The sequence below is a fragment of the Leuciscus leuciscus genome (genome assembly GCF_965113295.1).
Source record: "Leuciscus leuciscus genome assembly, chromosome: 19".
Lineage (NCBI taxonomy): Eukaryota > Metazoa > Chordata > Actinopteri > Cypriniformes > Leuciscidae > Leuciscus > Leuciscus leuciscus.
The window spans coordinates 4,957,068-5,029,156 of NC_138743.1; the positions used below are offsets into that span (position 1 = coordinate 4,957,068).

Below are 72,089 nucleotides of genomic sequence, written 5' to 3' on the forward strand. Positions count from 1 at the left end.
CTTCAGCTGAAAAAAAAAAAAATCATTCTGAAAGTATTTCCTACAATATTGTTCTTCTGTGTCGCCATAGTTATGGCTGTAGTGTGGACTTTCCTGGTCTTGTATAATTAGGACAATTATTATTGTTCTAACATTATCATCTTAACATTGAAAAAGAGACTAAATCTACATCTCGAGACCTGGACTTAACAACCACCCAGAGCAACAATCTGGCAACAACCTGTGCATGTTGGAAGTGAATTTTGCACAAACAAACTCTAGAAATCGAGTTTTCCATCTTATTTTTGAGACAATCTCTTAAATCACTCTTTGTCTCTCAGCCTTGTTCTCTGATCTGATATATACATTCAATTTTTGTTTGGATCTCATTGAAGCTTTTTACCAAAGCTTTGGGCACTCTTTTGACATGTCGTTTTCCTTGTATTTTCCCCACGCAGGGTCGTCCAGGTCCAAAGGGGGATCCAGGCGATGCTGGTTTACCTGGACAGAAAGTAAGTGTTGCTCTGCCGGAGTCTTAGGGGGGAAATGGGAGGATTATTCGCTCTCTACAGCCTGCGCTACCTCTCTGGACGGACTCCATGTGGCAAACGTTAGATCTTAACTCAGGAGGGGGGATGGCTGGGAGGCAGCGCTCAACAATAGTGGTAGATCACACCACAAGATAAAATGTGGGTTCGGGCTGTAATTTATCCAAATCTGTAATATACATATACATATACATACATTGAGACAGACAGACAGACAGATAGATAGATAGATAGATAGATAGATAGATAGATAGATAGATAGAGATAGATAGATAGATAGATAGATAGATAGATAGATAGATAGATAGATAGATAGATAGATAGATAGATAGATAGATAGATAGATAGATAGTCCAATATAAAGAAAGGGAGAGTTAAATGGAGATCTCATATGTATATATATATATATATATATATATATATATATATATATATATATATACACCATAAAGGTATCAAAATGTCTATACGACTTCGCTATTCAAATGATACTTGATAGCAGCAAAATTAAGGGTGGATTTTTGATTAATGACTTACATTTCAGTCTGTTCCTCACTGGACTTCTGAAGACATATTTGACTAATTTTAAAATGATATGTGTAATTTTTCAAGCTTGAAAGCATCAGTCCCCATTGTGAAAAAGAGCACTATGGACATTAATCTAAGGAAAGTCTAGAAGTTTTGCAATAGCACAAGGGTGATTATGAGACAAATCAGATCTTTCACAACACAAAAAACTCAGGAACAAGCACAACTGGTTCCTGAGAACACGAGGGAAATGAGGGATTGGTAGTGTTATGCTGATCCTGTTTAAAAGCAGACAATGTTTATTTGAGTTAATTAACAAATTGGAGGGCCCTAAAAAAAATTAAAAAAAAAAAAGGCTGAAGGGTTTCACACTGTTGTGATTATACTGCATGGTCATTTTGTAAATTCTTCCGGACGGACTGTGATATCCGACCCCTGTTAACGAAGAGTGGGCCGAGCCGTGCAGGTGACCATGTTAGAGGAGTTGCTATAACAACATGCATTTAATGACTTGCAGAGAATGCAGCCAGGGTTTATAACGGCCAGTAAAACGGATCTGGAATATATTAAGTACCCTGTAAATCTAATGCCAAGACATCAAAGGAGAAGCAGGATTGACAAAGAGAAAGAAAGACAGAAAGAAAGCTAGCATGAACGAAATGGAAGGATATCATCTTGTGTGTTGGAGGAAACTGTTTGTGTAAAGTAGTTTCATTTGTTTGGTCGGAGGTAAGCGACCTGTGCTAATGTGAAACTGGTGTGAGACTCTGGCACTGAGTCTGTTAGTTTTAGCTTTTGTTTTTCTTCCATTCTTTCTCTCAGGGTCCACCGGGACCGGCTGGTGCCATCGGGCCTATTGGACCGGCTGGAATACGGGTGAGTGAAGACTGTTCAATGTGCAACATGTACATTTCATTTACATTTTGTACATTTGTAAAGTACATTAAACATGTATGACTGTACTGCCTTTAATTTATGCTGTTTATACTTCATTGAATTGTTATACTGTGAAGCACTTTGGTCAACTATGTGCTATCTATGTAATTATTTTCTATATTTTTTACTGCAAAAAATGGTGTATGGTCATTTTTATTACTGTATTACAGTAATGTGTGAGGAAAATGTGCTTAATTGTTATGCAAAAACTATGTCACAATGCAAAAGATCTCAATAGTCCTAGCTTCATATTCTTTTTTCATTTTGGGGTGAAATACAACAGAGATGTTTCATGTGGTACATGTGGATTTGAACGTGCATTCGTGTTATCAGTCTAATGCTGTGCGTGTATGTTATCAATGCAGGGACCCCCAGGGAAGGAGGGGCAGACGGGATCCACGGGCCCTCAAGGACCTATGGTATGTTCTTGATTCTTTTGAGGGGAGGGAGTGTTGTTAAATTTGTTTTCTTTTGCTGAGATGCGAGACCGTATGGCAGACATCTGTTTTGCTGAAGACCAGAGCTGTTATTCTTTTGTTCAGGGACCCCCAGGAGCCCCTGGAATGCCAGGACCTACTGGAAAGCCTGGAAAGAATGGAGATACAGGTGTTCCGGTATGAAACCTTCTGGTTTTCATAGACATACAACAGCACGACACTGTCACTGCCAGTAATTTGCTAAATTAGTCAAAATGCATATGGCAGAAGGAAAGAAAAACTACACCTCTTAAATGCATCTATTGTTTGAGAGCGAAAAGAGATTTCTTCCAAAGTCTCTGCTGATTTTTCTTCGGAGAAAAAGACCCCAGTAACCTCACGTGTTTCTTCTAGACTTTTTTTTAGAAGAATCTCTCAAACTGTGCTCAGATTTGCAATCTAAAATCAGAGATCTCAGTGTGAACTCAAACATTTCTCATCAAATGATCTAAGCTGCTTCACGTTCATTTTATAGCTCTAAACTCCTACTGTATGATAACATTTAGGTCTATTTTTAGTCTATTATTGCTTCTCTTAAGGAATTTTTGGAGAAACATCTGAGACAAAGTTGATAATTAAATGAAACATAACTCAGAACTCCGAGTGTGTGTCCGGATGTATAAAAGAGCAAACCCTGGCCAGCACGTTTCTTTTAATAGTTTAATACAAAACGCGAGTAGCACCTTTCTATGAGTTTAGACACCTTTCTAACACATTGAGACTGTTATTCAAAAAGTACAAGTTAAAAAAGGAAATTGTCTAACACGATCCACATTGTTTGCAGTTCAATAAATATTTACTCACTGACATGCACAGTGCGGTTTTGGCATATATGAGGAGCGATTGAGTGATTTTAGCTCATCTTTGGATGTGTCACAGTCTATTTAAAGAGAAATATGATTTTCATTCATACAGGGCCCTTCTGGGGTTAAAGGAGACAAAGGAGAGAGAGTGAGTGATGATTTTAATATCTGCTTTTATCATTTCATAAGAGTTTGAGTGGAGGAGATGTTAACATCTCGTATTCGTCCTCCTAGGGAGACTTTGCGTCTCAGAGCATGATGCGCTCTATTGCCAGACAAGTCTGCGAACAGCTCGTGAACGGTAATGCATTTCCAAGTGTCTCATGCTCACCAAGGATGCATTTATTTGATCAAAAATACAGTAATATAGTGAAATATTATTACAATTTAAAATAACTGTTGTCTATTTGAATATATTGTAAAATGTAATTTATTTCTGTGATGTAAAGCTGAATTATCAGCATCATTACTCCAGTCTTCAGTGTCGCACGATCCATCAGAAATTGTACTGACCCTAAAAAATGTTAACAGTAGTGCATTCAAGGCTAAAAGATGTTGTAAGCCATAATATGCATATGCAAATAATAACACGAGTTGCATTATAATCCACTCTTTCACATTTTACAGGACAAATGGGTCGATTCAACGAAATGCTGAACCAGATCCCCAACAACTATCACAGCAACAGTCCAGGCCCCTCTGGACCCCCTGGACCTCCCGGACCCGAGGGATCACGCGGAGAGCCCGGTCGGATGGGCAGGAACGGCCTTCCCGGTAGTCCAGGGTTGCCTGGTCGGCAGGGAGAACGAGGTACCTAAAACAACAGCCAAAATCGAAACAAAAAACATGAAACCGTGCCAAATACAGCCATGTGATTTTAATCAGCCTCAAGAACTGTGGTTAGTTTGGACTTCTGCCATTCACTGTACAGTATATGTAGAAATGCTAAGACAAATAATTGAAGCCTAGTGAGCTTCCGTGCGGTTTACGGTCTAAATTAAAAAGGAAACCTTATACACTCTTAAAAATAAAGGTTCTTTACTGGCGTTGATGGTTCCATGAAAAATCCAAGGAACTTTTTCATTACATCTTAATGGTGGAAGAAGGTTCTTTGGATTATTAAAATGTTCACAGTAAAGGGAGGTAGTTTTCATAGTTCGTATAACTATTGGCGGAAGTACCCACTTTTTGGCATGTTTGCAGAGCAGGAACTGGGAATGATTTTAGTTATAGGAACACATTTTGGGGGACTAAATTAGCTTCAACTTCAGAGTAGGGTCTAACCCAGCACAACAGGAACTACAAGTGACACAACTGTATGTTGATTAGCCGAACATATGCCACACAAAACACTGGCACGCGCCATTTTTGAAAAGCTGTGTAAACACACAGTTTACATATACTTATTCCACAAATATGGAAAACAGCGATAAGACAGTAACATACATAAAGCTGATGTTAACGCCATTTACCTGTCGCCTCTGTCTGCGACGTTGTTCTTTTCTCAGCCTTGATGATGTGTAGCACAAGTTTTTATAGGAGATTTAGTCTCTTAGCCCTCCTTTTTTTGCTCTAGTACAAATTCAATCTCCATTATCACGAAACCCTAGTCTGGCTATCACCAGACCAAGCTCAATCTTTTAAGACTGAACATTAGTCTGGGGAGTCTGCTCTGTATGTTCTACTGCACAAGAGGCGTGATCAGTGGGCATAGTTCAAAGGAGTCTGTACGCAATTGGATAGTCCTTCAACCAATCAGACCAACGATCCGGGTGACGTACTTTGCAGAGCGGCGCGAAAACTCCAGGCAGGAAATGTGTGTTGATCAGCGGTTTGCAGAAGAAGCAATGGCATTGAGCGATTTTTGCAGGTTATGCAAAAAAAAAACATGAAAGTGAGTGGTATTTACATCCACTCGAGCGAGTTGTTTGCTAAAAATAAGCCATTGTGCATCGTCGAGAGGTTAAAAGGAATTGGACAGAGCCGTAACGGCTTTGGAATTGGATTGGATTAAACCCGCCAATAGCGCGCCAGGTGGATAAGCCAGTTTGTGATTGGTTCCCGCAAATTTGTAAAGGAAGCAGCAGGGATAAATGTACAGGTTTCCAGCCTGAGCTGCAGGGCAAAATCAAATCGCCGTCAGTCTAACGAAACCCACAAAACACTGCAAAAACACAGCTCCGATCACGGCGTCCTCCATCCTCCAGTTGTTGATGTTGTTGAATGGCGCACATAAATGACGTTTATATCACTTCAGAGTTACTTTTAGCGGTGTGAATGCAACCAGGACAATGGCCCTAGGGGGAAGTTTAGTGGCTACCTTGTGCGAAAGCCCCTTTAAAAAAGGGTTATTTTAAGAACTGTTCCCTGAAAAGTTCTTTGGGGATCCAAAAATGGTTTTTCTATGGCATAGCTGCTAAAAAATATTTATATATAAAAAAACTTTTGGAGCCTTTCTTTTTACGAGTGCAGGTTCCTGATTTGAAACTGATTTTCTGCACCCACCACTTAGGTGTTATGTCAGGCCTGTGTGTTTACAGCATGTTTAGCAGTGTGTTGCGATGCAGATATGCATGTATGTCTGTGTTTGGGCTTATATTTCTGTGTTTGTGTGCATTAACATTAGGACCATCTGGAGAGAAAGGAGACAGAGGAAATCCAGGCATCGGAGAGAGAGGACAGAGAGGAGCCACTGGACCACCTGGTATGTTTCATGCGCACATTTATTCGTTTACCTAGCGTAGCTCACGGTCATGAAAAACCTTGAAATATCTCTGATTTACTGGCCTGTTTTTCTTAGAGATTGTGCTATATTTTATCTCATGTCCGCCACTTTTATTTTTAGACACAGTGCTGTTGAATGTGTTATGTGTTGTATGATGAAACGCTAAGCAGGCATAATTCTTACGGACTTTTTAATCACAGAAACTGTATTTCACATTTAAAGGTCGTTTGGTAACACTTTACTTGACACCTTTATATCTAATGCATTATAAAACTATTTGAATGCACTAATTATGCATTGTTATAATGCATTCTATAATGTAATAAATAATTGTAACCACAGTTATAGAGCATTATAGCACTATTAAAAAGTATAATGCATTAAAACACATTTTAACTTTGGTTACAATTATTTATGAAAAATGCAATGCATTGCTATGTACATTATGAATACCTTTATAATGCATCACACTGTACATAAAGGCTTCACGTAAAGTGTTACATGTTGTTTCTGAGGCAATTTTTTTCCTGATTTCTTTAGGCTCACCAGGTGAGTCCAGAACCGGCCCTCCGGGTTCAAGCGGTTCTCCAGGCATTCGCGGTCCGCCCGGTCGCAACGGTGTCGCCGGTGTACGTGGACCGCCCGGCCCGCCCGGCTACTGTGACTCCTCTCAGTGTGTCGGTATGCAATATAACGGACAGGGTTACAGAGGTACGTCCCTCATGATCTAGCTCTGCCTGTTGCATGACAGTAGAAATACTGTAACATTAATGGCATGTGTAGTGTAACGCAGTGCATGAACTGAGCAGTAGATGATGCTCAGCAGAATAATGCAGATTATCATGGGTGAAACTTGCCAAACCTGTCCTATTTCACCCCAAAATTAAAAGAAGAAAAAAATCAAGAACATTTTGAATACATTTTGGATAAAGAAAATGAAGCTTTTTTTTTACCTTTAGGATTTTTTTTGCATTGTGACTTTATTTTGACTTAAATGCTACCAAGCATTAAGTTTGAGCTTGGTAGATTTTTTTATTTTTATGTTGTTAAGTCTTTTCTGCTTTCTCTTCGTCTATTAGAATATATATTAAAATATAATTTATTCCTGTGATCAAAGCTGAATTTTCAGCATCATAACTCCAGTCTTCAGTGTCACATGATCCTTCAGAAATCATTCTAATATGATGATTTGATGCTCAAGAAATAGATTGTATAAGTCTTTACTGTCACTTTTAATGCATTCTTGCTGAATAAAAGTATTAACTTAACTGACCCCAAACTTTTGAACGGTAGTGTAATGCAAAAAAAATCATTCTCGTTTCGGTAAAGCAAAAAAAAAAAAGAAGAATAATAATTCCAGGTCTTCAAAAGACTTATGCTACCTTTATGTGAGAAACAGACCATAATTTTAGTTGTTATGCACTGAGAATTCATCAAGAAAGTTGTTACAAACCGATCAAATCTGTGAGTTGAACTTCTCACAAAGCTCTCATATGACTTTAGAAGATTTGGAATAAAGTGCCCAGGTAATTTTATATTTTTGGCCCTTTTTGAAGCTTGAAAGCTTCAGTCAGCATTAATATTGTGGTTTTCTTAACATAGTCTTTCAACACAAAAGAACAACGTGAGAATAAATGATGGCAGGATTTTCCTTTAATTGTCCTAAAAAACTGGCTTCATTTTCTTTATGTAAAATATCATATCTTTTTCTCCTGTCTTTCGATTTTGGGATGAAATGTGCTCCGGATCTTCACCCTCACTTAGTATCACAGTATCAGAGGCTGATTTTCAGTTTGTGATTTGTCTGGCGAAGAATTCTAACACCCTCTTTGACCTGTTCCAGGTTCATAAACTTTCTAAACCACCTGTGCTGCTTACACTTTGAAATCCTGAGAAAATCACATTTTATTGGGCTTTGTGCGGATAACCACCACGGAGATGATTAAGCGAACACTATTGAATGAAAGCAAACAAACAAACAATAAAAGCAACAAACAGAGATTACGATCTGCGGATGGGTACTAACAACAACTCACAGCCACGGGCGTCAGTGACGGCAGCCAAAACAACCGAAAACAAGCTGCAGTCGGCTGGAGACGCATGACCAAAACACGCAAAAACACACCAGCAACCACAACAAATACTAACCAGGTGGATCTGTAGCCAAAACAACTGTCATTTAGCATGTTAACTCCAAGAGTTTTTCGTTTATCTGTAAATAAACTAATCGTGCCTAGTAAATGAATCCCAGTCCACTAAAACGCAATAGTTTTTAACCCTTGTAGTGAGCTTGACTCAACTGCTTGCTGAATGCCCACACCAGTGCCTCTTATTTTACCAGTTGCCTTAAGTGATCTCACAGACTTTTGCTCAGGGCCAGTTTGAAGCACGTCTCTTTTTGTTAATCGGACCCTGGATGTTTCTTTTTTTTTTCTTTTTTAGTATGTACACAGTTATCTTGCCAGTTTTAATTTCCTCATGGTTAGTTTCTGTTTTGGCAAGATCATGTCTCTTTCAATTGGCTGTAAGTTAAGGGTTTAGATGAATATCTGAACAGGCGTGTGGTTGAATTCCTGATATCAGTTCTCATGTTGATATTTTTGCTTGGCAGGCCAACTTGCCCATATCAGCAACCATTAGTATTCATACTCATAATTTACAGTGTCTATGTATGAGTGTGTGTGTGTGTGTGTGTGTATATACTGACACACACACAGACAAGCAGTGGTGTCCAAAAGTCTGAGGGTATGTATACATGACAACGATGTACTAAAAACGTCTTTTGGTTTTTGGCGTACAGGTGACAACATTGTCAAATCGTTCACACGGATCAGAGAAAGCGACTAAAAAGTTTGTATTATGCATGCCAGACCAGTAGTTGGCAATGTTACCTTGTAAAGGAACACTACCCGCCTGAACACGTAATATGCATGCACATGACATCACTGTTTTCACGTTTTTGTAGTGTACACGACGTGTTCAAAAACGTGCACTTTGAAACATATTCTCAGAAGTTTGCATTTTCAGGCCCCCAAACCGCAGCTGTCATGCAAATGAACCGCCAAAACCGTTTTTAGTTGAAAACAGTGTCGTGTAAACAGCTCCTGAGACCTCATTGAAAACGTTTTTTTTTTTATCTTTCATTTGATACCTCCTCAAGTTTTATGGATTTGGCAGACACCTTTATCCAAGGCTGCTTAGATTATATTCAAGCTATTTATGTTGGCATCATTCGTATTGCCTGGGAATCGAACCCGTGACCTTTGCGTGAGCTACAGGGAAAAAAAAAAGTGATGCAAAATGAAGAAGATTTTAAACTAGTTAACGAGATTGATCATTTTCAACCTTATCAATCGTGCTGGAGAACAAGATCAAGTGATTATGAAATTGTTCTGCTGATGTAATTTGGACCCCGCTGACTTCTGGACCCCACTGTGTGTCAAGTACATATATAAAGCACTGACCTATTTAAAACTCCCCAACAAGCAGTTTCTAACCCTTTGCACATTGAGGAAGGTAACAATGGTATTTTGCTTGAGTGACTCAATTGGCCACTGCCGTATCTCCAAGCAGAACAGTTTCCACCTGATGCCGAGCGCATAGACCCAATCCTAGAAGAAGACTTTGAGATTTCACCAAACCAACGGCGCAAGAGGTCATTGCCTGAGACGGGATCTGAAAGGAAAGCGTGGTAAAAGGAGCGGAAGTTCACTGGCTCATGTTATTTGTTTGTTGACGTTCCCGACGGCCTGTACAGACAATTTAACCCTTCGAACCGTGTGTGAATTCAGCAGATCAGACGCATGAATCTCCTAATGTAACCTCATAGCTTCTTTCTCTTCCACTTGTACTCCATCGCTTGTAAAATCGCATTGAATGTGTCACACATCGCAGCGTGCAGTTGAAAGGTGTTTGATAATTTATTAACATTGAAGGGTTTCCAAAGATCATCGCCTCTTCCAGCCATCTGCATATTCACCAATCATCATTTATGTATCATATGAATACACATTAGTTATCCATTTCTGTCTGCGTTCACTTGAGAGATTGTCTTTTTTGTTAACATCTGCAGTAAAACATGCCCTTCATCACAATATTATAAATCAGATATTGATCATAATGGATGAATGTTTGATTGAACCTCACAGCTGATTTTACCAAAGGTGGAATTGCATGTCTGTGCTGTATATTATGTTTGTTTTTTGTTTTTTTTAATTTTCATTTGTAGTTGTTTGTTTTCCTTTTTTTAATCCAGAATATAGTTGTTGTAATTGTTGTTTTATCAATATCAAATGCAGTTTTGGCATTTGCGTGCAAGACTATAGATATAGTATTGCTGCTTCATGTTTGCAACTGCACATTGTGAATTCCACAGCCTTATTTTCTTATTTATTTCTGAAACAGAGGAGGCATTTTTCAATAAAACTACTGAAAATATGGCATGTGCCCCTTTTTTATTTATTGCTGGTGTCATTTGATAAAGGTTTTTCAGGAGCAAAAGGGCTGATGAAATGAAAACGCCGACTTCTAGTCCGTGCATGAAATCTAAATTCTTGTATAAGTTGGAAACATTTCTGTGAAGGTGATGGCAAGAAATCCTCCACAAATTAATCTAAAGTGTCTTTATTGCTTTCATGCATTTTATAAAAGCGACATAAACTAATTTGTTCCTGTTTAAACAGGAAATGCTTCAAACCGTGAAGGAAAATTGTTTGTCAAGTGCTTGTAAGGCAGCAGAAGGATAGTGTTTTGATAGTCAGACATTTCTCATAATTGTGTGATTTGACTATTTTAGCCCAATCAACTCATGAGATTAATTTGGAGGCCAATCAGGAAGGCAAAGTTCCTCAGAAATTAGCGGTTTGTGATTTATGAGTAAATCAAGTTATGGTTAACTTGAGACTTTCACAGAATATAAATGACCGTGATGCAAACGGGAAGTCTGAAGCTGCTGTGTTTGATTGTTCAATTCATCAAGCTTGTAAATACATGTAGTACATTTACATTAACTTATGATATTTAAATTAGCATGTATGCATTTAGCAGATGCTTTCAAGTATCTTACAAAAGAGGAACAGAAGCAATAACAAAGACTGAATTAAAAAAACTCCCTCCATCTGCCACTGATAAGACTGAATCAGCTGAATCCACTGGTATGTTGTAGCCAATGCATATTGGACTGAATTAATTGCAGAAATTTGTGGAGAAAATGAAAAAAATAAAAAGGTCAACACAGTGGCTGCCTTGCAAGCACTCATTATTATTGCATTTATTTCTTATGACCAATACAGCTTGTTTCCTCTCATGCCATTGTTCAGTGCGCATTGATTCGTTTTTGTTGCATTCAAGTATTTTGATCAAATTCAGCACAAATTCATCTGCTTCATATTGTAGAGCGCAGATTTGATCTTTGCAGCCATTGTAATCTGGGAACAAAATTTCACATGACAGATATTAAAAGCATGTGTACAAAGACTCGTTCCCTCATAAGGAACCACTTCAAGACGGACTGGAAGCTTCTATTAGGGGCTTCATTGATTTATGGCCAAAACTGTTGCACAATAGCCCACATTTAATGTTGTTCAGACACATAGATGTGTCCACGATCCAGATAACTTCACTGATTTAGAGGAGAGTCATACCTTTCATAACTGTGGCAAGTCTGAAATTTAATATGAAAGGTATGACGGTACGACAGTGTAACGCTCACAAGCACTGAAGCGTTTGAAGTCCGTCCAGACATGCCATTGAGAAGAAAGCATCGTGACCTCTGATGGTGTCAAAATATAAAACACATTATCAGTAGATTCAGGGGTTGGTGAAGATTTGCGGTGTAAAATGACTTCAAACATAAGACGATTACATAAATCCAGCCTACACACACATATGTGACCCTGGACCAGAAAACCAGTCACATGGGTACAATTTTTTAAATTGAGATTTATACATCATCTGATAGCTGAATAAATAAGCTTTCCATTGATGTATGTATGCAATATTTGGCCGAGATACAACTATTCGAAAATCTGGAAACTGAGGGTGCAAAAAAATCTAAACATTGAGAAAATCTCCTTTAAAGTTGTGCATTTATGTTCATGATTGTGCAGCATTCACTCACAAAAATAAATGTTTTATATATTTATGGTAGGAAATTTACAAAATATCTTCATGGAACATGATCTTTACCTAATATCCTAATGATTTTTGGCATAAAAGAAAAATCGATAATTTTGAACCATGCAATGTATTGTTGGCTATTGCCACAAATATACCCGTGCGACATGTGACTGGTTTTGTGATGCAGGGTCACATATACCATGATGCAGCAGATCTGAAAGGTCTTCGTATTAAAGAGCGCTTACCATACCTTTAGATAACTCAATATCCACAGAGGGGAAATCATTCAGAAAGCACTACTTTTGTGGTGTGATTTGTCATTTTTGCAGCTTGACAACCCCTGGTCACTGTATGACTGCGTAATATGGCAGAGTGGAATGAGAATTCAGAATTCACATATAATGCAATGCAGAACAATGATAATTGAGAGATGAACAAATAAACGTTCCTCAAAGCCTGATGGATCATATTTGATACTCACATTTTATCATGATTTTTCTAAAAAACAAAACAATGATGTATGGATAATCATGTGCATAAACCTAATTGCTTCAGTCCAGTAAGTGTTCATCTTTAAATATTATTAAAAGTTATTCTTATGTTTACTTTATAAAACACGGTAAAGATTTCACAGCAAAAAGAAACATTTTGAACATGTTGATTATTTAAAGGCCTTAGAAATGTGTCTATTAAACACCCAAAGAAAAAGTTACTGTATTTAAACAGGCAAATGTTTAAGAGTCTATGATTGGATCATTATTGCAGTGATTATTATGTTTCTATCATGTTATATGTTTGGCAACAGTTCTTCTAACCTTAATAAACCCTCTTTTCTTAAACAATCATGTAGGAAGACACATCAAGATATTGACCCCAAAAAAACACAAAAAAACATCACATTTATTTCCATCAAGAGGTGCATACATTTTTGGTCCAGGTCTTTTATTGTCAATGCAAGAGTCCAGCTCTCTGTAAAGTCTCCTCCAGCACATCACAAACACTTTCAATGAGTTTAAGCTCTGGACTCAGAGGAGACGATTCATGTGTGAAAATGATTCTTCATTCTCTCTCACAACCATTCTTTCACAATCTGAGTCTGATGAATCTTGACATTGTCCTCCTGGAATATGGTCATGATGTGTCTTCATACATGGTTGTTTAAGAAATGAAAAGCTACACACTCCATCAATTAGGGTTAGAAGAACTGTTGCCAAACATATAACATGATAGAGACATAATAATCACTGCAAAAATGATCCAATCATAGACTCTTAAGCATTTGCTTATTTAAATCCAAACAGAGACTTTTTGTTGGCTGGGCAGTGTATGATACAGTAGGCTTTATGAAATGAATGTCCTTTATGAAGCTTAACTGGTCACCACGTTTGGAATGACACGAGTAAATGATCACAGAAAGTCTTTTTTGGCGGAACGATTCTTTTACCACAGCGGCAACCAACAGTGAACAAACCACCAGTGGCACGACTAGATTATTAACATTTCCCTCCGGAAAACTATAGGCCCATCATGTCCTGTAGACTAATGACTCATTTGAGGGTTTAATGTGAGCACATTGTTCACTTACTCCCTGGAACATCACAGAACTGAAGAAAGAGCTCGGAGAAAGCTCAAGTCTCCTGCAAGGAGCTTTCAACACTCGCTGGCGGCGGCTTCCAAAACCCAGAGGGGTACATGGAGAGAGAAAAATCCGACGCTCTTCTAATTCACGGCCGCCTTCTTTGCTGAGCTGAAACTTATATTGATTCAATGGCCAAACATGACTTCATGGAAAGAAAGCAGGAGGAATCTGGCAGCTCGGACCGCTCGCACAGCAGAAGGGGGTCCAATTAGTTTCAGTACGTGCTTGTCTGCAGAAATTAACATCCTGATATCCTTACCGACATATGCGAGAACAAGACCAAAGATGAATGAAATGCTTGGCCTCAATGAGAGCTGCTTGGTGGTGAAGAATATTTTAATACGGCCTTTTTGGTTATATCTCAACCATGACATCATATGAGATCATTCTCAGAGCCAATAGTTACTCAATGCAAGCGGTAGGAAAAAGTGTTTGAGCACCACATGCTTTTTTGGGGGTATTCTATACTATTCTATACCTATTCTATATATCTATTCTATTATAAAGATCTATTGTAGAACAGTAGTGTAATTAATGTTATATTCAAGTGAACTGCTATCCATAAAATAACTCTGATTGAAAGTTTCACTAAGTTTGGATCTCAGTCCATTTTTGTAATGTGAATAATAATAGATTCAGTTTTGTTTCTGTGTGAACTTATAATTTCAGAAAGAAAGTCTGTTCTGTTGAACATCATGGACTCATCTATGAAAATTCAAGCAATGATCCTGTTGATTGAAAATTGATTATTTCCATCTCTGCTATTCTCAAAGGGGGCACACAATACATATTTCATAACACTAAAAATTCCATTTCAGGTCGCAATTATTGGTAGAACTTTATTTTACAGTCATGTTTCCCATGCATATACTATGTACTTATTATAGTAATTGCAATAACTGGGTAATAACTAGGTACTAACCTTGAGCCTACCCCTAAACCATGTAGTTACCTTATATTACCAGTACTTTCTAATGGTAAGTACATTGTAAGTACACACACTGTAAAATAAAGGGCAACCCAATTATCTCTTAATAATAGTTCAGGAAAGACTCTAATACCATTTGACAGTATCTACGGTTTGGGACATTGTGATTTTGACATTGCTAAGCATTTAAACCTGGCATTTTTAGAATGAGTATAACATGTTAAAGCTCCCGCAGATTTTCTTTCAAGTTTATTTCCAAGGTTATGTCCCTTGAGTTAGTAAAAAGGGCTGAAGGTAATAACTATAATTATATAATACAGGGTTTGGACAATGAAACTAAAACACTGGCCAATATAGTGTTGAGGTTTCACGGCCTGGTGTCCAATCTTCACTGATTTTACACTCCATCAGTGAGAGCCGAGTGTGAAAGTTGAATTATCAGAGCAATAGCACAGCTGTGTAGCCTGATGTCGTCATACTCAGATTCTAGTCAGAATATGAGTCTGATCTGCTCCATTGGGCTGTGGTTAAGGGGCGTGTTTCAACCGAACCAGGAAAGAAAATGCCTCTGCACTCAATTGGATAGACCTACAACCAATCAGAGCAACGGAATAAGTGACGAATGTTCTTCATTCATCTTTCTGATCGACAAATGCCTTGATCGCGGTTCTCTGTTCCTCTTTTAAAATGAAAGCGCTGTCGATATCTTCCATAACAGACGCGATGGCGGAATCTACACATTGGGCCCTATTTTAACGATCTGAAACGCAAGTATCAAGTGCGAAACGCAAGTAACTTTGTGGGTGGATCTCGGGCGCTGTTGCTATTATACCGGCGGGATAAATGACTCTTGCGCCCGACGCAAATCTAAAATGGGTTGGTCTGAAGTAGCTTCATTATTCATGGGTGTGGTTTGGGCGTAACGTGAAATAAACCAATCAGAGCGACATCTCACATTCCCTTTAAGAGCAGGCGCTCTTGTTCTATAGCGGATTCCTATTATAACGGTGGATTTGCCAGGCGCACGCCAGGAGCGGTTCACAGCCGAGGAGACCGACGTTCTCGTCAGGGCCGTAAAACACAGAGAAGTGACATTGGGGATGGAGAAACACACCCAAATTAACTTCGGTTAAACAGGCGTATGATAATTTGGGTAAATGTGTAAGTGTATGCTTTTATAATAAACTATCTATCTATCTATCTATCTATCTATCTATCTATCTATCTATCTATCTATCTATCTATCTATCTATCTATCTATCTATCTATCTATCTATCTATCTATCTATCTATCGTAATAATGTATGATTTGCAAAAATGAGAACTGCTGCTTCTGTGTAGATGAGAGAATCAAAGTGTATGTGCGTTGTGCACACGCTACATTGATTATGGCCAAGCATGCACCCTTAAAATAGCATATGAATAACATGCGCAACGCGCCACTGACTTTAAACTAGATTTTTTCGGTTAGTGGCGAAATTGTATTCTAAACCTGCAAAATAGCATGAGGGAACGTTTGCGCCGGAACACGCCTCCTCTTTGCGCTGAACCGCCTCCGGGAGCACAAGTGTATTTCTTAGTTAACCGACGTGCGTCTGTAGAGGGAAAAGTCCGCTGTGCGCGGGTGCAAAATAGGAATGATACATGCGTCGGTGTACAGAGTCAATTGCGCTGGGTGCAAGATAGGGCCCATGATGTTTCATGAACAAAGTTCGGGAGGAGCACGTTCAAATAATCAATCCAATCAACTTGTCATCAAACAATTACCATGTCTACTCTATCAGCATGAGAGGAAGCATATATTTATTCACTCTGTCAACTCACCTAACATTCCTTGACAGTTTTCAGCATCCCTCCACTCACTCTTGGCCTGTTCTTCCACAGCCTGGAATACGCGGGGAGTACTGTGGGTTCGGGCCGAATACCGAGCCCGGAGCCTCTCCTCGGACAGCACGCCAAATATGCATTTATTCTATCTGACTTGTTTGTAAGTGTGAACTCGTGAAATCTCAATTCTCCAGCGGCAGTCATCTGTGTTGTAAATGAATTCAACCCAAGCGCTCTTTGATGACATGAGTGATTACGGTACTGTAGATCATCTGTCCATCATCGTATAAAGCCCGCCCTGACAATTTGATTGGTCCGAACAGCTCTGGTTCGAGCATAATTGCTCCTGACCTAAAAATCTTGTGTGCGGGGCTAAGTTCAGCTGGCATCCAGGCTAACAGCTGTGCATAAAATATGAGCAATCCACACAACATAACGGGAGACATATCAGCGTTCAAAAGAGGACAAATTGTTGGTGTGCATCTCGCTGGCTCATCTGTGAGCAGGACAGCACGTCTGTGGTGTATCGAGAGCTCTGGTATCCAGTCAGATTACCTGCATGAAGGACAAACCACATCCAACAGGAGTAACTGGCGACGCAAGAGGAAGCTGTCGGAAAGAGATGTCCAGGTACTAACCCGGATTATATCCAAAAAACTTAAAACCACAGCTGCCCGACTCATTAAATGAACACCTCGACTCTCGTGTTTCCACCTGAACTGTTCATCTGGAGCTCCAGACTCAATGTTCATGATCGAGCTGCGGATCCAATGCCAAATGTCAGTTTCACTGGTGCCAACAGTGTAAATCTTGGGCTGTGGACAAACATGTATTGTTCTCTGATGAGTCCACCGAGTGAACACTCAGTGGATCAGTGATGGTTTGAGCTGTAATATCATGATGATCCCGACTGTGTTTGATGGACTTGTCACTGCCAAGAACTACAGAACCGTATAAAACTTTAATACTACAGTATAATGCATTACATTGAAAGGGAAAACTCAGTGGTGAAGGAGACATATGCAAAATGATTTACAAATGGCATCCGCTTTGTAAAATGACCTTCATAAGTTGGTAACACTTTATCAAAAAGGTCCAGAGAAGCTCAACACTCAGACTGTGAAGCACAGCGGTGGATCAGTGATGGTTTGAGCTGTAATATCATGATATTCCCGACTGTGTTTGATGGACTCGTCACTGCCAAGAACTACAGAACCGTTCTGGAGGACCGTGTGCATCTAATGCTTCAAACATTGTATACTCTGGAGGAGCTGACGTGTTTCAGCATGAGAATACACCAATACACACAGAAAGACAGAAGGTGTGATGAACATGAAAGTGAAGTTGAAGATCTCACATGACCTGCACACTCATATGTTTGAGGTGTTTTGGACGAGCGAATTTTGAAAACGCTCCTCCAGCATCACATAGTGATCCGGACACTGTTCTGGAAGAGGAACGGCTCAGACTCCCTCTGGATGCTGTGAAGGACTTGTATCTGTCATTCCCAAGATGAATCGATGCTCTATTGGCCACAAAAGCAGTCTGTACAACATTAATAAAGGAGTGTGGTCTAAAAACAGGTGTTTCAGTTTCATTTTTCAACCCCTGAATGTTATAATTATAACATTACAAAAGCCACATCTGCATAAAAATAGCAGTGAGATGTAAAACAAACGCTGATCTCATCAAATGTGTCTAACATTGTTTAAACAGACTTTGTTTAATTGTGTTTACAAAGTATTCACCATGGCATGGTAATCAAAATATTGTGTAGACATTATGAAATTGATAAAATATTTCCCCTGAAACGTGTTGAGGAAAAAAAAAATGTATATCTTGACTTCAGTAGCAGAAGGGTTTGCACACATTTAACATACTGTTAGACAAAAATAAACAGGCATGAGAAACGACTCTAAAATGCTGGAGGAACCATACAGTCTGAATTACTGGCAGATGGAGAGCATTTCATAATTTTCATCATTTAGTTATAGATGAATCATGAAACGCATTTAAATTCAAGTTTAACATCCAAGCTGACCCTATTTGCTTATACACAATTCTGGTCCTATTGTGAGTGATTCATCAGTGCGTGTTATTGTAAAGAATAAAAATGTTTGTCTTCCTAATTTTTCATGAAAAAGTAAACTTGCTGCTTCTTTCAGCTCACATATGACAGTGAGTTCTCACCAAGGCTACATTTATTTGATCAAAAATACAGAGAAATTCTGAAATATTATTACAATTTAGAAGAACTTTTTTCTATGCAAATATATTTTATACTGTAATTTATTCCTGTGATCAAAGCAGAATTTTCAGCATCATTACTCCAGTCTTCAGTGTCACATGATCCTTCAGAAATCATTCTAATATGATGATTTGCTGCTCATGAAACATTTCTGATTATTATCAGTGTTGAAAGCAGTTGTGCTGCTTCATATTTTTGTGGAAACTGTGATAATTTTTTCAGAATTCTTTCATTAATAGAAAGTTCAAAAGAACAGTATTTATTTGGAATATACATTTTTGGAACATTGTAGATGTCTTTAATGTAACTTTTGAACAATTTAATGCATCAACGCTCAATAAAAGTATTTATTTATTAAAAATAAAAATAAAAAACAGTAGGCTTACTGACGCCAAACTTTTGAACAGCAGCATCACGCAAAACCAAAACCCCTAGAGGTTACCAATGCGATTTTAGAAATAGTTTTTCAAAGACAAATTTCTCACCCATGATTATAATTTTCTTTCCAAAACTGGAAGCGTTCAATTTGACTGTTCATATGATCTCTTCTTTTTTTTATTTTTTTTTTTATTGTCACATTTGTGGCTGTTGCAACGTCCACTTGAGTTAAAATTATTCTCTGTTCTAATCGACAGATTCGGCTATTGAATCTGGAAGATGACTTTAAAAGAAGATGTAATGATGTATGCAAAGAGGATTCCTGTATTTAGAATGATGTGTGTTTTAGTACTTCAAATCCTGAAGACCTAATGGCGGTTTGAAGGAGCTGTAAGAACCAACACTGGACCCGCTAAAGGTCTGTGTCGTCCTGTCCAAGTGAAATCACTCGAGGCTCATTTCCTCTTTATCCTGTTATGGACTCTTCATTTAGTAGACCCGCCGAAGACCTTCTCTGCCATGTGTCAGAACATCTGGGACATGTCAAAGCCATTTATAAAAAACACAAGCATATGGAAGATGATGAATTAACTTCAATTCAATTATTTTTGTTTTTGTCTGACCTCTCGTTGAGGTCACATATTTGTGAACACGCATTTCATGAAGATTTGAACAAACCTTAAAGAGGTCCTATTATGCCCTTTTACAAAGTCTTGTTTTTGTTTTTGGGGTCTATTAGAATAGGTTTCCATGCTTTAATGTAAAAACAACAACAACAACAACATTATTTTCCCCATATTCTCCATTGTTGCAGCTCCTCTCTTCCCAGTCTGTCAGTAACACTCTGTTTAGTTCCTGTCTCTATGAAGCCCCTCCTTCTGAAAAGCACACTGTGCTCTGATTGGTCAGCCGGAGCAGTGTGTTGTGATTGGTCAAGAGCTTCGAGTGTGTTTGGGAAATGTCCCGCCCCTCACTATAACCGTGAGTTTCAACACACTACTAACTAACTCAACCAGGCCCCGCCCCTTTATTCTGCGTATGAATTATTTAAATGAGGAATATTGTTACGTGTTTGTTCCCGGAAGAAACTCAAGACTACAATGGAGGCGTTTCAGGAGTTCAGAAACACTGACACTGATATAGAGAATAACACCCGCTGGAGGGACTTTGTGCTCGAACTGCAACATTACACACTAAAGAAAGATGAACATGGACAAAAAGCATAATATGTCCTCTTTAACCCCCAGGTGTTAAACTTCAGAGTGCAACTTTTGTTGAGGAGAGGTTTGGTTTTACAAGATCAGACTTAGATTAGCAAAACTTGGCAAATGCTGGAAAAGTTGTCAGGCCAACTTTTTTTTTTTCACGACTCACATTTAAACACATTAAATGTAGTTATTCAATGTAATTAGTGGCATAATTTGCTGAGGCATTTATTGAATTAGCAGACATTATGAGGTAAGCTTCAATATATTCTAATAGCCGGTGTTGCATTTAAACTGAAGCTTTCCCTGAAAATGTACTAATGATGGTCTGAACTCCATTTGAGCCATTAAAATCTGCCTGAAGTGCATCTTTTTAACCTGTTAAATATTTTTAACTTGTTAGGGCCCATAAATACTGCCATTTGTTTGAATCACAACCAATGATTTTTAAAACTCCAAATCCGTTTGCACTGATGTTAGACAATGTGTCTGTGTTTTTACAGTGAAAAATGATTGGGATGAGATGTCGTCTCCCATAAGTGAATAAACAACTGGCTCGCTCCGACTGACTCATAATAATAAAGCCCATGTGTCTGTCTGATTTGATATGACACTGGCAAACAATGTCTTGAAAGAAAAAGATGCAAGACCGAGCCAAATGTTTTCAATTGCATTTCACTTTCCCTAAATGTCACTGCGTAATGTTTTTATGCATTTGTTTACTCTTTACATATTTTACAGATACATATGCCTGACATCTTGCAGTTTGACTGTTTCAGCTGCCATGAAACTTCTCAGTCTGATGAAAGTCTGTGTTATTAGTTAAAGTGGTGCTCACTAAAAGCACCCACACACTACAAGATAATCAGGCCGATTTTGGGCCCAACTTGCCCAAGTCTCCCCTTTCTAGGTAAAGTCCCGATTATCTTGATGGATTATCTTATCAGTTTTTCCTGTAGTAGTGTGAGGTGTTTGTGAGGCTAAAGAGCTGAATTGTGTCTGAGATTGCTGCACTGTTAAAATAAAATCAGCGAAACTAAGAAGCTGAATTCAAATTGAGTGACGAAGAGCGGCGGAGAATGCCGAGTGAATGCGGAAGAGTGGCGGAGAATGCCGAGTGAACGCGGAAAAAAGTAAAAACTCACATGCAGATGCATGCACGCAGAATTAGAGTGCAAAGAAAGTGAAAGACGCGATTGTTTCAGTGAGTTAACGACGCGGTTTCAAGGCACGAGTAATTTCTGCATGAAGATGACGTGTGCAGAAAAGTTAAAAGGCTGCGGAGAGTAACGCACACGACGGGAAACGCATCAGTAATCGGTCATCTCAGGGACACTGATGGTATGACAACAACTCTCTTTAATTGTTTGAAGGACTGATTGTCACTTAAACCTGTTACTTGACTATTATAATGTACAATGTAGAGGAGAACAGTGAATTATGTCATGCTGTGGTTATTATTTAAGTGCATGGTGCAGTTCTCATGTGTTCATAAAAAATGCAACAGTGACAGATACCACGTTTGTTTAGCTAGTTTGTGTAAAATTATAATATTATGTATTGATAAGGAAAGAGAGCTTAAATATGTAAGTGAACAAATATTGCGACAGTTTTATGTGGTAAAATCTTTATTTACATTGCATTTGCTCGCATTTGAGATTATAATCAGAAGTAATGATCCTTTTCTTTTCTTTGTTTTCTTTGTTTCTTTTTCTCTTTAAGGTTATCAACCTTAATGAATCCATTTGAGGCAAACTGTTCAATTACTGTCTAACCTACAAATACAAAAACTGAAAAGTGATTTGGAGTTGTTCCCTGTGTCCCCTGTGGTTGGCTGATGCTCTTTTCGAGTTAGAAGCAGATACTGATGCACAAAATTCTCAGATAACTCGACAGTTGATAACCAAGTGTAGCAGTGAGGACAAAGAGATCAACGGCTCAGAAAGTCCAGACAAAGTGCTGCTGACGCAAAGGAGTTAAGTGAATAGCATCCAAACCAACATGGCTGAGGAAGCTTTAGGAAAAACAGTCGATCAGCTGAAAAAGGAGAGAACCTCTGCAAAAAGCAGCTTCACCAGGCAAGCTAACTTCATCTGTAGAGAAGCACATAGACTGTTGGAATCTGAGCTCAAAGACGAATTCAAAAAGTTCTCTTCTGAAGCAAGGAAAGTCTTTGAAACAAATGATGATTACAAAGCTGGATTGCTGGCAGAGATTGAAGCTACTCAAGAAGATGGTGCAGAGGCATTACTTTCAGCACAGCAGGAAGCTGACTTTAAGAAAACTCTGGAAGACTGTGACACAAGGTTTGAAGAAGTTAATCAGTTAGTGCAAGATCATCTCTGGAAAAGATACGGACAGAACGAAGTGCTAGCTGCTATCTCCGCAGCAGAGAAAGCCTGTGAACGCACAGTCACCATACCTGTCGACAGCGTCGCCTACGAAAGTTATGAAGTGCAACTGGAGCTCTTGATGAGACTAGTGAAAGAGGCAACTGGAGCTTTGTTAAGTTGGGAAAGATGGACTCCAACGTCTGAAAGAGGGGTTCTAGAAAGTCGTGTACGGAAGCTGAAAGAGGATAGCAACCAGCTTGAAGCAAGAAAGGTTGAATTTGCGTGGGCTCGAAGGTCTGCTGAGGATGCACGAGCTTCAGAAACCAATGTGAAGGAGAACCTGGATGTGACAGCATCTGCAGCACATGTCATGCCAGTAGTAAGAATCAAACCTACAAGCTTACCCAAGTTTAGTGGTAATAAGAGGGATTTCTACCGCTGGAAAAGGGACTGGGAAAATCTCCAGAGGCAAGGGGAGCCCACCGGGTCAGCTGAGGTTAAAAAGATCCAGCTCGTGGACAGCATTGACGAGAAGATTGCCAAAGAACTCAGATTATCTTCTTATAACACTGCTGTTGACATATTCAGGGTGTTAGAAAACCGTTATGGGAATAAAATCACAATTGCCATGGAAATTGTTGAGGAGTTAGAAAGGATCCCTGCTGTGAGAGGAAATCAACCAAGAAGGGTTATAGAATTAATCCAAACGGTGGAAAAAGCTCTGGCGGATCTCACAGATCTTGGAAATATTGGCGCAATGAAAAACCCACTTGTAATAAAGTCCATTGAGAGCAAGTTGCCGGAGTTTGTGAAAAGAGACTGGCTGGTCCACATGACAGATCCTGCAAATGGCATCACACCAGAAAATCATTTTGATGCACTGTTAAAGTTCCTAAAGAAAGAAGAAGAAATTCTTGAAAGACTTGAGCAGCTCAAGATCTCAGAGAGAGCAGAAAAACCAGAAAGAAAATCTGAGAGGAACTATGCTTTTACCAGAACGACAAAGAAAGTTTCTACAGAAAGTGGATGCATCGTGTGTGGAGCGGAAAAACATAGGGAGAAGATTTTCTTCTGCAAAAAGTTCAAGGAACTAAAACTAGCAGAGAAGAGGTCTATCATAAAAAAGCTGGGAGCATGCAAAAAGTGCTTGGGATGTCATGAGGAAGATGACAGGTGCAGCGATAACTACCTTTGCAGGAACAAAGATTGTAAAAGAGGAGCCTCATCAGACCACCATTACTTCCTTTGTCCTAAAGAGCTCAAGAACGTGAGTGAAGGAAAGACTGTCTTCAAAGATAGTAAGAAAGGAAGCAGACTGACAGATGAGCAGGAGGAATTCTTGGCTGAGCTCTCTCCAGAACTAGCGGAAAGGTGCAAAAAGGCATTCACCAACAAAGTTAAGATGGTAAACTGCTCTGGGACAGACCAGATGGGATTGTTGGATGAAAGTGGGCTGAAAGAGCTTCCTGTTATCATGATGCTGATGGAGGTAATTACAAACGCTGGACAGAAAATTGGCACTTTGATAGATTTGGCCTCCGATACAAATTACATTACCCATGAAGCTGCTGACAGACTCAAGCTGAGAGGTGAGAAAATTACCCTGGTGGTTCATGGAGTTGGCAAGATGGCCATTAGGGTGAGCACAAAAAGATACCTCCTCAGGATTAGAGTTAAAACTTCCAGAGGAACGGAGAAGGCTCACCAGTTGATCTGCTATGGATTGGAGGAAATCGCCAAAGTCCACGGAAGTGTAACTCCAGAGCAACTTAGGAAATTCTTTCCAGAGGTGGATTCTGAAGAATTGAAAAGACCAGATAAAATTGAACTCCTTATCAGCCATCGAGAGGGGAGACTCGCACCACAAAGATTGAAGATTGTGGGAGATCTCGTCCTGTGGGACAGCCCGTTGGGAAAAACGGTGGCTGGAGCACACCCAGAGCTGTTGGAGATGGTGGATATGGCAGCGTATGAGTCTAAGACGCATTTTGCGCGGTCCATGAGGACAGCTGCAGTTAAGTATGAGGAAATCTTTGAGAAGGTTGAAGCTCCTAGTATTACCAAGATGATCCACGTTGCTGAAACAAAAAGCTCACTGGCAAGTAATCAGGAGTTTCTTGAGTGGTGGAGATGGGACAGCATAGGTGCAGCCTGCGAGCCAAAGTGTGGAGGCTGCCGCTGTGGCAAATGTCAACCCGGAGGGAAGGAGATGACCCTGGTCGAAGAAAAAGAACTTGAGATCATAAGAGAGGGTCTCACCTATGTTGAAGAGGATTCCCACAGTAAGTCCCCACACTGGGATACAAAGTATCCATGGATGCAGGACCCAGCTATCCTTCCGTACAACAGAAGTGGAGTGGAAAGTGTTTTCTTAAGAACTGAGAAACAACTCAAGAGGGTGCCAGAGTGGCAGAGCATTTATGCAGCTCAAGTCCATGACATGGTGGAAAGAAGGGCGGCAACAAAACTTACCAAGGAAGTGATTGATAGTTGGAATGGTCCAATTTGGTATGTAAGTCACTTGGTGGCACCAAATCCCCACTCAACTACTACTCCAGTGCGGCTCGTCTGGAATAGTAGCCAAAAATTCAAGGGATTGAGCATGAATGATCTTCTGCTAAAGGGACCAGATGTACTCAACCCTATCAGAGCTGTCTTGCTTAGATTCAGGAAGGGAGTTTTTGCCGCTCTTGGGGACATAAAGAAAATGTATAACTCTGTGTGGCTGGAGGAGCGTGAAGTACACCTTCACAGGTTCCTTTGGAGAGATACTCAAGAAGAAGGAATAGGCGAGTACGCTATCACAAGAGTTAACATTGGAGATCGCCCTGCTGGATGCATTGCACAGTTAGCTATGCGTGAGACGGCAAGACTAGCAAAGTTCGCTCATTTAAGAGAAGAGCGCAGAGTCCTGGAGGAGGACAGTTATGTGGATGATATCCTTACATCCCACAATGACCAGGAGAGACTTAATGAGATAACAAATGGACTTGAAGAGATTCTGACAGCTGGCGGGTTTGCACTCAAGCCATGGGTTCGGTCAGGGCAAAGTGGGAGGCAAGTAACTGGTGCGCATACTCAGGGTCAAGTAATCATACTCCCAAACCAGATGAAGGAGGAAGACAGCAAGGCTTTAGGCACAGGGTACTTGGTAGAGGAGGACAAACTCTACATAATGACTTCCATTAACTTCTCAAAAAGGAAGCAGAAGATGAGAATGGGCCAGAACCTCCTTAAGGAAGAAGTGAAAGTGAAGACGCCTAACCCTTTGACCAGGAGACATCTGCTAAGCCAAGTTGCTGGGCTTTATGACCCAATTGGTCTCGTCACACCTGCCAAGCAAAAGGGTGCAATTCTTGTCAGGAAGGCGTTCCAAGAGACAGGAAAAGGGAGCTTAACCCGACAAACATGGGACCAACCACTTTCTGAAAATCTCAGGAATGAAGCTGTTAAACTTTTTGAGGAATATGTGCAGCTTGGTCAAGTTAATTTTCACAGAAGTCTCACACCGATTGGTTGGAAAGGAAAACCATGGGGGATCACATTTTCAGACGGTAGCGACAAAACCTATGGAGCTGTGCTGTACCTAAGGTGGGAAACGAACCAAGGTATAGATGTCAGATTAGTTGAATCCAAGGCCAAGTTAGCTCCGCTGGACCAGAAGGGAGATGCTGTAAAGGCCGAGATATGTGGTGCAGTTTTCGCGGTACGTCTCAGAAAGTACTTTGAGAAGCATGGACGGATGGAGGTTGAGCGTTGGTTCCACCTAGTAGACAGTCAGACCGTGCTGGGAGCCATTCAACGTGATAGTTACGGGTACCAGACGTTTTTCGCAAATAGAGTTGGAGAAATCCAAAAGGCTGGGCCTGTCAGTGACTGGTGGTGGATTCCAGGTGACTTCAATATTGCAGATATCATCACAAGGGGTGGCACTCCTGAGGATCTTGATGACGATTCTGTATGGCAGAAGGGACCACAATTCCTTAGGCGTCCAGTAGAACAGTGGCCAAAGAAGTCTGCTTCCGAGGTTGCTGCTGATGCCAGGGACAGAATTAATAAACTTCAAAGGAAGACATTCTCGGCAGTTTTGACAAGAGCTCAAACAAAGAAGGACCTGGGAGAAACAGAAAAAGGAAGTTTCAAAGTTCCAAGCCTTGAAAGGAGCGATTCAACCAACATCACTTCTGACCCAAGCACTCGCAAGAAGGCAGGAGAATCAAAACCTGGGGAAAACGTACCTAGAAGAACACCAGGTGACTTAGTTGTCAAAAAACTAGTGGATGTGGGAAAGTTTAGTAGCTTAACCAAACTAGTCAGAGTCATCTGCTGGGTATGGCGTGGCATAAAGAAATGGTTGGGAATTCGAAGTCAGATCCCAAAGGATGGAAATCGGAAGGCGCCAATGAAGAATGAAACCAGAAAGGCTGTGCTTACTGTAAAAGAGCAAGAGGATGCTCTAAGAGGGCTCTTTCTGGCAGCCCAGGAGGGTGTGACTTTTCCTGACACTGCACTTAATAGACTGGCTGTATACAGGGAAGACTCAGGACTTTTAGTCTGTGGCGGCAGAATCCAAATCTTTAATGAGGAAAAGATTGCTGTTCCAATATTAACTGACAGTGCATGGGTGTCCACATTATTGGCCCGAGAAGCTCACAATGTGAATCATGAAGCAGTAGCAGGAACACTTCTCAGAATGAGAAAGAGAGCATGGGTGATTAAAGGTCGGAGACTAGCCAAGAAGGTAGTAGACAGCTGTGTGATCTGTAGAAAAGCAAGGGCTAAAAGATGTCAGCAAATCATGGGCGACCTTCCTCCTGAAAGGACAGAGCCAGCTGCACCCTTCGAATTCACAACTTTGGACTTGTTTGGCCCTTATGAAGTAAGGGATGAAGTGAGGAAAAGGGTGCGACTCAAAGTCTGGGGAATTGTTTTTTGTTGCATGGCGTCTAGGGCTATGCACACTGACGTTGTAAGTGACCAGTCTGCTGAAGGCTTCCTAATGTCCTACCAGAGGTTCACAGCCCTGAGGGGTCATCCGAAAAGATTGTGGTCTGATCCAGGCTCAAATTTCATTGGAGCTAAACCTGCTCTCACAGAACTCTACAAGTTCCTGGATAAGTTGCAGAAGTCCGAGCTAGTGGGAGAGGCTGCCAAAAATGGTACTGAATGGTCCTGGAAAATCCATCCTGCAAACTCTCCTCATAGGAACGGGGCAGCAGAGGCTGCTGTTCGCATAGTAAAGCGAGCCCTTCATAACTTGGGAGGCAATGGTATCTTCACATGGGGTGAGTTCCAAACCTTCCTCTACATGGCAGCCAATCTGGCGAACGAGAGACCTATAGATGCGAGAACCCAGAGCAGAGAGGATTGCATAGAGTACGTCACTCCCAACTCTCTCTTGTTAGGAAGGTCAGGACCAAAGGGAGACCCAGGTGACTTTGATTTCGTAGGTTATCCCTACAAAAGATTACAGATCATTCAGGGAGAAGTTAACAAGTTTTGGAAGAAATGGAGTCAGTTAGCAGGCCCAAATTTGTTCGTGAGAAGCAAGTGGCACACGAGGGAACGGAATGTTGCTGTAGGAGACGTGGTCTGGTTGGCAGACCAAAATGCATTGAGAAGTCAGTACAAGTTGGCCAGAGTAGTCAAAGTCAATCCTGATCACAAAGGTGTTGTCAGAGACGTGGATGTTAGAGTTTTTACAAACTACCCAGTCTCAAGTGTCAAACCTAACAAAACGAAAGTCACAGGCAAAGGAAAAGGAGCCACCAAAGGTTTGCCTAACAAAATTCCTGCAACCATCCTCCATAGAGATGTTAGACGGTTAGTCGTCTTGATTCCTGCAGAAGAACAGCCAGACAAACAAGCAGAGGAGAATGAAAGTGTGACCTACTTGGGTTCAAGAACCAGTAGTTCAAGTGGGAGGTGTGAGGCTAAAGAGCTGAATTGTGTCTGAGATTGCTGCACTGTTAAAATAAAATCAGCGAAACTAAGAAGCTGAATTCAAATTGAGTGACGAAGAGCGGCGGAGAATGCCGAGTGAATGCGGAAGAGTGGCGGAGAATGCCGAGTGAACGCGGAAAAAAGTAAAAACTCACATGCAGATGCATGCACGCAGAATTAGAGTGCAAAGAAAGTGAAAGACGCGATTGTTTCAGTGAGTTAACGACGCGGTTTCAAGGCACGAGTAATTTCTGCATGAAGATGACGTGTGCAGAAAAGTTAAAAGGCTGCGGAGAGTAACGCACACGACGGGAAACGCATCAGTAATCGGTCATCTCAGGGACACTGATGGTATGACAACAACTCTCTTTAATTGTTTGAAGGACTGATTGTCACTTAAACCTGTTACTTGACTATTATAATGTACAATGTAGAGGAGAACAGTGAATTATGTCATGCTGTGGTTATTATTTAAGTGCATGGTGCAGTTCTCATGTGTTCATAAAAAATGCAACAGTGACAGATACCACGTTTGTTTAGCTAGTTTGTGTAAAATTATAATATTATGTATTGATAAGGAAAGAGAGCTTAAATATGTAAGTGAACAAATATTGCGACAGTTTTATGTGGTAAAATCTTTATTTACATTGCATTTGCTCGCATTTGAGATTATAATCAGAAGTAATGATGTATCCTTTTCTTTTCTTTGTTTTCTTTGTTTCTTTTTCTCTTTAAGGTTATCAACCTTAATGAATCCATTTGAGGCAAACTGTTCAATTACTGTCTAACCTACAAATACAAAAACTGAAAAGTGATTTGGAGTTGTTCCCTGTGTCCCCTGTGGTTGGCTGATGCTCTTTTCGAGTTAGAAGCAGATACTGATGCACAAAATTCTCAGATAACTCGACAGTGTTAAGATCTCCTCAGAAGAGCATAGGGAATTCAATTATTTTTCACATTTATTTGTATAGCGCTTTTCACAATGCATATTGTTTCAAGGCAGCTTTACAGAAAATGCATGTCTACATTACAATTTTGAGTGATCTGTTATCAGAGGTGACTGTGTCCAAGTTATATATTTCAGAAATGTACAAATCACACTGTTAGCTAATGTATTAATTTAAACAATGTATTAATTTAAGGCAGAAACAATGAGCTCATTGAATATAGATTTTTTTTTTTTTTTTTTTTTTTTGCAAAGGTACATGTTGATTCATCCATCTTGACTATTTACAATCAGAAATCCTGTTGTCTGGGGGGAACCCCGAGGAAAACCCGAAACAGAGACTCACCTCCAGTTTGCGCTGTAACATGTAAACATGTCTCCACAACTTAATCCAAAACTTTTTCCTGTTTCCACGCATATTTCCTGTAACAAGCAGTCCGAACACTATTATCACCATTTCTTCTACCCGACGTCCTAAAATTCGAGTTTGACCGCGAGATCCCGTGTTGGAATCTGGTTGTTTGTGTGTGTGTGGTGTGCTATCTTGGTCACATCGCGGCACTCCACACACAACAGGAACAAAACAGAATCTATGATTTTTTTTTCTTTTTTCTTTCTTTTTTTCTTCTTCATGTTTGTGGTTTTTTCATGTTTTCTTACATTTTGAAAACCTGTTAAAATTGTAAAATCTTTTAGTATGGGCCAGCCTTAAGGTAAGTAGGCCTATTTCTATTATCTTAGCTCATACTGAGAGTTAAATCAAACTTTGGCACTGCACCCTTTGTGAGATTGATACCAAAAATTGTGCTTTTATAGACATTAGACTTATGGTTTTTGCATCAACCCAACTAGCAAAAATATGTTCTAAGAACGCTTTACTAACGTTATAAAAACGTTATTTCTGAATGTTCAGTTAAATGTTTTAAACATTTATTTTCTTGGTTATGTAAACGTTAAGGAAACATTCCGTTTTATAATTCCATTTCGAAAACATTATGGGAACATTACTTTTGAATGTTCTCTGAAACATTCAAGTAGAAACGTTTAAAAAATGTCAGACGAATGTCCAACTAAAATGTTTCAGATAAAAACGCTCCATATACGGTGTTAAATAATGTTTTTGTGCTAACATTTTGAGAGCATTATTAAACACCAGATAACTTTGAATGAACATTTTGTTAACTGGAAGAATGTTCATAACTTTGAGAGAACCTTGCCAGAACGCCAGCCAAAGTTTTGAGATCATTCCCTGTTAGCTGGGAACCACATAGCAATGTTCTAGCAACCACTTCAAATATTTGTTTGCATGGGCAAACATCAGTTTTATATTCTTCTGAAAATGTAAAGATCTAGTTTAGTCCTTAAGTGCCTCATCTTTTAGATGTCGACTACACATCGATCTGACCGCTGTCATCCTGGCCAACTCAAACAGCATTTAACCAGTGATCTACGGTATAATAGACTTTCCATGACCGTCCCCAAAGAGTTATTCTGAGTTTGGCATGAGAACGGCCATCTGTCAGAAATCAGCGGGGTCAAGGGATGATTTCACTCAGCTGTAATTAGACGCATACGCATGTGCCCACCAAAACACCTGCTTGATTTTTACTAGTGATTGTCTATAAATTCTATTCAAACAAGCGCTGGTGCTGCGGGGAATGCTGAGTAATTCTCTCTTGATTCCACAGTGATTATTCATGTTACACAAGACTCTCCAAAGTGTCATTATCCAGCATTTATGTTCATCGTTTGACTTTAATCGGCTGGATTTCCTGATGCACAGACACAGCTGTGCAGGTGTACTGTGGGAAAGGGTTTCTCTAAGGACAGTCGTAAAACTATTTTTAAGAGTTGGATGTGTGTGCTGTTTTAAGGTTGCACCACAGAAAAGATGCTTTTCATCCGTTATGATGCTCCATTTTGTTTATTTAATTCTTCTAGTAATTATCTTAAGAGAAATTGGGTGTTTCTTCAACCTTTGGCCAACTTTTGGCTGTGTGTGTGTGTGTGTGAGAGAGAGAGAGAGAGAGAGAGAGAGTGCGTGCGTGCGTGCGTGCGTATGTGTGTGTGGTCCAGGTAAACCCTACATTATGGGGACAAAATGTCCCCACAAAGATGACAACATCCGACTTTTGACATTTTTTGGTTCCCATGAGGAAAACCGCTTATAAATCATACTACGTGATGTTTTTTGAAAATGTAGAAATGTAGAAAGTTTTCTGTGAGGGGTAGGGTTAGTGTAAGGGGATAGAATATACAGATTGTATAGTATAGTATAAAAATCATTATGTCTATGTAAAGTCCCCATAAAATATGGAAACCAAGTGTGTGTGTTTGTGTCTCATCAGATAACTCTGCAAATTTGCATCTAACAAGATATTTGAAATGTAGCAAACATTTTACGATGAAGGCATGGTTTCCAAGACAGTTTCAATGCCCATCATATAATAAAAAAAAAAAAATGGTTGAGCTGTTAGATTTAATAAATATGATCCCCTGGGACATACAAGGGCCTACAGTTGAAGAAACACCCAATTACGCAAGAGTCTGCCTCATCCAGAGCCGTGATGTATGTGTAATAGCAATTAGCTACAAGAGTGAATCAGAAATATCAATGGCCTTTTATTCTAAATTACATATTGAAAGATGTTACGCAACTGTTTTTCACAAGGTCAGCGCAATAAAACATAACAATTTTTTATAGAACTTAATTTTTATAGATTTGCTTGTGCTTCCCAGAGCAAAAGTCACTGTGGTGGTTGCCAGGGTGTTGCTATGCAGTTGCTGAGAGTTACTAGCATGGTTTGCACGGACGCTAACATTAAAGACTGCAGTCTCTAGTTTCAGTGGCTAACACACCTTTTGACATTAAAGGAGTTAAGTTTACTTGCACAGCTCTTACTAGCTGGCCTCCGTTACACTCGCCCCCCTAAACCTCACTCCCAACCGGGTCACGGCACCAAATGTAACTGGTCCTACTCGACCCTCTACAAGCGGGATTTGAAATGGCATCACCAGCATGGGATGCGGGCGCGCTAACAAGGATGCTAAAGCCGGCATGTCTCTAGTTTCAGTCACTAGTGCGCTTCTTGAGATTAGGGGAGTGAGGTTTACTCACACAGCTCTTACTAGCTGGCCTCCATTATACTCACCCCCCTAAACCTCACTCCCATCTGGGTCACGGCACCACACTTAACCGGTCCTTCTCAACCCACTCCGAGTGTGATTCGAACCAGCGTCTCCAGCATGGGAGGCGGGCGCAATAACAAGGACGCTAAACATCCTCTTGTGTCACTTGCTAGCACACCTCTTGAAGTTTACTCACACAGCTCTTACTAGCTGGCCTCTGTTACACTAGGGCACTGCTAGCTGGTTTAAGCAAATGCATTGCTAAGCAAGCAACCAAACAGGCATGTAAAACAGCAATAAAAAATATATCATACAAAATAAAACGTATTATTATCATATAAGACCAATGATAATTGCATTTAGTCTTGTAGCATGATTCATACCACCAGACCAAAGATGCATGTGAGATGCTAATGTGTTTAAACTCAACCCACTCATTTTCCCAAATATAATTTGGTGTGTCTCTCAACAGTTAGTAATAAATCAAGGGTAGTTGAACACAAGGGAGGAAGAACTCTCAAAACCGCAATTAAGTGTACTTTACAGCAGTGGACTGAGAACGGCAGCCAGTTATCAGGACCTTAAGTCCACAAAATCAGTAGCAGTGCTCGATATTCTGACAAGGCCTGAGGAGAGATTAATGATCCCTGGAGCTCTGTTGACTTTGGAGACGAACTGCAGACCCAGTCTGATGGAGAAAACTCCATTGATTAATGGCAGGAAAAGTGCCTTCCTCATAACGCTGAATCATTCATACTTGGGTCAGACTTTGGCAACTTTTGAACTTTCAATAGGTTACACATATCTGACATACATTTTTCATCAAGTCTAGGGTGGATTCGGGATTTGGGTTCATTCTGACATTGAGTAAGCACTTTGTCAGATATGTATATTTGACTCTCGCTGATCCAAAGACATTTCTCCGGGAGCGAGAGAGGGATTTCATTGTGCAAGAAAAACAGTTTAAGTCTTTAGCACTATTCAGACAGGATTAGTTTCCTAAGCAACATTTAAATTGTCATGTCTTTTACTGATTGGAATGGGATTTGGATCACGGAAGTGTCTATAGTCTGGAAAGTTGGCGAAACGGTCTGAACCCAAAAGGTTCACACAAAATGTAAAAATCACCTTTAGTTCCGGTATTTGACAAAGGTTAAAAGGACCAAGGAGAAGCGCTGTTAAAATAAGATATCCGGGATTAGATTTCTCAGAGGACGCCGTGTTAGCAGACAAAACGGTAGGTAATTTGCTCCATCATTTTTTGGAGGATGTGCAAGAAAAAAAAGAGAGATACTAGTTTTCTCTGAATAGAGCTATAGTCATACTTTCCATAATAGTGTTCGTGCCACAGTGTAATTATATTTGATAGCAATGAATAACATACTTAATGTGCAACTGTTTTCAAAGAGTCTGTAATTAAATATTGTTTTCAATAATAATGAATGATATTAATATGAACTTTTGTGGCATGAACACTGTAACAGAAAATATTACCGATGTCAAAGAATGTGAAATAAAGAAGTCAATCAATCACTCTCACAAAGTGGCATTTGCTGTAATCATCACAATTACCATTGCGCATTCTAATGAACAGACTTTTTCTTCTCACGTGGCGGATGATAAAACAGGCGAACAACTAAAATCCCAAACTAGAATATCAGAATCAGTAAACAACCACCCAGAACTCACAAGCAAATACATAGCAATGCACTAAAAAACCTAGAAACCTCACTGGAAAAGTTCAATGTTTCAGGCTGAATTTGGCTGCATGTGGTGTTAATGGAGTGAAGTGAGGTAAGAAACTGGACTGATGGTCATGAGAAGATTAAGTTTGGATGTTGTGGTCACAGAGAATGATGAAACTCTGAGGTGGTTACCAAAGAATACAAACTCTGTTTCTTCTGAGAAATACTGTGAGAAACAGAAACACTGTGAGAAACAGTTGAACCCCCCCCCCCCCCCCCACACACACACCCCATTGGTGGACATGTCAAACCACTCAAACAAAAAGAAAAATGTTCTTTCAGGCACTATGGTCACTGAGAACCTACCTGTTTTTTCCAAGCTCTCCGTTTGCTTCCAAAAAAAACAATAACTGCTGAATTGTATTGTATGGATATATATTTATATTTCATGTCAAACCATGTCAAAGGTCCTATATTCTACAATGTATTACAATTTGGTATTTCACCACAAAAACCTGCATAATAAACCTCCTACAATCCAGTTTATCCAAGCACTACAAAAATTAACATTGTGCTTTAAAGATATGCTTTTTTTCCCTTGATCATGGCAGAAGTAATTAATCTAATTATGGTCAGATGACTTGCGGTGTTGATGTGCGAACTTTCATCATATAACGGAGTGATGCTGTATCTCATGTGATTACTTGAACATGATATATTTTAACACATGCACAATAGGAAAAAACCACTTCAAAAATTACCCTTGACCTCTAGCCTGTGTTATTGAACCCAGCATGGTTTGTTATCTATTCAAGCTATTAAAATGGAAAGTTTAAAAGAAGTGCTGTGTCTGTGCCTGAAAGTTATACGCACACAACGACTGCCAGACCTCAACACACATGCTTTAGTCATTATAACATCACAGCATAGTGTATAGATCCCTGGATCCCCATATATATTACTGAAGGAACACCAAAGACCTTTATGGACTGGAACAGCAAAGGTCTTGGGCGATGCATGCGTTTGGTTGCGTCCTAACATTTCCTGTGGAAACTATTCTGTTAATGCGCAAACAGGGCAGATTTCAAAAGCTTAGAAAGTGATTATGATCAGGCATTGTCTGGGACAGGCATTATGATTCGAGGTCACTTTGATCCTTTGAAACCATTAGAAAAATGTTCCAGATACAAACACAAACACAAATCAAAGCTTCACATTCCTTCTGCTTGCTGAGGTTGAGCAGACATGCTTTCCAACGTCACATATTCCTGATCTGTTTTTTTCTTCAGTTGCACATTAACAGCACTAATGGTCCATATTTTTGTTCTTTATCCATCTGATGCATGAAATAGTAAATCACAAAGATATCAGTAACACTTTGATTTGTTAACTTTAGTTAATGCATTAGATAGGTCTAACAATGATCAATACTAGCCTTTATTGGGTTATTAATTTCTGCATACTATATTTAAATTAGTTAATGTATTTATTTTATTTTTTTACAAATATATATTACAACATTCATATAGATTTCTAAACGTTGTAAAATTATTATTATGATTCTCAATTCATGAAATGTCAACATGTTAACAAAGTGAAACTTATTGTGAAGTAGTTATGTAATAAATAAAAACCACATCTATTTGACAGTTTTGTTTGTGCATAACGTGTGATTTTGTAAATATGAACACATGCAATGGATGATTGGTCACATTTTATAACCTGTATATGTGATGTGAGCACATTGAAATGTAAGCCAATCTGATGTGATTACAGCTCAGGGCTAATGAGCGTGTCTGACAATTGTCTGGTTTCATGGTGAATGAAGTCACAGAACAGGATATATCATCCGTCTCCATCAGAGCACTGTGTGTTGCGCTAACATAAACAGTCAATGCTGGAAAACAGCCTTTCAAAAAAATTCAGAGGAAAAGAATGTTAGAAAAAGACATCAAAGAGCAAACGAGCAGAAGAATGTTCAATCTGTCTTTTTTACAAATCAAGAAAACGCATGATCTTCTGTCTGAATTGTTGCAGAAGAAACAAACACTGCAACAGGCTTGTTTTCTCGCAGACGTAAATGAGGAGGTGACTCATGTTCGGCACATACATGAAACGGTTCAAGATTCCTGTTCCATGGAAGGCAGGACTTTCCTTAGATGTCCTTTGAATAATGGCACAATCATCTCGTTTGGCTCCAGAAGAACAGAGAGAGCCCACAATTACATAATGATAGAAGCTGGAGATTCAGGAACCTCAGGGGAAAACCTGAAGCTGAGACTATTTTGTAATCAATCCCCTGAAAAAAAAGAAAAAAAAAGATGATCTACTCTAGATCTGGGTCCCGTGTTTCAGGAAAACATGTCAAAAGCAACCAAATTAATGGTTGAGGGCAACATAAACTACAACATTCAAGTCACTGAAGTGTCAAAACAGCCCTATTGATATAATTAAACATGCTGATACTGTAGAGTATAGTTCACATTAAACAAAAATTAAAGTCTGACATCATTTTTACTCACCTTCCGTGTCATTCTAAGCCCATTTGAAATTCTTCTGTGAAACACAAAAGAAGGTATATTGCAGAATGTGCAAAGTGCTCTTTTTATAATAAAGCAAAGACACTTATGAAACAAATAAATAGGCCTATTGTTTGACATAATTGATGTAAAACCTGTGCTATGTCTTGACACAGCATTTTTGAATCGAAGGTGACGGTGATGATGATGATGTTGATGATTTCATTTGTTAGGGAAATTACTTAGGCCTATGTCTTCTGTTCTATCAACGAAGTCGAAAGCTGATCATCTGCGTCTGAGGTTGCGCAATATTGAGGTTCGTGAACGATCGGAATTTATGGAGCCGATAAGAATGCGTTTGTCAGCGCGCGACGCGTCCTCAACACTTAATGGTCGGATCGAGTTACTTCAGGTAGGCCTGCACCGAAATTTCGCTTCAATTATGATCAGAAAGCGTTGCTTTAAAATATTCGCAAACAGAAAATTTGACATGGAGAAAGCTGTGTGTACGGGCCAAGTCCAAAAGTGCACTAAGCTTTTAATTGTCTTAACCACAAATATTGGTCTGGAAATTAGCTAAATTTAAGCAAATGCACTACTAAAAACTACTATTTGTCTCAGAAAAACATCACAGACTTTCAGAATCATGTGAGAAGTTGTGTGTGGAGTGATCTCAATGAAACACGAGCATGGTGATGCTCCAGAGCGATGTCTTCAAAAATATGAGCCTTTTTAGCTGGTATTGGTGCGCTACTTCAGTGTGAAAAGTCATTTAATGCTTTGAGGAAAATATTGCAGAATGGCTTGCTTCCCACAAATGAAAAGTTGTTATCTAAAAAGGAATGATCAGATGTTATTTTTCAACAAGATGATGCTCCTGACCATTAAAAGACTACTAAATAATTTGGCTTGTCAAAATTGTCAAAATAAAAAAATAAAAAATAAATAAATCATACAGTGCTGCAGGCATTACATAATTTTGTACGTCATGGAAAAAAGTTAATGTCCTGAAGTCAGTGGGCCATGGATTTGCAGGTCTTGTTTTTTTACTTCCTGGGCTCCGTAACTCAAACTTTCAGGGGAAAATGTGTTTTAATAAAGACCAAAGGGTTGTCGGAAGCTTGGTTATGTTGAAGTCCTGCGACCGTGGTAGTTTGTTTACAGCCTACGTTTAGCTTTTTGATTCTGGTGATTGTACGTAGGCTTCAAAATTCATTGAAGTTGAAGATTGTCATGATGAACAAAACGTGTCAGAATCATAAACTATTGTTTATGCAAAAGCAAGTGGAAAAACCTATTAGGTTTTTGTCTGAACCAGGGTGATGCAAACTGACGGGTTGTCCTACAAAATGACCTCATCACTGCAGCACTCAGCCTTAACTTTACACCACAGCAATGAATCAGGACTTTGCTATTTGCTATTGCTAAAGGAGCTGTGAAGGGTACATTCTAGAAAGCATTTGATAAGACAAAACTTTAAAAATGCCCCTGAATGAAAAATATGTTTGGTCTATCGTTCAATCCGTATTTCATTAGGTATTGAAGGTACATTATTGAATTGGTCAAAGAAGTGGAACATCTGTAGAATTGTTTCGAGGGAGGATTACTGACTCTAAAACACAAAACACAAAGACAAACACAACGCCAGAAACAACATGTGCTGCATGTCCGGCTTTATAGATGTAGACTTGCACATAATCTACGGGTGCTGGGATCAGTCATCCATCTTTATATTCCTTCTCAAAATACAAAACTAAAATCCTCTTTTGGCTTTCGACTCTTTTGGTTTTCATTCTTCCTTCACCATTCTTGGTTCACTGGCCCCAGTCGATTCGCATCTGCCAGCTATTCAAGAGTGAGGCGAGTATCCGTCCGTGTCCAGAGAAGAGTGCGTCTAATAAGGGGAAGGCGCTCTTCCAATTAAATGAGACGTCTGTGTCATTCCTTTGAGAGATGCTGTCTTTCCTCATGGTTTTTTTTGTCTTTCCAAGTGTTACAATCTTCCAGTTGGAAGTTAAAGTCTATCCATTAATCTCAAGTATAAGGTAATGTTCATTGTACACGTCATCTGGCATCCACGGTCCTCAGGGAGAGAATGTTCTCATCTTCTCATAGCTGGGGCAAAGATTGAAGAAGAGTAAATGAATGGAAAAATAAGTTTCATATTAGATGTAAGTTTTATATTTTGTGCAGGCCAGTCAGGTTTATCCACAGCAGACTCAGTAAAGCATTTCTATGGACCTCACACTCACAGGGACATTGTCATGCATGGAGGAACAGATGTTTGTCTAAGAAGATTGCATGAATGTATACACTTGATTTTATACACCTGCTGGTTTTTAATGTAAAACTGCTGAAACTATCCCTGAGTTGTGTCTGATTGGATCAGCAGTTCAATTACTTATTAGTGCAACAACTGGTGACATTGCTTGGCAATCATGATGTAAACATAATGTAATGTAAATAAATGATCTTTCTTGTGTCTAACAAACACCCCTTAATATTCTGATCTTTACTTGTTTGGGACACATTCTGACATTTGTTTTCACATAACTCAATGTTTCTTGCATGTAAATTACATAAAGCAGATAAACAGAAGAGTTCAAAAATACTGAGATCACACAACAAATCTAAGATTTCATTAATTGCACAACGAAGAAACAATGAATTATAAATTTTTGAGACAATGCACAATTTCTAGACGAATAATCAAATGTAAGTAAATGAGTGACATTGGTCATGTGACTCTTCGTACAAACGGTCAGATTTCCTGGCTTCCACTGAAGCTCAGATGCACTTTGGATGATTTCAGATCATGCTGGAGAACATGATCATCAGGTTTTTTTCTGCATGTAGCTCCAGTGGTGCTGTTATTAAAGCAAAACACGCACACTAAATACTGAGACATTCTCCAATTCAAATATGCAGATGAAATAGTTTGTAATGCATCATTTGTGTTAAATTATTTAAAATAAAATGCAACAGGGAAGCATTTTCACTAGTCGTCTCAGAGCTTTGTATATACCATGGTATAAATTGTATATCAGAATCTCTTCTGGTTGACACATTTCTACTTTTTCTTGCCGGGTTTGACATCATATATCCAGAGGTGCTACGTTTAAATATTATTATCATCAAAGATAGACATCTCTCTTTGTTTATGTGCATTTGCTTGTGCAAAAGCAGATCAACCAATAAGACAAGGCAGATGGTTATATTTGCAAAACCATATGGTGAAGGTCATCTGTCTTTTTTACGAATTAAATAAACACCCTTGATTTCTCCATATGCAGCCATTGAATCAGCTGAGAGGAATGGACATGCGGAGAAATAATGGGATTGGAAAGTACTTTTACTGTTTCCGCAGTGCAAGTCTTTGTTACGTCCAAGTTAAGTCTCAGATCCCATTTGGTAATAGTTTGCAGGTTAGTTTTACTAACCCTGTTGCAGGATGACTCATTTATTGTTTTTAAAATATGTATTATTTCAAGGCATTTCCTAGAGAAAACTGCTGCAGAAAAATACAACCTTTCACATGAAAAAAACAACAAGAGAACCTCAAGTTTATCTAAATAGTGTTGCAGTGTTCAGAGAAAATAACCCATTTCCCTTGGTTATAACCCACAATATCTAATTGCAAATCCAAGTAAAATCAAGTCAGTTTTGTCTCAGACATGAGTTTCCATCTCTGTTGTGTGTGAATTTTCTGTTTGCATAGAATAACCAGATGACCTACTACATATGTCCGCTTGGATTATACAACTAAAACACACAGCATGAGGCCACATTTACACATAGCCGGGTATTTAGAAAAACAAATATTTCCCCCCCTCCGTTTTCAATAATGACATCGTGCACAAAACATAGTTTTAAAAAGAGTTGTCATTTACATCAACCCGCATAAATACGCTGTCGAGCGCCATCATAACTATGCCAAACCTATGGGCGGCAGTGTAGGTAGAAGGATAAAGCCATGCAAGCCAATCAGAATCCTCAGAATCGACAACAACGAATAACACAAGCAACTTCTTAGGGCGCTCACACGACGTTAAGCATTTTCTGGCGCATAGTGTGACGTTTGAGAACCTAAAACCCGGTTTCTCCCAGTTGACACGGCAACACTTTACCGGCGTTATCAGAAATCTCCACTTTGGCCAGAGTTTTTAGAAATAATCGTTTCACGAAAACGGGGTTTTCGTGTAAATGAGAGGCCAAACCGCAGGGAAATATCTGTGTCTTCCCTTTGTGTAAACGGGGCCTTAAAGGGGTCATATAATGGTACATGCACTTTTACAAGTTGATTGTACTGAAATGTGTGTTAAAAAATGATAAAATGATAAAAAAAATAAAATAAAATAAAAAAAAAGATCTCCTTATATGTTTTTCCCCGTCTCAAATCAAGCCGTTCGATTTTGTGACGTCACAAAATCGACGCCCCTCCCACGATTGTTGATTGACAGCAGCGTTTCAACACAGACCCGCCCTCGCTCGTGAGCGAGTTGTCAATCATAGTCCGCGCAGTCATTGTTGATACGCTGGAGCACTGTCTATGAGCAGAATGGCGTCTAAGCGATTGTGGTGTTCTGTTCTTGGGTGTAATAAGGAATACAGCAGTCATATTGATGTTCCTAAATCCGAACCGCTGAAGACGCAGTGGCTGAGTTTTGTTTTCGAAGGGAATATTCCCCACGATCAACGTCAATGCTTTCATGTTTGCGCGAATCATTTCACCAGACTGCTTTACAAACGAGGGTCAGTATAAAGCTGGTTTTGCTAAGAAGCTGCTCCTGAAAAAAGGATCAGTACCAACTATTCGTGTTCCTGCTGCACCTCCAGAAGAAGTGAGTGTAACGTTTTATTCATCTTTATATTAATCTTTATATTAATCTTTGCAAATTGCTTGCACGCTTCACGATGAATGCGGCTAAGGTTTACACTCAGGGTACATTACGGCATGTTTTCTATGTACGACGTTCTCAATATAATTCATAATCCCACGTTTATAATGAAACACGCGTTATGGTTATTGTGTTATTGTGTTATTGTGTTACGGTGTACGCACAGAACAGAGGGGCGGGGTGAGCAAGGCTCATTATCATTTAAAGACACATGCACTTAAACAGCGTGCTGAAAACAGAGTTGTTTTGACCAGGTAAAATTAGTGTTTTCTTACAATACTAATGAGAATTTTTAATTAAAGTATATTACAAACTTTTAATTTAGACCCTAAAGAATCATATTAGCTTGTACAAAAATGGCATTATATGACCCCTTTAAATAAATGCAATGGATTCGAGTGGTTCCCAACCACGTTCCTGGAGGCCCCCAACGATGCACATTTTGCATGTCTCCTTAATCAAACACACCTGATTCAAGTCATCAGCTTATTAGTAGACTCCAAAACCTGAAATGGGTGTGTCAGACAAAGGAGACATGCAAAATGTGCAGTTTTGGGCAGTGGTTCCAACCACGTTCCTGGAGTTGGCAACCACTGATTTCTAGTGTGACAAATGAACCAGAAGTAACATCAATTGTCATTGGGGATTTTAAAAGGACTCGTATATTATTTTAAGAAACATAATGTAGCATAATGAGGTCATGTGACTCCAATGTGACAGTATTAGAGTAATAAATGCTTTGCGTACTGCATACTGCTTTCCATACTAAAAAATAATAGGCAGTGTACATTACACATCATGCGATGTTCGGTATGACAAATACTTTCACAGCGTGCATTGTGACGACATTGTCCTAGTTTTGTGTAATTTTGTTTCTGTCGAAGGGCTGCAGTAAACACCTGTCACAAGTTACAGAGTCCAGACGTCAGCGTGAGCGAGTTACTGCCGCTTTCAGCCATTTGTGAGACTGAACGAGGTGACATTTGTGAGGCAGCATGCAGTTTTACAGGCTTCCCATGCTGCTCAGATAATTTTATCAGCCCAAAAAAGGCTGTGTTGGCGAGTGTCTAGGTAGAGGATTCAGTTTAACCAACAGATGATAAATAACGGCACCAGGTTCGAAGCAACAGCTCAAACAGAAGCATTTACCAGCAGCGGTTATGGCATGTTTCCATCAGAGTCACTGACCGATGCAAAGTTTTCCTCTGAGACCAGGCGTCTGCAGTCAGAGCTTTGATTGGATAAATCGTCTTGGCAGCGTCAATCGTGGTTTTTTTTGTTTGTTTTTTGCCTCCATGAACCAATGAGCCCCTCGTTCTGGCAGTAGAGCTCCGCTGTCAGGAAAGTATTTTAGCATTCAGACAGTTTTCATAGGAACTCTTCGAATCCAGACGCTACCGGTAAACTCTCAGTAAACCAGCAGACTCTGTAGATAGAAACTGTCAAACAGCAGAACAACACTCCATTGTTATTCACAATCTAAGAGCGTTTACCACGCAAGGTAACACTTTACAATAACAGGGCATGAATAATCATGTACTAATACCTGAATTAATTGTTACTTCAACATGAACTCGTGATTAGTGAAGATATGAACTAATCATGAACCAATGAAGAGCGATACGTAACTACGACAGGAGTCATAATGATCCATGCATGAATAACAGCAGCCTTAAACATGTTTGTACATGTTTGATAATTAATGCATTAATTAACGTTTAGGGGTAAACTAAATCAATCAGGCTCTGTAAGAATAAATAAGAAGTAATCTAAATTTTAATTAAACATTTAATTAAATACTGCCATAATTTAAACTGTAATATCATCTGCAGCTGCGTCTGCACGGATCTACACAGATCCGTCTAAATAAAGGTGGAAAATAGACTAATAACTACTACTAATAAATTAAATTTGATCTAAACTGTTTTCTGATTTTTATAGTTCATTTAGGCCTATGTTTAGTAATAGCTACTTTTCTTCCTGGAACTACAGTATGTAGGGTTTGTTTCTCATTAGTGGCACACTCTGTGCTCGCTCGTTCCTATGGTAATACTGGCATTTTAATCTCATAAATGTTGACTGCTTTGGTAAACAGAATGAATAATTCAAGACATGTTTGCATGTATGTAGTATTTGGGAGTTTTCAGGAGGTTATGTACAATAATTAACTGTATGTTTTGTTGTTTAAATGTATATGCTTTGATTAGCATTAGCTTATGCCCTATTGTAAACGTGCAATATGTGTGTCTTTACAGGTGTGTTTGGGCTTTCTTTTAAGTCCATATATGTTTAATTGTATAAATAAAAATAAAAGAACTACACATAATTTCACACAAAATCATTGGGTTTTTTTTGTACCATGGTGGTAAAGGAATAAGGATGGCACTCTTATTGTATATGTTTATTCATATTTTAGTTAATGATTTGTAAGTGCATCAATGTGTCATGACTTAACTTGAGGAGGCACATCATTGATTCGGACAAGACCATTAGCATCTCTCTAAAAAAAATGACCAAAGAGTTTCGATATTTTTCCTATTTAAAACTTGACTCTTCTGTAGTTACATTGTGTACTAAGACCGACGGAAAATGTAAAGTTGCGATTTTCTAGGCTGATATGGCTAGGAACTATACTCTCATTCCTGCGTAATAATCAAGAAACTTTGCTGCCGTACCATGAGTCCAGCAGGCGTAATGATATGACGCAGAGCCTGAAAATAGTCCCCAGCTCAGTAACTTCCAACGTGATCGGGACTAAGTTTGTCTAACCTATTAGACCTATTTTCAGGCGCTGCGTCATATCATTACGCCTGCTGGAGCCATGGTATGGCAGCAAAGTTTCTTGATTATTACGCAGGAATGAGAGTATAGTTCCTAGCCATATCAGCCTAGAAAATCGCAACTTTATATTTTCCGTCGGTCTTAGTACACGATGTAACTACAGAAGAGTCAAGTTTTAAATAGGAAAAATATCGAAACTCTTTGGTAATTTTTTTGAGAGAGATGCTAATGGTCTTGTCCGATTCAATGATCTATGCTAAGCTATGCTAAAAGTGGTACCGCCAGACCCGGAGATCGGCTGAATGGATTCGAAAACGGTAAAACTCAACTGTTTAACTCTGGGGGAGTTGTAAAATTAGCCTATTTCCAAAAAAAGTTGAGTATCCCTTTAACTAACATAAAGTAATGGCTTGTTAATGCATGACTGTGTCATGACTTTACTTGAGGGGGCACATCATAATTAATTCACTGTTAACTACTTACCAATTTTAGCTCATGATTTATCATAAACGTACAATCAAACACACATGTACTACAACTAGTATTCAGCCCAGTTAAGTGATGTTGCGTTAAGGCTGCTGTTATTCATGCATGAATCATTATGACTCCTGTCGTAGTTAAAGCTGCAGTCCGTAGTTTTTCCTTTTTGAGATTTCTGTTCGAAATCTGCAATTGCAGTTATTTGCGGAATTATCAACTTTTCTTGGGTTGTGCCTCGGCACGGCACAGCGTGGATGAATCCAATGTTTTGAGAAGAATGTGCGGCTGTCAGTCGCCGCGCCGGTGTGGATACTGTCATTCGCAATCACAGATTCTACTTTTTGGAAGTATGACCAACATAATCATTTTCACCGGAAAATGTCATCTGAACAAGTAAGAGCAACAAGTAACATCTGAACATCCACTTTTGTGCTGACCAACTAAGGGGAAAAAGGCATTGCAGTAAATCGCGCTGAACGATCACTTATCATATCACGTCAAACCGTGCAAATTATACTTTGTTCTCAAATTGTTAATGTTAACAACATCAGCATTGCGTGACATTTAATGCCCTTCCGATATTTATCCTTGTTTTCGCATGGGCCCGGTTGCACAAATGGTTATGGTAACACTTTAGAATAATGGTCCGTAGTTAACAAGTAGCTATGCAGGAAGTACTGCATTAACACCGAACTTAATACTATTAACTAATATGGAAGCAATATTAACTAAGCAGTAAGTAATATCTAATTTAGTACAAAGGTAGTTCCTTGGTAGGTATTTGATTATTACTAAAGAAATACATCCTCATTGAGAACTACTTGTGAACTAAGAAAGAATAACCAATTAATTACTAATCACAAAAGTAACATGTCTAAAAAAGTGAACAATTGTGAGTTTTTTTTTTTACTCTTAACATGGTCATAACATTTCAGAAGCTTGTGCCTCAAATGGGTTCTTTGTGGAAACCAGTTTATGAATATTATATTCCCCCAAATACATTAGCTACTGTACATGTTGAGATTGTGACTACTACTCTTGCCAAAAGATGGACGTATGTTTATTTCAAACTTAAACATAGAATAATACTAATAATGATCATTTGTTTTAAATTTTAAATAATTAGGAAGTGATGCTGACACTCATGATTGGATTAGTTCACTATTACTATTACTCTATTGAGTGTCAGTTCAACATGTCTCAGACTCCAAAGACCTACCTTTATGTTACAGTAGCCGCCTGAGGAGGACTTCTCTTTAGGATATGAATATAAATATTGATGTTCTCTTGTCAAAAACAATTTGCATCCTTAATGAAGAAATTGGCTGCATTTATGTTGCGATAATCGCAAAACCACATCTTCCAGTTTACAATGTTCGTTGTAATATTACTAGTGCCTCACAGAAATGAATGCCTGTACAAATATGTGTCAAATATAAAATGAAATAACTTGTATTACTTGTGAAAAACATGCTAACTCCTCACTAATTACTCAAGCGTTACCTTGTCATCCCGCAGGAACTACTAGTGATGTGGCCCATTATTTTAAAGTGAGAAACATGCTAACTCCTCAGTAATTACTCAAGCGTTACCTTGTCATCCCGCAGGAACTACTAGTGATGTGGCCCATTATCTTAAAGTGAAAAACATGTTAACTCCAAGTTCGGTGTTAATGCAGTACTACCTATTACTTCCTGCATAGCTACTTGTTAACTACGGACCATTATTCTAAAGTGTTACCATGGTTATGCCCAAAAGTTTAATGCTTACAGTTTTGTTTGAATCCCTAACCTTAAAGTAATAGTGATGTTTGCCAGAGCACTTTAAGGGTTCTCATTGCAAATCTGCCCGTAGACCCAATAAGACTTAGAGTACCGTTGAAAGGCCAGTAGGCCATCATACTGGAGAAATCCACACAGTGCTGGTTAAATAATTCATTATGTAAACTTCATCCTCAAGAGTTTGATAATGGAATTTTTATGCACCAATTTACAGCATTACAGGTAAGACTTCGGCCAGACATGCTGCACGAATGGAAATTTAGTCGAGGCAGTCATCCCTCTTCACCCAATAAAACTTTTATGACAAACGTCTGATGTTAACCTACAGTTAAAAGTTTAAAAAGGAAGTATCTGGCTTCATAAATGTATTTGACACGCATGCGTTGCTGAACGTGTTCGTTGAAAGGACAAGTACAGTGAGTTCAACTGCATGCGTGTATGTGTATTTGTGAACGTCGTGCTCATGAAGAATCCATGCTCTTAAATGAAAGCAGCTTCAGGTTTATGGTTCGACGTTTGAGTGTTAAGGCTGGAAAAAGCAACGCTGGGGTTTTCTCCGAGAGACCAGCAGCTGATGTTAATTAAGACCGTAAGCGATCCTGATCCGACGGAATCTCAGTGCCATGGAGCACAAGTAAATCCATCGACTCCAACGTTTTCCGCTCTGGATATGGCCATGATGTCAGTGGAAATATTTACGGTTTCTCTCAATAAGCTGCTCTGGGAGTCATATATGCCCACCCTCATGGTTTGTCTGGATCGCCTTGTCAAATTTGACAAAACAAAAATGATTTCAAATTTTGTTTGTCAAACAGGCCTGATTTGATTTCTTTGTTTAATATTAAAACACTCATCCATTGCGTTTCTGTCATCGCTTTCCCTATATTGAATTGATTGCTCCTGTCAGCCAGTAAATTCAGCAATGCAAATTTTACTAAAATAGTCAAAAAAGTATAAAACTATGTCAAAAGGGTTATAAAAATTATGATTTTGATTCTGCGCTAGTAGTTTAGCATAGCCTTAGCTGTCATCCTATTACACTATAAAAAAAAAATCGAAGTTGTAAATAATACAAAGATTATTGGAGTACGTTTTACAAGAAAAGATTACTTTAGTCTTTCTACTTCAAAATTTCACGTTAATTGCAATGTATTACCATTTATTGGTGAAATGTACTGGCAATTTCTGAGTGAAAATTGTTTCAAAGTAAATCCCATGGCAAAAAAATTTTCAGCGTATAGCATTTCTGCTTTTTTGTGTTGCGGCAAATATGTATATGCACAAATACGAATGAAATTCGTGAGCCATGATGGACGGAAGATCTTCAGCAAAAGGCATCAAAAATCTCAGTCTGTTCAACACAATCTCATGGCATCTCGTTACTATTTTCCACGTTGGCAAATTGATGGCTAATTCGCACAATCTCATTAGTTATGTTTTCCCATGAGATCAGGTTGGTCTGTTCCTCACACAAAGCATATTGCATAAAACATGTGACTTGGAATATAGTTATTTTTTATTACATTTATGGTGGCGTTTCTTTTTAGAGGCTTGGCAATATAAATCACATCCACTTTTCTTATATGTAAAAACCAACAAAGGTCTGACAATTTGCATAACATCTCCTTTTGTGTAGTGTCTACAGTAAGATCTTGGTCAGACCGCACAGGAAGAGAGAAAGTCAGTCTCTAAAGTTCAGATTTGTGCTGTCCAAAGCTGTTTTTCAACCACAATGACCTTCAAGCAGCAGAGCATCTTTCCATAGTTCATGGCAGGAACAGCGTATCACTTTCTCCGCCTCAATGGAAAAAGCAATCAGCTACGTCATGCCTCTTAAACCACCATGTTCTGTCCTTGTTCATACAATTATAACTTTTAAGACTGTCTAATATTGATGTCGTTTTATAGCCTTCTTTTATGAGAACTGCTCGTATGAAGGGAGTTCTATAAGATGAAGCATGTCTGGATTAGAAATCCTGTGCGTTTAATGTGGAGGACGTACTACAGTACATCTGTTCATTCATCTTTAGTTTTCAACACCTTCCATTTCTTTGGACACATCAAGCAGAGAAACATGAAGGCTTAGTGATATGTTTCGTTTCAATCAACATCAAAGTTGTCCGTTTACTATGAAATATGGATGAATAGCAGCATATATTAATATCAGTATCATTCAGTTGAATAAATAAGCTCAGATGATAAAAGTTCAAATAGTTGAGATTTACTTAATTCTTCTCAACTCTTAACTTACTATTACGTTAACTTTATCTTTAAATAAATGAAATTATCTTTTAAATAGAAGAGCAATTCTCAGAAAATGTTTCTTGAATTATCTTTAATCAATTTTACTTTTACAATTTTACTTTTCTTTAGAGGAAGATAATTTTGTGTCATATAGGAAGCTATTATTAGTTAGCGACATTTGCTGTTTACTAGCACCAGTAAAGCCGCTTTATCAGTATTTCAATTGGTTATGGGTGAACTGGGGTTTGCGATTTCCTTTCTGAAAGTATATGTTTATAGCACTGACTCAAACTCTTTCAGAAGAGCAAGGAAAATCTGGTTTTCCATGATATGACCCCTTGTGTGCTTGGACCACTTCTCTTATTTATCTACATGTCATCACTAGGATCTGTCATTCAGAAACATGGTTTTTCCTATCACTGCTGAGCTGATGACACACAACTCTACCTCTCATTCCAGCCAGATGATCTGACAGAAGCTACTCACATCTCAGTCTGCCTGACAGACATTTCTTACTGGATGAAGGACCACCACCTTTAACTCGACCGAGAACCGAGACAGAACTGCTTGTGGTCTCAGCCAACCCAACACTTCATCACAACTTCTCCATTCACCTAGGTTTGTCAACCATAACTCCATCCAGGACAGCCAGAAACCTTGGAGTTATGATTAATGAAAAGTTAAACTTCACTTTGCTAGAACTGGTCCCGGTCCTACAGATTTGCCTTATTCAACATTAGGAGGATTAGGCCCTTCCTATCAGAGCCTGATACACAGCTCCTTATCCAAGCTCTTGTTCTATCCAGACTGGACTATTGTAATGCTTTCTTTGCAGGCCATCCAGCATGCACTGTCAAACCTCTGCAACTGATCCAGAATGCTGCAGCAATTGTGTTTTTTATCAAGCCGAAGAGACGCACGTCACACCTCTCTTTATAAACTTGCACTGGTTGCCAATTGCCGTTCGCATCAAATTCAATCCACTGATGTGCATTGCCAGAACAACCACTGGCTCTGCACCCCTATACCTTAACTCACTACTTCAGTACTACTGCATCACAAAGAGGCACAAAATCACTTTTACGAACATTTACCTTGACTGTTCCCTGCTGGTGGAATGACCTGACTATGTTATGGTGTTCTGGGTGGTTTTGGCATGTTGCTATCCAGTTGGTACAGTGTTGGAGCCCTCTGACTCATTGTATGGACAAAAAAAATAAAAAAATATACATTTGTTTGTACTTTATTTATAATCATGTAAATAAATACTGTTGTAATCAAAATTATTCAACCCCCATTGCAAATCAGGTTTATTGGCAAAAATAATAATAAAAAAATAATACTTTCAGCTGTTTGTAATGAACAAATCAAACAAAAGTAATTGAAAAAGCTCAACTAAACAAATGTTTCAAGTGGCTACTGGGAAATTCAACTGAAAATGCAACTTTTAAAGACTTCTGCAGTCTCAAAATTATTCAACCCCCTGAATAGAATCCCTCACAACAGCACAAATCTGCAAAACAGGTGTTGTTTCAAGCACACCTGATGCAACTAATCAAGGGCTTCATTAGTTGCACCAGGTGTGCTTGAGCTAGAACACACATAATATCTGAACTGGCTAGGTTTGTTGAGTGTCCCGTTTGACTGAATGTCAAAAAAAAAAAGTCAAAAGAATAGTCCAGAAAGTTAAGAGAAGATATCATCACCCTTCACAAACAAGGAACAGAATATAAAAAGATAGTAAAGTCACTAAATGTTCCTAGAGACAACGTTGGAAGCATAGCTCAAAGTTAAAGGAACAGTGATTACACTACCTGGACGGGGCAGAAAAAGGAAGCTATCAAGCTATTGATATCATCTATCAAATGACCTCTAGCAAGACTTGGTGGCAACAGGCACTGAGGTTTCAGCTGCACAGTAAGGGTGTACTAAGCACATGCCAGAACTCCAAGACGTACACCACTACTGACCCAAAAGCACAAGAAAAGTCGGCTCCAATTTGCTCAAAATCATATAAATAAGCCACAAAGGTTTCGGGATTCTGTTCTGTGGATTGGTGAAACATAACTGGAATATTTTGGCCCTATGGATCAGCGGTGTGTCTGGATGAATGAAGCATATGCTGAAAATAACACACTGCAGTTCAGCACGGTGGGGCTTGTGATGCTCTGCGGCTGCTTTGCATCCTCTGGCACTGGAAACCTGCAGCGTATGGAAGGCAAGATGGATTCATTGAAGTATCAGGAAATCCTAGGAGAAAACGTCATGCTGTCAGTGAGGAAGCTGAAGCGTCGTTGGACCTTCCAACAGGACAATGATCCCAATAATACCTCAAATTCCACCAAGGCTTGGTTTCAGAAGAAGTAAAAAGGTCTACAGTGGCCATTACAGTCACCTGACTCGAACCCCATAGAAAATCACTGATGGGGTTTGAAGAGGGCAGTTGCAGCACACAAACCCAAGAATATTACTGAACTGGAGGCCAATGCTCAAGGCCAAAATTCCTCTTATAACCATACACCAGCTTCTGGCAGCGTTTCTATGTCATTTTCAGCAGGTTATAACAGTAAAAGGGTGCTCTACTAAGTACTAAAGATGCTTGCCGTGAAGGGGTTGAATCATTTTGAGACTGCAGAAGTCATTAAAAGTTGCATTTTCAGTTTAATTTGGGGAAACCACTTGTTGTGTTGAGCTATTTCAATTACTTTTGTTTGATTTATTTGTTGCAAACAGCTGAAAGTCTGTAAATTTAGCCAATAAACCTGATTTGCAATGGGGGTTGAATAATTTTGATTATAACTTCATATATATATATACACATATATATATATATATATATATATATATATATATATATATATTAAGGTACTTATTATACATTTTGTGATGACAGATGATATTAGTAACCTTCAAATTGAATTAAGTTTTCCTTCAAATCATTTTTAACTTCAAGAAGCCAGACACAAAGTTATATTCGGGGGAATCCATTATAGCAACAAAAAAATTGTTTTGGGTAATTTACTATGACAACTACCCAAACCTCATAATGGGTTATTGTACCATCTTATTTTTCCTTTATAAAAGATAAAAAGTTGAGTTTGATGTAAACCCTTTACAGCATTATAGAACACAGATTTTCCACTCAGGTCTGTCAGTAAAGGACGAGAGGAACGCTGACTGGCTGTATGTATCAGGAAAATTCCAGATCGGAGATATCGCCACTAATTCCAAACATATGTGGAATATGTGGGAAATCCACAGGGCAGAATGACTGTTCAACACAACAGAGCAGCTATTAAGAGACTTGTGCTGACAAATGAGAGCTTCCGCAAACAGTCAGTGATCTTGTTTTCCCATGATGCTCTATTGGTGGCTGCAGTGATACTGCAACTAATTTCAATATGCAGATGTTAAGGTGTTCTGGGTGGTTGTTCATTGGTTGTTTACTGGCTCAATCCAAAGCATTCAAGCTTCAAGTCTCTGAGATATTCTGGTCTCTAGACAAGGCTTGGATATCTCCTATTATTTAGCTCTCACTCATGTCCAGACCTTGGGCGAACAAACCTGTTCAAGCCCTTTTTACTGGCTTTTCCTCATCTGTTAATTACTTTATTTGGCTTTGCTTTTCAAACACCTCTACAGTCACAATAAAATCAGGATGTAGCCTGACTTGTCACCTCAAAAACACCCCTCAAAGAATGTTTTGAAGAGTTTGAAGCCAGCTGGACTTCCCAGCTGTCAGTTCCAAAATCAGCCTCTGTGGTCCACAGCCAATGCACGGTCCAAAAACACACACACTGCGCTCATGCAAGACATGTGACAGATAGGATTTCTCCTGACTACAGAACTTGCATTCATTCTGCTGCTTTAAAAAATAGCCTCATTCTTTATAATCAATATGCATGCTTGATTATAGAGAATGAGGCTAAGATATGCATCGGGAGAAATCCTATCTGTCTCACAATTATATACAGGTGAAACTCGAAAAATTAGAATATCGTGCAAAAGTTATAATTTTGATGATTATGGCTTACAGCTTATGAAAACCCCAAATTCAAAATCTCAGAAAATTTGAATATTACATGAAATAAAAAATAAAAAAAGGATTTTAAATACAGAAATGTCGGCCCTCTGAAAAGTATAATCATGCATATGTAAATAGTTATATATACTAAATATATTAGTTTCACCTTTTAATTTGAATTACTGAAATACACAAACTTTTGCACGATATTCACATTTTTCGAGTTTCACCTGTATATAGTGATTATTACGGTACTTTTAAAATGTTATATTATATTATATTTTATTTTATATTATAATGCCTATTATGACATGAAAATAATTGTATACTCCAAAGCAACAACACCTGAGTAACAAATGAGTTTGTAATTACAAGAGGGTGAGTACTATATTATTCCTTAACTGTATCTTTAGTTTCTTGCTTTTGATAGTTCAGACATTTTTCTGTTGTTGTTGTTTTAATTTCTTTATGCCTTTAATGTGATAGGAAAGTGAAGAAGTAACAGGAGTCCATGGGGAGAAAGGAGCGGGGTGATTGATTCAGACATAAGCGCCACCAGGCAACATGTCAGAGCATGTGTAGAGCCCACCAGGCCACGTTTCCCACTCTTTTGAGGCAGTTTGGTAAGAAAACGGCAGCCAAGAACATTAAAGTATGGTAACGTAACAGACAGGATAGACCACAGGAGTGGTTTATGTGTCTTAGTGAGACCTGGAAAATGTGATGTGGCTTCCGCTATACTGCTCGCCTCCGCTGAATAGCTCAGTAACTTACATAATAATATACAGCGGGTTTATGGCACAGTGAACGTTATTAAACAGTTAGCGCATGTGCTTTTGAGTTATGCATTGATGTGTGGTTTATGCCATTGCATAATAGTGCTTGAGTTATTTTACCCGTCTACACACTTCCATATGCTTCCTTTTACCTACAGATTCAAATGTTTGGATTAATGGATATGTGCTGAAAGACCGTCGGCCATGAATGTCATTTTCAATGTATCTTGAGTTCTCCCATCAATAATAAATCACAGATCAAACGATTCTCCAGGTGAGATAGATGAGCCGGCCTACAGGTGTGATTCATGTTTGTCTATGATCTTCTCCAGATTTCATATACATTTCAGGTAATATTTACAGCATGTGGACCATAAGAACGCAATACTACAAAGACACCGCTGTAGATGTTACACATACCAGTGGTTTTAGACAGGCTTAACAATAAGGGTCATGCCCTATTCGGATTTGAATTGAGAATTCCAGTTCACATGCTGAATTTTAAAATGAATTTAAATAAAGGCTGTAAACATGAAGCAGAATTTCTGTTCGAGTTTGAATGAAAAGTAGTAGAATTAAAATAATTAGATTTTCTAGTTAAAACATTTGTTATACTCATACATGCCAACCCTCCCGATTTTTCCGGGAGACTCCCGAATTTCAAAGCCCCTCCCGAAAATCTCCCGGACCGACCTTTCTCCCGAATTTCTCCCGATTTCCACCTGGACAACAATATTGCTACACCATCCGTTAAAATGAAGTTAATTCGGCCAGCGCTCATACCTGTATTTACATCCTGTTTTCGGTTGAAGTCCAAAGTAGTCGATTGTCGAGTTCACGCGCGTGATCATAGGTAACTAAACATATGCGCGTGAACTCGACAATCGACTACTTTGGACTTCAACCGAAAACAGGATGTTAACACAGGTATGAGCGCTGGCCGAATTAACTTTATTCATATCTTTCACATCTACTGCAGTCAGATTCACCCGTGTTAACTCTAAAGGAATCACTCACATGACCTGTGCACTTGTAATGTAAACTTGCACTTGTAAAAGCAGGTTTAAAATATGCCCCATTGAAGTCAACAGGGAGCAATTCCTTTAAATTTCTTTAAATTTCAAAGTTTGTCAATACATACTTGCTTGTTTACAGTTTTTCTCAGTCGCTTTGGTGCATTTCTCACATCACTATTTACATTTGCACAACAGTTAATGCAGTTCTCAAAACAATTAGTACAAACTGCAAAACCTAGTTGATAACCTGCTCAAAATGGAGAGCTCATTCCTCAAAAGCAAGTATTCATATCAATGAAAGTGTCAGTGTCATCAAGATGAAAAGTCCTGACACCATTGTTTATGAACAAGATAGTCAAATGGCTTTGTCATGTTTTCATTATGACAGTTTACTCTGTAAATGTTTTCCAATGCAAAAAAGTCAGATCTTGGTGACACTACCTGAACATGCTCAAGACAGCACTATATACTATTTGCACAGCCATTTGAAAAATACAGTAAAGTTACACATTACTGTATTTAGTGAGGTAACTGAGTACAAGACACTGAATATGTATGTTTCACATTTTTACTGCATATGCTCTTTGCAATTCTAATTTGTTCACAGCATTGTGCAAAAGAAAAAATACACCCTTATTTACAACAAACATAAACTCCCTTTGGGTAGAGCTGTGCACAACTGGAAATCACAGATCACAGGAAATCACAGAAACAATATTGCAGTACATATTGGAACTGAACATTGGTTGCAACTAATGCTTCACACACCTCTTCTCATCAGTGAAAGCTGAGATTCACCTGAGAGAAATTGTTCAATTTAGGAGACATTTTCAGGAAAAAAAAATATTAAAATTTTTTTTTTTTTTTTTGCTTGACAGATTTTGACAACTAGTTCAAAATTTTTGTATGTAATGACTCAAGCAATGAAATGAGGACTATTAGTTTTATATGGAATGACTATTCAGCATTCACAAGTATAGTTAATTTTGACTGACATGACATAAGCAAATGATAATGTTATAAAACAGCAGAGAGTTGTATGAAAGCAATTGATGCATGTCCAAAAGCATTTGCAATTTGTTAGAAGGAATGAGAAACTGCTACTATGATGTGCACAAATGACTAAATGTTGTGGAGGCTGAACTAACTGTTGTGCAAATGTAAATAGTGATGTGAGAAATGCACCAAAGCGACTGAGAAAAACTGTAATATTAGGCCCCTATAGGAGAAAAGGACGGACAACAGATAGATGGATGGATGGACAGATAGACAGGCAAATGATTGACGGATGGATGGATGGACGGACGAACGAAAAGATAGATATAGACGGATGGATGAATAGATAGATGAAGGAAGGATGGACGGACAGATGAATGGACAAATAGATGGATGGATAGATGGATGAAAGGATGGATAGATGGATGGAAGGTGGGATGGATAGATAGACGGAGGGACGGACAGACGGATGGATAGATGGATGGATTGATGGGTGAAAGGATGGATTGATGGATGGACGGATTGATGGATAGAAGCACAGATGGATAGATAGATAAACAGAGGGACGGACAGATGGAAGGAAAGATAGATAGATAGATAGATAGATAGATAGATAGATAGATAGATAGATAGATAGATAGATAGATTAAAACATTTTTATGCCATGTGTATATGTTGCATGCAAAAAAAAAACTATTGTCAGATAACATGGCTATTTTTCAATCAATCAATCAATCAACTTTTATTTATTTAGGACAACAAAAGCAACAGTAGTTTGCCATTGTGCTGTACAACAGGATAAATATCTTACAAAAAACAAGAAATACCGCAAAACAAATGATGAAAATTCAACATTAAAATCAAGGACAGTTGAAAAGAGGTAGGCTTTTAACTTAGATTTAAAAACAGACTTTGTTGTTTTATTTGCCATTTTTGAATGGCAAGCAATGGAGAGAGTTGCCTTTAGAACCAGATGGTGTAGTTATGACAATTACCAGCAGTGACAATGCAAAAAAAAAAAGGTAGCTCATTAAAATAATGTCTTGTTCTAGTCTTAAGTTTCTGGTAAATGATCAATGGTGTGGTGTAGCAGGTAATGGTTGGCGCTTGTGTGTGTTCTGCAGCGTTTGCTTTGCTGTGCACCTGCTGTGTTTGTTTGCTGCTTTGTGTTGATTGTGTTTTTTGTTGGTTTTTATGTGGAAATAAAAACTAATTGAACTATAGGTCATTCTAATCTAGAGTGGAGCTCGGATGCTGTCTGCTTGCTTTTGGTCACAATTAAGTAGCCTGATTAGCCTGGCAAGCCAGACCTACATCAAGATGTTAGGTCTGGCAACTCACTATTGGCACGGCTCAAATCTATAGCCTGATTGTTTTTAAAGTCAACATAAAACCAAAACTGACTCTATTTAGTTTCCTTATAAATGGTTCTGGTCTTAGTGCAATCATCAGTGCAAATTTATTCAACAGAAAAATTCATTCTTTTTATGATTAGTTAAAAAAAAAAAAAATTATTTTGCATTCTTTGGTGTTGTAACCCATTTAGTGAGAGTGGGAAGAAATCTTAAAAATAATATTGAGCAAATCCAAAATAAAGATGATCTACATTATTTTGTACTAAATATTCTGTTTCACTTAGAAATATACCATGTCATAAATGTGAAATGCTTTGCAAAATTTCATTTTCTAGCCTCATGGCATAGATACATTTGTCAAATAACTATTTTAGGGAAGTTTGTAGGGTAAATAGTGAAGTTCTGGTGAATAATGAAGTGGGAAACCTTCATCGCAGCATATTCATCATTGAGTTCATTTCATCGATTCATCTTTTCGCCTCTCATCAGCAGGTCAGATCTGAAGAATAGACGTCGTGCCAAATGGAGAGAGAGAAAATGTGATGACGGGTGGAGTAGAAAGATGAATGTTTATGTGGGAGATGTTACAGTTTTGATTCAGGATCCAGTTTTCTATTCTTTGTTTTCTTTTCATTAAGTGATTTCTTTCAATTCCTCAGCAGGTTTCCTCTTGACTAGAACACCTTTGACGTTCACAAAGGATTTAAGATGCACATTAAGTTTTCATGAAAAACTAAGATGGTTGCTTCTTTTACACTGATATTATAATTTACTGTGTAAAATGTTAATTGGCAATCATTTGTTTTTGCAAAACACGCTGCCACATGCTGCCAGTGTCCTAGTCAAGTCAGATTTGTTTGTATACCACCTTCAATACATACAATTTAAAAGCAGCGTTAAGTCGTACTGTTATGTCAATAATGCCTCAATGCTTTACTATAGCAAGTTTAGGGCCAAGCGATATGACAAGATAAAACGATGATACATACAAGCAGGGTTTGACATTAACTTTTTTTTGCTCACCAGCCACTGTGGCTAGTGGTTTTCCAAAGTTACTAGCCACTCAACATTTTCACTGGCCACAATTTTGACATTGATACCATGGGGGAAAACTGCCATATAGATATTTTAATATTATCTCATAATTTGGGAGCCCGTATATTAGGCTGCTGTCACTTTAAGACCTGACGCACGGATCCATTATACTGTTACACATGCATTTTCTTTCTCAACTGTTTACGTTCACTTAAAACACAACTGAATGAGTTTACGTGAATACTCTTCAAGACCGGCAATTAGACATTATTTTGTGTGTATTTCACTGTTTAGGCACATAAATAGTGAAAACAAACTCAATTTAGTACTGAGAGGGGGCTTTATGTTCATGCACTTTCGGTCAAATTATGCGCAATGCGCGCAATCTCAAAGCGAAATTCAAGCCCTGTAACACCCACAATATTCACCCAGAGCAAATGAAACGAGTGAGTGAGGAGAGGCGGGTTTGTGTGTCACTCGCTGTCGGAGAGATGAGAGAGAGAGAAAGTGCAACTAGTTGTGTCTATTCAGCAGAGAATGAGTATTGGAAGCGTTTCAGATTTTTCAGTATCTATGTATCGAAAAATCTATATTTTTGATACTACATTGCAACCAGTTTATTATTTCAGATGCCTTATTAAAAGACTACAAGTGAAAAATGTATATATATAAAATTCAACCCGCCAAAGTGGCTAGTAGAAGAGACTGCGTTACACGCCACGGCTGAATTACACACACATTTGGCGGATGTTAATGTCAAGCCCAGCATACAATTGATCCTTCGGATTTTATATCTAGCTATGTTAGTGTTGTCTAGTGGAGTGTGAAACAACAACAACAACAAAAAAAAACTAATTCTAAATGTTTTTCTGATGTGAGACTTTTATTTTGAAAGACGTGCGTGAAAGCTGTTGACTTTTCTGTCAGTCGCAGTTTAAGTAATGTGTCTGAGAAAACGCATTGTCCCGATTCAGTATCTGGGGTCAGATGAGATGTTGTCAGGCTATATGTCAGTGTCATTATTATAACGTTAATTTCGTAGTTTGTTACTAAATAAAAAGTCTCTCAAATTAGTAAGTAATGAAATTAACAGAAAAGTATCAATAAATGGCGTAACTGGTACGTTGTGTGTTAGCTGGGAAGGATTTGCATGCAGGTATGATCATATTCATCAAGAGCAGTGTCCATATATTAACAGTTCATGTTAGTATTGTGTATTTACTATGGTAACCACTGGTCTAGCACATAATATCAGTGTTGCAGTCAGGCACACACACACATCTGAGCGTCCAAAGGCAATTAAGAGATTTAAATACTGCTCAGTATTGTTGAGAGTGAGAGTAACCGATTCTCAAAATGTAGAAATAAAAATATGATTGAATTTTGCTCATTAGAATGTTGCTAGGATTAACTGCAGAGCTAAGCTTTCACAATCTGCATATCCATGACTCTCAAAGCAGTAAAGTTACAAAATCAGCAGAATCCCTGAAGTGTGACGAGGGGACAAGACATTCAGTCTCCATTTAATCCATCAGCGTCTTGGCTCTTCATGCACAGCAGGCGTCGGGGCTCCGGGGGCCGTCGAAACACGACTCCTGTGGTGTAATGCAGGCCAGAGTTTGTGGCCTCTGTGTTTCTGAGGGCATGACCTCTCTGAGGGAGACCGTTGCATGGGAATGCCTGGAATACTGATGCCGATGGACAGAGAAAAGCATTCGGGAGCCAAGCAAACTGCAGATGTTCAGGACCCCTTATTGCAAGAGACTATTTACGCGTCCTTCCTGGTGGCCTGCAAGGGCCTTTTCTTTTTTTTTCGTTCTATGAAAATCTCTTTGTTTTGGAGGTACAACAAGTAGCTAAATTCTGGTTGTTTTTTTCTATTAAGAGATCTAAATATTGGCCGGTTTTGTCTATGTAGCGAATTAGCTAAAAAAAAGGAATATATAATTAATAATTAATCATACTGGTTGTGATCAATTATTACCTACATATTTTAAATCGCCCAAAATTGGGATACATAGCCCATGTATTTGTATCTATATATATGGTTAATTAATTACAAGAATTATAATCAATTATGAATATATAGATTGGCTAGATCAATTTTCAGAATAACCTTTAACAGAATTAATTTCACATCGAATAACCTGTTTGTCCACCGAACCGACAGTACGATCTTCTTATCAACTCACAAGAAAAGTTATTCTCCTGGTCATGAAGAATAACTTTCCTGTTCTATTACTAAAGATTACTATAAAGCATTCAACAATATAAAAGCTTGTAGCTTAAAGGGATAGTTCACCCAAAAATGAAAATTCTGTCATCATTTACTCACCCTCAAGTTGTTTCAAACCTGTATGAATTTCTTTTTTTCTGCTGAACACAAAAGAAGATATTTTGAAAAATGTCTGTAACCAAACAGTTGATGGACCCCCAATGACTTCCATAGTAGGAAAAAAAAATACTATGGAAGTCAATGGGGTCCATCAACTGTTTGGTTACAGACATTTTTCAAAATATCTTCTTTTGTGTTCAGAAGAAAAAAGAAATTCATACAAGTTTGAAACAACTTGAGGGTTAGTAAATGATGACAGAATTTTCATTTTTGGGTGAACTATCCCTTTAAGATATCACATTTAAAGGAACCGTATGTAAGAAATGTATTTCAATTAATCATAAAATGGCCTTGATATGTCACTAGACATTAAGAAATCATGTTAATTTCAAATACTTATATCACTGACAACAGTAGTCCGGACAGGATATTGTCATTTAAAAGTGAAGTTGATTAAGAAATCATGTTCATCAACTGATGTTGATGTTGTCATGTTGTGTTTTGGCCTGAAGCTCCACCCTCCACCTATCTACCAATCACGAAGTCAGTAGTGTTTCGGCATCCGGGTTGCCAGCTCTGCTCTAGTTACCACAGCTGCAGCTACAAACATGTCGGATAAAAAATTTCGAACGTTACGAAACCTAAAAGACCTCGTTATGAATCCGAAATACGTTGTGACAAAGTCAGAAAAAAAACTTACTGTGTAGGACTCGTCACTTGCCATTGGAAGCTCCTTGTAGCAGCCGACGTTCCTGCTGGATCCTGCAGCCTATCTGGCAACCTCGAGTCGGGGAGGGGGAGGGGATACACCGCTCTACAGAAATTGGAAAGTAATTGCAGTACCAGTTTTGGCCACAATCTTACATACGGTTCCTTTAACCTTTGAGAGCCAGCACAGAATCAAATCACCTTAAAGCAGGGCCAAACAATCTTAAACGCATCTAAATCTCGATAGAAATAATACTTGCATGGATCTTTGAAGATGAGCAAGAATGCGTGAGTGTGTGTGTGTGATGATCCTCGCTGTGTCCGAGAGTTTGAAGCGTTCTTTCAGTTCTTCCGGAGAGCGAGTCGTTCGTGGCAAGTTTAAAAGGTTTACTTGAAAGCAAAGTTGCCGGAAATTCAGGCTAAGTCCATTTCACTCGGAAATAGAAATGAATGAGCACGGAAGAAAGACTAAAACGTAAGACAAGACAAGACTAAGACAAGACAAAGTAAGATGTAAGAAGTAAGAAGTAAGATGTAAGATGTAAGATAGCGATTAGCCAGCATCCTTTAAGGAAGACTTATTCCACACCTATTTTGGGGGAAGTGACCAATAACACTCTGCCTAATTTGCATGTTTTATGATGGTGTCCAGAATTGGTCATTTCTAAGGATGGTAAACATAGTACTGTATAATACATTTTATCGTAATCTACTATATATATATAGCTAAGGCAAACCGAGAGGTTTAATTCGGTACCAAGAAAGATATGTCTGGAAGATAAGATACATTTTTACACTTGAATATAAGCGTTTAGAGTTAAACTAACACAACTAGAAAGTCATAACTAAGCTAATATGAGGTGGGAAACATACACTCAGGAATACATCATATACATTTTGGAATGGCTTATATTATGAGTTAAATGGAAAGAATGTTTGAGCATGTATATTGGTGCATCTCTCAGATGTCGGTCCATGGCCTCAGTGCCTGCCGTGGGAGATGAGTTGAGTTGATTAAGAACTTTTTGAAGCTCATGACGGAGTTTGACCTCTGCCATGCCACTAAAGTGACAACGGGGCAATTTGATGCAGACTCATTGGCGCTAGGCCTGTGATTTACATGAATGAGTCCAATAGGTTAAAAGCTTTCTGAAGCTTAGAATGAATAAGTCCAGACGCTACACTATTATGAGAATTAAATATTGGTCAGTTTGTTTTGGATGTACAACAAGTTGCTCGTGAGAAATGCAGATTTATGTAGACAAACTTTTGATAGCTTAAGCATAAAGTTTGATCCATTTTGCTTCTTATTTTGGCAAAGAACCACTTGGAAAAGAAGAGTCTGTCTGAGTTAGATTAAACACGACCAACCTCAGAGATTTAAATATTGTGTTACTCAATTAAGAGAATTATATATTGATCAGTTTGTTTTGGAGGTACGATAAAGTTGCTCACAAGAAATGGAGATTTATGTTGACAGTTTTTTGATATGGCATAAGCGTGAAGTTCGATCCATTTTGCTTCTTGTTTTGGAAAAGCACCACTTGGACAAGAATAGTCTGTCTGACTTAGATGTAATGCGACCAACCTCAGTTGACTTGCATCATATTTATAATGAAAAATGTAAACGATAAAAGAGATTGTTTTGACTCTTCTGTAAAATACTGATAAATTCACATTGCTACATTGTTTGTCAAAAGTTACCAGCCAATAGTTAGCTTCATAAATGTTTTACTTGGCAGAATTTGATCTGAAACATTTTATTATATATTGATGTATTTTATAAACTGGTGATTCATTGCGGACATAATTCTGTAAACATGAATAGTCTTCTGTATCTTCTGCCAAATCCAGCCACTAGTTTTCCTTCAAGCGCTCATTGTAAAAAAAAAATAGAAGTCACATGCACCTCAACATCGGAAATCCTGCATGAACCTGGTGATCAGATTAGAGCTTGCCATTTTTGTGTACAATATGTGCACCAGATGGACCTTGAACAGTTTACTGCAGATTTCACTTTTTTTGTTGAGATAGAGGAACGACATAAAAAATGTGACGTATTTCATGTAGTTCTAGTACAGTCCAGAGTTTCGAGCTCAGAGCTTGTGTGTGAAGGTTCAGGGTTCAGTGACCAGGTGTTTTTGTTGAAGTTTGCTGGCAGAATCACAGGTTCTCATGGACTTAATGTCTTAATAAAGTCACTTTGGATAAAAGCATTGACTAAATGACACGTAATGTAATCAGGCAGCTGTTGAATCTCTAGGGAACTGATTTCAACATGCCATCTGTGACAGTTTTGAGAAAACCCTGATAATTATTGGAGGCTGAAGTATTTTTTCCAACATCTGAGTTACATTTTCTCTCTGTTTACGTTCTTTTATCGCTAATCTTTGTCAGCCAGCCAGATGCTTCGTCCGTCCCCTGCAGACTTTCGCTTTTGACCACATGCAACTTTTGACGATGATCAATTTTAGTGAGCACATTCCTCCACTTTGTTTAAAAGCAAGAATTTGTTTGCTAATGAAAAATAGCCATTTTTTTAATTTATTGTGACCAGAAAAACGTTCATCTGTTTTACACACATCTCTAAGACCATGTGTTTCAATACACACATCGTTATTGTCACAAGATGAGACTCGCATGTGGCTGGAGTTAAGAAATTCATTAATACTAGAAATTGGATTCATTTTCATGATGCAACACATAGTCGATTATTTGTTCTTTTAATTTCGGGGTAAATTTATGATTTTATTTGTGTGTAAACACCCAAAGTAGCAGTAGAGAATATAATTATAAAGATGACTTCATTCATATGCTCTTAATGTCTGAATAAGCTCAACATAACAAGTCATTTCTATAAATCAGCAAATGTGCGTGATATTTCCTGTGGTGGAGATAACACATTCTGTACTGGCAGACATCCTCTGGAAATTTTATAATTACAAAAAAACATCTCCTTTCCAAAGGAAACCTCTAATCCATTAGCAGAAGAAAAGCCTTGCATGGCTTCTGTAAATGTGATGCTTTCAAATCCCAGATGAGCCGAGAAATGAATCATCTTGCTCTCTTTATGTAGACTTAGAAAAAACAAATTTAGTGAATTATATTTTATTTTAAGTGAGGATATAAGTGATTTATAGAGTGATATTTTCCTCCATTCCTAACCCATTAGTTGGAAATATGTGAATTGGAAAGATGTGGTTGAGATGCTTTATCAAATAACGTACAAAAACAAGGAAAAGGTCTATTTCATTAATAACACTTATGAAGTCTTTACTTTATTTTTTGGATCCTATGCAACTGCAATTCCTTCAGTAGCCAGTTGTAGTTTTGCCAGGATTTAGGCCGGACCAAATTAGGAAGTATACTTCAGCTGTTTAAACAATTGTTTTATTTATTTATTTATTTGTTCTTTAACAAGCACTGAACATGGTTTGTTCATAAGAAAAGTAACCGGTTGATTTGTTTGTGAAGATAAGCATCTTAGCATCTCTATATCCTTAGTCACAACTATGTTTATTTTTTAGAAAGAAATGGTATCTGTGAGGATCTCAGTCAGGGTTTAGACCGAATCATAGTACTGAGACTGCTCTCATTAGAGTTACAAATGATTTGCTCTTATCACCAGATCGTTGTTGTATCTCTCTATTAGTGTTACTAGATCTTAGTGTTGCATTTGATTTTTGAATAGACTCGAAAATTACGTTGGCCTGAGTGGAATTGCATTGGTTTGGTTCAAATCATATACTTATCTGACCGTTACCAATTTGTAGCAGTAAATGAAGAGGTGTCACATCGATCACAAGTTCAGCATGGCGTACCACAAGGCTCAGTACTAGGACCGTTACTTTTCACCCTGTACATGCTTCCCTTGGGAGATATCATTAAGAAGCATGGAGTGAAATTGACTACTTTAATAATTGATGATCTTTACAACGGAACTGAATCAACACTGAACTGACTTCAGCTGAACAACAGCCAAAATGCATCATTTTCCTGCTATCATTGTAAAGCGGCTTTGAAACGATCTGTATTGTATAAAGAGCTATATAAGGTGACTTCACTTGACTTGACACTAATGGTCTTACTGATAGACCACTGACGAAGTAGCCTAATACATGTGTGTCATATAAATACATTCTCATTTTGCCTTATGAAATAGTAAGTATGCATATTCGGATGAAGAATAATTGGTCTATTACTCAAATTATGCTGCTTTTTGAGGAGGTGTGCTGTTACTTTAAGAGATTGGATGAATGGCAAGTTTTGCACATGCAAGCATTACTCACATTTCAGAAAATGATGATCAAATTGTTTAATGTTGAAGCCCAAAGGATGAACTGCATCCATTATAGTTCGGAATAAGTGATTCTACGCACTGACAGATGCTCTCCAGGACCACAGTTTAGATTAATACTCCAAAATCACACTGTCCCCGCCAAACTAGAGCAAGATGTGTGAACACATGGAATGTAATCACTGAAATAAACAAACTTCATTACATTGTGATGCATTCTCTTTATCTCATCTACCAGCAAATAAAATTGTATGATAGGAAATTATGAAATTTAATATGAGATTTAACCTGATTGTTGTTGCATTTATCCTGCTTTATCTTGAAGCCCACAAGCATCATATCAGCCAAATAGCAGCCTAATCTCACTTAGGCCCTGTTTACACATCTGTCTGGTGTGATCCGATCACATGTCAGTCGAGACAGATGGCTGTTTACACCTGGCACTAACATGTCTCAAATGTTTAGATTTTCGTAGATTGAGTGGTTGCTTTCATTTAAAATGGCAAATTTTGATTGCATGTGAGTTGAGTCGACGGCCTTCAGCGTTGATGCATCAGCACCAAATGTGGTCGCTACAAAATTATTTCTCAAAATTATTTACAATAATTCCTGTAACAAACTTGCATCTCTTTCACTTAGTTAAATCTGGTGCTTTATATAGAAACATAAATAAGTGTATAAATTAAAAAATAAATGAGAATAAAAAAAAAGTAAAAAAATAAATACAGAAAATAACAAATAAAGGGAAAAAATAATACAAAATAAATTCAGGATTTAAATTTAGTTAAAAATAATTATTTCTCATTTATTTATTTATTTAATTATTTTCCTATTGTTACATTTATTTATCTGTGTTTATATATTTTTAATTTGGTCGTAAAAATTGATTACAAAGAAACTGCAATTAACAAACTGAATTTTAACATGAAATTTTGAAGAAAAACAAATATCATTTTCAGTCCCTCTTTATATCATGTGTTTTAAACTAAATATTTAAATTAATAATTTGATACAATGCAATTATGGTACACACGTTTTTACATTGTACTTATTTTTTTGATGTAAGAACATAGTTAAGGACGCCTATAAAGTGTGATAGAATTTTTGGGAAAACATATGCTGATATTCTTAATTTAACGTTTTTTTACAGTGCGTAACACAATTCATAATGCACTGCATACTTTTTACGTATATTCTCAGCATTGCTGCAAGGGACTATTAGTCTTCTTCTTAATTCTATTTCAGATCAGCTACTGATGAAACAACAATTTGGAAAGATTTATAAACATATGACTTCATTTCAGTGGAACAGCAATTGAAAATATCTGACATTTGACGCCACATCTTTTCATATCTAAGTAATTGCATGTTTCTGGCCAAAAACACAACAGCTTTTCATGTTTATTTTGCTGTAATAATTAAATGCTAAAATAATGATGCAGTTTTATATGAACTTGTTGAATGTTTAGTTCAACTTTGTTTTTAATCCAGATACAGAAGTTAATGTTTATAAAAAATAAATAAAAAAATGTAAATGTAATTTTCCCTACAATGTGGAAAACTACAGACGTTCCCAGAGAAGCAGCCAGGGTGGATTTTTCCTTTTAGGGGAAAAAAAGAAAAAGTGAAGCCGAGGTCAGTGAGGAAAGAGCGTTTATACTTCAATTCCTGTCCACCACATTCAAAGTGGAACAGTGAGACTTCAGAGTGGGACACATCCAATAACCAAGCCAACATTCAGTTCCCATGTTCACTGCATATTATCAATGAAAGAAAAAAAAAAGATTAATTTGTACTGTATGTGGAATTTCATAATTCTGCTGGCAAAAGCACAACAATCGTTTTTGCGATGAGCTGGTGGCTTGTTTAAACTCCTTGTGTCTTCTTGGTTCGTGCGAAAGCAGTTTGGTTTATTCTGGTACATTTCACAATTTATTTAAAAACAGAAAGTTTTTAATTAGCTAATTTGCAGAAGTGAACCACTATTTTTGCATGCTACCAGTCACACCTATTATGATGCATTCCTCATAACTGCAGCATGTATTCTTTGCATGCATCTTTGCTGATTTTTTTTTTTTTTTATAAAATAATTATACACAAGAAAAACTACTTAAAATTAAAATGTAGTAATATTTTATGTTAATGGAGATTTTATAATTGATATTTAATTTTAAAACCATAAACATGAAAAATTACAAAAAATAATTTAGTAATATTTTATATGAATTGAGATTTATAAATAATATTTTAATTAAAAATATAAAAATGAAAAAGTACAAAAATAGAAATCTAGTAATATCTTACATTAAGATTTCTAATATATATTTTAATAAAAAAAATTATAAACAAAAAATACATTAAATATAAATGTAAGTTTTTTTAATTAATATTTATTATTAATATTTTAATAAAAAATGACATACAAATATAAATGTAGTAATATTTTATATTAAGAGTTATAATTACTATTTTAATTAAAAAAATATAACCATGAAAAATTTCATAATGTAGTAATATATTTTATTAGTTAAGATTTATAATTAATATTTTTATTTAAAAATTATAAACGTGAAAAAGTACATGAAATAGAAATGTAGTAATAGTTTATATTAAGATTCATAATAACAGTTACAATTTATAAACGTGAAAAATTACATAAAATAAAAATGTTGTAATAATTAAGATTTAAAATAATTTTAATATAAAAATTAAAAACATGAAATATTACATAATGTAGTACTATTTTAACTTAATAAAAAAAAAATATATATATTTTTTTATAAATATGAAAAATTGCAGAAAAATAAAAATGTAATGTTGATATAAAGTATCATGTAATTACCTTTAGCTAACAGTATTTGACGAGTGTCAAAATAAATGAGCAGAAGCGCTCTGATTCAATTTATCTGAGGACATCTATATTAGCCCAAAAAAATGTCATTTGGGGAATGAATTAAAATCCCAAATTGGTCTGTGAAGTTCCAGCACACCCCTTCACCGCATTTGGCGTGTGGATCAAAGGCTCTTCTCTTGCTGAACTGTCCCATGTGCTGGAGGCGGGACACAGTTGGGATGCTGTGAATCAGAATGATGATTTTACAACTGATCCAACACTGCAAGCCTCTGATGTGCTAAACCAACACAAAGACGTCAACAAGCACACATGCAGACATTAGTTTGCAAGTCCACACGCATGCATATACCTCTGAACAAATCTGCTTAATCCCTCCAGTGCTCAGGTATGCTTGTCTGTTGGCTTTGACACAAAGAGGAGTATTCCTTCTTTCACCAATGTGTTGTCATGTAATATAAAGGGGATTTACTCTGTTGAGTGCTGATAGTGATCTGTCATTGCCAACATGACGGGAAGGAGTGTGTTAGCAAGTATAGTTACTCTCCAACAGAAAGTCTTTCTTCAGGAAAAAGTAGCGATAGCTTAATAAAAACACTAATTTGGGTGACACTTTATTTGGTAACACTTTATTTTACAGTGTCCTTGTTACATATGTTACATGTACTTACCATAGTAATAACAGTAAATTATGCATAATTACATGCAATTATCCCTCAACCAAATCATAATACAACCCTAACCCTATAGTAAGTACATAGTTGCTTAATATTACTCAATACTTAAATATATAATTACACTGTAACAATGACACGTTAAAATAAAGTGTAACCCTAACCCTAAACCTAACACAAGCCTAACCTTTACCTTATAGTTAGTACATGTAGTTAATAATTATCAATATTACTCAGTACTAAGTTAATTAATAGTACTCAGTATTTAGTTGTGTAATAACGCTGTAACAGTGGCATTGAGATGACTGATTTCTTTTAGTGAATCAGTTCATTCTGAAAAAATCAGTCCAAACCTTAAATTCACTGAAAGTCTTTGGGATGTGCTGGAGGAGACTTTACAGAGTGCTGGACTTGTCAATACAAGATCTTGACCAAAAATTGCTCAGTCAATTTTCGGTCAAGTATGTGAAAACGATTCTTCATTCTCTCACAACCATTCTTTCACAATCTGAGTCTGATGAATCTTGATGTTGTCCTCCTGGAATATGGTCATGATGTGTCTTCATACATGGGTGTTTAAGAAATGAAAAGCTACACACTCCATCAATTAGGGTTAGAAGAACTGTTGCCAAACATATAACATTATACAAACATAATAATTACTGCAATAATTACCCAATCATTGACTCTTAAGCATATGCCTATTTAAATCCAAACAGCGTTGCTGTTTGCGTCGTTGCCAAGTAGCTTTCCCAGCACTGTTAGCATCAAGTAAGTTTCATCTCCAGAATGTGTCCGCAAAGTCCTAGGAGTTGTCAAAGCTTAATGTGTTTTATTGCCAAAACTGTTGCATGCATTGAGAGGAATTTACACTAAGCAGATGTTCCTAAAATGACTTTACCACAAAACGTCCCGAGAGCCTTAAAAGTCTTATTTACTCATTCAGCCCACTGTAGGTTGAAACAAGGAAGACACTGAATCATGCACGAAATAGCATTTTAATTGAGTCAAATTTCACAAATTAAATCTCTCTAATATATCTCTACGTATGTTCTACAAGGAAATTGCATGGAGATCAACATGCGACTTTAGAGTTTCAACAATGTCTCAAACTGTAACCAACATCTAAGCTGCTATCTACATTTATTTTATAACTCTGTACTTATACTGAATCTCATTTCTGCCTATCTTATTTATGTAAGGAGCAATGAAGCTGATACCCCAAAGAAACCCATCCATATCCAAAGTTGGAAGTGGGATTTTCCTTGGAATCTCTGATGTCTGATCATAAAGGCTTTCCAGGGCACAACGCTTGGAATAAAGACACAAATGGCTTATCAACAAAGAATTCTTCAGGCCACCGAACTGCAGACGATAAAAGATGTTTTGGCGCTTGTTTTGCAGGTGGAAAAATGATCAACGGAAAATATCGCAGAATAATGCAGGAACTTTGACTCACTGGTGCATTTTATTTGCTTAAAAGTGATTGTTTGTCATCAGGTGTAGATATTGGGGATTTCCGCAGGACCTTCGTGTCAGAAAGTTGGAAATTCCAACATTCCAAATGGAATGGAATGCAGTCTACGCCTCCCGAGTTATAAAAAGAGAAATCTCAGAGCTATAAACATTCATAGGCCTGGTATATTAAGCATGCAGTTATTGAAATTTTTTTCCAAAGTTATTTTCATCACACTTTAAAAAAAATTGCCCATGCAGTTGCTGATAAAGTCATCCACACATTGGGCTATTTATATTACCGGAGCGATCAGTTTACTGTAAACATTTAGGAATAATATATTGAATCTAAAGCTGAAGTTGAGACAGGCTCTCCATGTTGTTTACAAATGTGTCTACAAAACCATCTCACGCAGAGGACCGTGGGTTAAGTGTTGAAAGTGACAGCGCCGTAGATCAAGCTAATTCATGTCAGAGAGAGACGGTTCATATGGTTGCCACTACTCTCCATATTTCACATTTATACTCTTCTGTTTAATTTAGATGACAGCTGCCGTGCTAATTTAGACAAATGAAGCTTGGATTAATCAAAAACATGTTCTTGATGACTAGTTCAGTAACCGCCTCTCATCTCAGAAACACAGATAGAGATTTCTCGTTTGTTCTTGTATCAGACACTATGAGATCAGTTGAACGCAGAGTTGCTTTGAAAAAGAAGACACAGATTTGTTGATGATTTGTCATTTAGACCTGGGGCCTGTACCATGATGGAAGTTGAACAAACTCAGGGTTGCAGGATTAGTTTCGAGTTGACAAAACCAACCCAAACCAATCTAACCAGACTTTGTTGGTACCATGATGCTGATCATCAACTTTCTCTGTCAACGCAGGCTTTATACTGAGTTTAGGAGTTCAGGTGTGACATCAGTAGCGAACAGCCAATCACGTACTGAGAAAGAATGAAACTGTGATTGATTTCTCGCGAGAGAAGCGGCGCGATTCACTTCTCTCTTCTGCAGAATATTACGAGATTGAAAAATATTAAGAATTTAATCAAATTTTCACATAACAAGCAGAAAATTGCTGTCTATGAAAGAGAACAACTGTATCAGTGCAAGTAAAAGTTGTGAAGTTAGTTTATTCAGTTGCTAAAGGTATAGAGAGAATTGAACATTTAAGCTCACGTGTAGTCATTTTATAGCTTTATCTAAAGTGTATTTATATTACCGTTATATATTTAGTCATTTAAATTGTGCGTAATAATAATTGCTAAACTAAAATTGCACATGTGTGATCGATTAATGGTATAATAATTATATAAATAATATCTATATCATACAAAGTTATTATTCTAAATAAGCATCAGGCTACTAAAAGCCAGACAATTTTGTCTTTAAAAATCATTTGCTCTGTAGTGAGCTTTCATTTGGAGTGGAAACAGGTGGAGTGACTTTATCGCATCAGACGTATCACTTTGCTCACAGCTGATTG

General features: G+C 38.0%; 3 protein-coding genes across 7 annotated transcripts in view; all 3 read left to right on the forward strand.

Moving 5' to 3' along the window:
* The window catches only part of col12a1b (collagen, type XII, alpha 1b), a 76,819-nt gene extending 66,387 nt beyond the window's left edge, over nt 1–10,432 (forward strand). For 4 of the 5 annotated variants that reach the window (XM_082147100.1, XM_082147101.1, XM_082147102.1 and 1 more), the window contains 10 exons: nt 438–491; nt 1,878–1,931; nt 2,357–2,410; nt 2,534–2,605; nt 3,383–3,418; nt 3,505–3,571; nt 3,898–4,080; nt 5,897–5,974; nt 6,536–6,706; nt 9,569–10,432. In XM_082147100.1, coding sequence (XP_082003226.1) covers nt 438–491; nt 1,878–1,931; nt 2,357–2,410; nt 2,534–2,605; nt 3,383–3,418; nt 3,505–3,571; nt 3,898–4,080; nt 5,897–5,974; nt 6,536–6,706; nt 9,569–9,690 — 891 coding nt within the window. In that variant the 3' untranslated portion in view covers nt 9,691–10,432. Of the gene's footprint in view, nt 1–437; nt 492–1,877; nt 1,932–2,356; nt 2,411–2,533; nt 2,606–3,382; nt 3,419–3,504; nt 3,572–3,897; nt 4,081–5,896; nt 5,975–6,535; nt 6,707–7,838 lie in introns of all 5 variants that reach the window. The other variant, XM_082147104.1, reaches the window with a different exon arrangement.
* A 10,884-nt stretch (nt 10,433–21,316) lies between these two features.
* On the forward strand, nt 21,317–26,657 carry LOC309482405 (uncharacterized protein; the record flags this gene model as incomplete). Its single annotated transcript, XM_082147752.1, has 3 exons — nt 21,317–21,678; nt 22,060–26,563; nt 26,638–26,657. The coding sequence occupies exons 2-3, from the start codon at nt 22,339–22,341 to the stop codon at nt 26,655–26,657; spliced, it is 4,245 nt and encodes a 1,414-aa protein (XP_082003878.1). The 5' UTR covers nt 21,317–21,678; nt 22,060–22,338.
* LOC309482169 (uncharacterized protein) lies at nt 26,577–29,521 on the forward strand. Its single transcript, XM_082147363.1, has 2 exons — nt 26,577–28,964; nt 29,350–29,521. The coding sequence occupies exon 1, from the start codon at nt 27,073–27,075 to the stop codon at nt 28,624–28,626; it is 1,554 nt and encodes a 517-aa protein (XP_082003489.1). The 5' UTR covers nt 26,577–27,072; the 3' UTR covers nt 28,627–28,964; nt 29,350–29,521.
* The last annotated feature ends 42,568 nt before the right edge of the window (nt 29,522–72,089 follow it).

What these genes read in the sequence shown, in the direction of transcription:
- LOC309482169 (XM_082147363.1), top strand. Translation starts at nt 27,073, where the DNA reads ATGAAGAATGAAACCAGAAAGGCTGTGCTTACTGTAAAAGAGCAAGAG.